At 54.2% G+C, this 70,287-nt stretch overlaps 1 protein-coding gene across 4 annotated transcripts; it reads right to left on the reverse strand.

Moving 5' to 3' along the window:
* Positions 1-6,105: 6,105 nt before the first annotated feature.
* On the reverse strand, positions 6,106-54,551 carry CD82 (CD82 molecule). Of its 4 annotated transcripts, none has more exons than XM_037522417.1 (10): positions 54,439-54,551; positions 34,525-34,599; positions 28,583-28,665; positions 23,696-23,768; positions 18,204-18,325; positions 18,010-18,084; positions 9,889-9,990; positions 7,582-7,782; positions 7,264-7,347; positions 6,106-7,004 (listed from the first exon to the last, which is right to left on the reverse strand). In XM_037522417.1, the coding sequence occupies exons 3-10, from the start codon at positions 28,643-28,645 to the stop codon at positions 6,927-6,929; spliced, it is 798 nt and encodes a 265-aa protein (XP_037378314.1). In that variant the 5' UTR covers positions 28,646-28,665; positions 34,525-34,599; positions 54,439-54,551; the 3' UTR covers positions 6,106-6,926. The 4 variants fall into 4 exon arrangements, with proteins under 4 accessions (XP_037378314.1, XP_054555226.1, XP_054555227.1 ...); XM_054699251.1 differs by lacking the exon at positions 54,439-54,551 and adding an exon at positions 54,130-54,298; XM_054699252.1 differs by lacking the exon at positions 34,525-34,599.
* Between the last annotated feature and the right edge of the window lie 15,736 nt (positions 54,552-70,287).

Genomic DNA, 70,287 nt, shown 5'->3' on the forward strand with positions numbered 1-70,287 from the left:
TGGGCCCGTGTCTTCTCCGGGCTTCGGTTTTCTTGTCTATAAAGTGAGGATTCAAGGTCCCACTCTCTGAGCAGCTGGGAGGAGTCCGTGAGGGGGGTTAGTGAAGACTGGGTGCTGGGCCTGTGAGCACTGGCCTGTGCAAATAGTTTCTGCCAGGAGCATCGCCTCAGGCCATCGAATCGTTAGGTCTTGCTGCAGAATCACGACCCGAGATGTGGCTGCCTAAACTCCCTGTCTATTTACCTCAGAATTCTGCCTGTCAGTGATGCGGACTGGGCTCAGCTGGGCGGCTCAAGTCCTCCTAGTACCTCTGTGATTAGCTGCAGGTGGGCTGAGCCCTCTGCTCCCCAGGGTGGGTTGGCTGCTGGCTGGGGTGATGAGGTGACTAGGGGGCCACTTGCCTCTCATCCTCCAATTGACTTTCCTGTGTTGTGGTGGAGGGGGTGGCATCGTGGGGGAGAGTGAGAGAGAGGAGGGAGGCGTGCACAAACTGCTTATGTCTGTCTTAGTAGTACTGACTTCCTTTTTTGTATTTCTTTTTCATTTTAATTTGGGGGGGTTACATTTTTGCACCTCCATATGTGCTCATGTTCCACTCACTCGCCACCAAACCACCAGTGCCCAGACCCCCTCTGCCACCATCTCCTCCCTCTCCCCTCCCCCTGTTCCCTCTGGTAACCATTAAATCCTTTCACTGAGTTCAGGATTTATTCCTGCTGTATTCTGCCTGTGTATTGTTTTTGGTTATTTATGTGAACAAAACCTCGTGAGGCTTGGGCTCGGAAGTGGCTCACGATTCCCATCCCTGCATTCTACTGGGGTCACAAGAGTAGCCAAAATCCAGGGAGCTCCAGCATAATCACCTGGCAGAGGGCATCCATCCACCCAGGAAGGGGCAGACAACCAGCCAAGCAGGGACGCTTGGGACAGTGTAGGGTAAGGTAAAAAATATCAGGCTTTTCTGCCCTCCCGCCATTAGGATAGAGGAGGGAACCCTGTGGGCCTGAACGCATGCCTGATGGCGGGCACCTGGAGTGGGTACACCTGGGCTGAGAGGCTGAGTTTATAAGGGCGACGTCGCGGGGACGTCAGCAGAAGCCGAGAAAGAAGTAGAGGAGCAGAGAAGCCGAGAGAAGCAGAGCCATGAGAAGAGCAGAGAGAATGTGAGAGAAGGCCGGAGAGGCCAGATAGAGTGAAGACTTGCTGGGGGCTGGGAGGCCTGCCCGCCTCCCGGCCCCCCAGCACCCTTGCCTGCCATATGCCTGGTAAATCTAAATAAAAGACCTGCAAAAAGCCACTGGGGACTCCAGGACTCTTTCCTCCTTTACCCGGTCTGCTGGATCATAGAAAACCTGCTCAGTGGCCTGTCCTGCCCCTACAGACAGGAACGCAGTCTCTTGGTTCCCACTTTGGGGACGCCATCCCAGCTGCCCGCTCTGCCCTTTCCAGTGACACCGGCAGCAAATCCCGCTGCTCTTCCAGGTAGCTTCACCGCCCCATTCTCCAGCCCTGGTCAGAGCCAGGCGACCACCTTCACATCCACTTACTTTCAGGACCTGAAGACCAGACCCTGCACAGGTCCAGACACCCTCAGCCCGCAGGTTGAATCCTGGGATCCTGAGGACCTCCACGCCCCGCTGGAATGGCACACCTGGACACCCCTCCCCGGGGAGCACATCCAGCTGTGCACAAAATAAACTCATTAAACCATCCTGATGAGACCTTTTAGACCATCCCAAGCTACAGATGTTTCTGCTGCCCACGTTGGACATAAGAAGGCATGTCAGTTCCCATGGGGGCTCCCATGTGGGTTAGAGGACCTCAATTTGCGTCACGTTTGATGGGGTTCTGTGCATCCTCTCTAGTGCTGTCGGGGAGGCAGCAACGAGGACAGCAGCTGACAGCGGCCAGGCTGGGACAGGCCCCTTCCACCTTCTGGACATGGACTGGCAGGAGAGACAGGGTCTGAGCCCGTGACCAAGGGTGCATTTTCTGATTTGTTTGTGTTTATTGTCTAGGTCCCTTCTCCAGACCATAAGCTCCAGGACATCAGGGACCGTGTTCACCTTGGTGACCCCCAGTCCTGTGACAGCACCTGCCGTAGAGTGGGTGCCCAATTGTTACTGCGTGGATTGATGAATGGAAAAGTCAGGTTTAATTGAATTGACCCTCCTCGGAAAAGGCCCACCTCCTCTACTCCTTTTCTGAACCAGGGCTTTTTACTCCCTTTGACCTTGAAGCCTAGAAGTAAGGACACTGAATACAGAGCCACAGGCCCCAGGAGCCAATCCCAGCTACTCTACTAACTTGGGACCATGGACACAAGGCTATCACGTGTGGCCACACTGGTTGTTCACTGCCAATACCAGGAGGAGCCATTCACTTAGACTATAATGTGAATGACTCCTGCTGGGTTTGTGAAGTGGCACAGGCTAGGGTAAAACACTTAACTTTTCCAAGTCTTAGTTTCCACAACTGAAAGGGATTTGGAGGGGCAGTCATGTCTACTTTGCCAGGGTGTGAGGGTTCAGAGTGAACGCTCATAAGTGGTGGCTACTGTGATGATGATGATGACTGAGAAGGAAGCAGGGGTCTGGGGGAGGCACCTATCCCTTGCTCGTGGCTTCCTACCCTGTCTCCTCTTGCTGCCCTGCCTGTCTATGTGCCTATTGCCCAAGCCTGGCCTTACTGCCCTGGCCCCGATCTTATTCCCAGCTCCTCCTCTGATCTGGCCAGGCTCCTGTCCACAGTACTGTGCTCACACCCACCGTCCAACCTGCCCACCCTCCTCTTGGTGGGCTCCCTCAACATTGGAGCCCATCCCTCTGGGAGAGACCTCCTCTCCTCTCATCAAGAGACCCAGGACAAGGACCCTGCCCAGACCCCAACGTTCTGAGTCCCCCATGAACCAGGACTAAGAGGATGGCTATGTGATCGCAGGGTCCTTGTCACCCTAAAGACCCCAAGTAGGGCTCACCCAGGTTGGGATTCGGGGGCAGAGGTTAGACCCCTTCCCTCCAGCCCCAGAGCACCCCTCCAGAATGTTGGGGCCTCTCCAGTTCCCTTTTTCCACCCCACCTCCTCTCCAGGCCCTCTGCACTTCCAGCTGTTCCTGTAGCCCACCCTCCCCCCACTCACGCCCCCAGCATCCTGCAGGAAGCCCACTCCTGTTCCCAAAGGCACTGCTTGAGGCATCTGAGGTGACATGGGGGGGCAGGGCTTGGCTCCCGGCCTGACATTCCTGAAGCCCAGGAGGCAGGTGCTGGGGAAATGACTTCAGAGGGGCAGCTGGGGCTGGGGGTGGCTGCTTCAGCCCAGGGTCCTCTAGGGCCTCATACCTGGTTGCACCTTCCCAGAAGCAGGAAGCTCTGCCCCATCAGCGGGGGCAGGGGCGCTGGTTCTGTCTTGGCCAAGTCCCAGGGTCTTGGAGCCCCTGTAGCTCCTGCAGGAGGTGCCAAAGCTCTCCAGCCAGTCTTCCTTTGTGGGAGCAGGATCCACTCTGGGGGGCTGGAGGAAGCCCACTGAAGTCCACTGGGAACAGGCTGCACTGCGACCTGCTCCTCATGCACCTGAGCATGTTCAGTCAGTTCCCACGTGATGCTGGGAATCAAGGCCCCCCCTTCAGCGCTGGGAGGAGAGGTAAAGTCCCGGAGCCATCACCCCCCAGGATCAGGCTGTTTGGATTGGGTTGGATTGGATTTCAGCTGGGAAGGGGGTGGCCAGAGGATGGCCCATGCCTGTGGTGTTTGGCCGGAGGGGAAGGGGGCCGGGTGAGGAGAGCTTCCACCCCCTTTCCTGTTTGTTCCCCTCACTGTTCATTATTCTACTTCCTTCCACAGGATGCCTGTGGCCTTGCAGGGGCCTCGGGGGTCCTGCACAACCCTCATATGGATTGTGCTGGGCCACGTGCGCGTGCGCCTGCAGGGGTGTGCCTGAGTGTGCAGAGCTTCCATTCACCAGAAAATGGGGCCTTGTAAGACCCCAGAGAACTCCCAGAGGTTTGCCAGGCAGTGTGGGGGCTTGGGTGTCTCCGCAGGGGGGAGATATAGCAGTAGCCCTGGCCCAGGACACATGTTCCAGCATCAGTAGTTGTCCCCCTTCATCCTGCTGCTCTTCAGCCTGGGGACTTGCCCCCTGGAGTACCCTAAGGTGGGGCTGGAGGAGGCTCTTCTAGGAGCTATGTTTGGGGTCATGGTCAGGTGCTCTGCAGGACAGGCCTGGGGCATCTGGGGCTGGCAGGCAAGTCTGTTATTTAATTCCCAACTGCTATGTAACATTGTCACCCGATTGCTTCTCATGCATTCAAAGAGTCTCTCAGTTTTCCCATGGCAGGGAGCATAGCTTCTGCCCCCACTGTCAGCCACCAGCACAAGGTCAGGCATCAGGTAGGCTCATCTATGCTTTTTTCCCTAGTCATGAAGGGACATCAGAGTTTGTGTGTTTGAGATTGTTTTTGAACTCTAAATTCCAACCAGCCACATTCTTCCTAGTAGTGAGATAAGAGGAAGCCCTGGGAAATGAGAGCTATACAACTGACAAAGATTCCCCTTTTGCTTTGACCACCAGGAAGCTCAGAGACAAATTACACATGGTTTAACTAAACCACCAGAGCCCAAGGCTGGCAACTGCTTTCATTTTTGCATTGCAATCAGACTGATTGATAGTGACGAGCTGAGGATTCCGAGGCTGCAATGAGTGATTACACCAGCCATCACCATGGCCAGGGTGTATCTGGACTAAGAAAAGGAAAACAAGAATCCATTAGTGATATCTGCTGTGAGCATGGCCACAGAGAACACCAAGTGCCATAGCCAGTCCAGGCAACTCAGCTGTGTTTATTTTACCCAAGTCTACACTGGGTCATAAATTTATATTTTCCCTATTATGTTTTATATTTTATTATATGTACTGCCTTTGTGGGATGAGGCAGGTTATAAATAAAATTAGCTGGAATGGCTTCACTCAGAGCCCTCAGCTCTCTAAGTACAAGAGCTCCAGGGAAGAATCTCTGATTACTGCAGAGAACAGCCTCCCAGGAACTCCTGCAGCCCCCCACTCCCCCTGCTATGCCCTGCACCTCCCACAGGCCTGAAAGGTCTGCCATAGATTTCAACCATCAAAAAAGCTTCTTGCAAAAAATTAATTAGGCTCATATCAAGAGTGTACCTCTTGATGTGCCTCCTCCCTCCTTGCTGAGGACAAGGCTGTCTAGACTATCACCCCCCATCTCTCTTTGGGGAGATTCTGTGCCTACACCGTATCAGAATCTGAGAATCTAAAGCACCCCGATTCAGGTCACTCCAGCAGGCTACTAAAATACAGATTCCTTGTCCTAGTCCAGTTCTGCTGCGTCAGAATTCCTGAACTCTGGAATCTGCATTTCACCAAGGCTCCCACTAGAGTGGGACACGCACAGGCCTGGGGCTGGTGAGGCTCCAGGAGTAACAGGGAGCAACTCTGGGCTCCACTGGCTTCTTGAACTAGAGCAGCAGCGCCACCTGGTGGTAACGCTGAAACAGTCCTGTCCAAGGTCCTCGCTGCCACTGCAGGGGGACAGGGCCTCACCCCACACTTCCTCCTCTCCTCCTGGAGATGCTGGGGGACAAGGAGACAGTGGAGCAGTGTGCGCCTCGGTCAGCCTTCCTCTCAGCCTTCCCTAAGCAGCCACCAGAGGGGACTTCCCTTACCATGTACCCTAAGGCAGCCCTAAGTCCAGACCATCTCCTCTGGGCTGCCCAAGGCTGGGCAGGGCTGTGCCCCTTTTAGAGGAAGGCTCACATGTCCTTTAAAGCCTCATATTGTAGCTGTAAAAGCTCTGAGCTCTGCATATCCACCCCATCACATTTCTTCAATACACAAGCATTTCTTTCCTTTCCAGAAAACAGATGCTTAATGAAGAGACTGAGTTTACCCAGTGGCTTCGCTGACCCCTTCACCAGCCAGTCTGTGTGGGCCTTCCAGGGGCGCCTGCATCTTGGTTTTAGAGACAGAAGCCTAGAAATATGCTCTACATCTGTTTAGATGCACAGTTCAGGCATCGCATTCCCTGTACACCAGGCTGAGTCGGGGGCCAGAGCTGTCCTGCCTCGGCCTCCCCCGGCAGCAGTGTCTCCAAGTCCACAGGCTGGATTGTTACAAATTCTCTTTAATAGTCAATCACTAAATCGGGCACGTTTTATAGAACTGTGGTGGCACTTCCATGCGGTCTCCTACGGGACACAGTCACATCCACGGGGCGGAGCACAGGCCAGTCTGGCTCCTCCCACGAGAAGGCTCCCATCCTCCCTGCTCCCTGGACAGCCTGGGTGCTGGGGGGGGTCAGTTCATGTCATGCCCAGGCTGCCCAGGGTGCATTTGGCCCTCTGCCCACCGGCAGCCTCCATTGGCCCAGCTAACCTGGGCCCCCACAGTGTGGCTGGGCTGATCTGAGCTGCCGGGGTGAGGCTGGGGAAGGGGTGCTGCTCCCAATGTCAGGTAAAGCCACCCTTCCCCACCACTTTCAAGAAAATGTAAAAACCACAGATCTAAGCATCATAGTGGGCGAAACAATTGACCCACGTAGTGGGCAGTCCCTGGCAGCCCAGTGCAGCGTGCCTTCTCCACCCCCACCCTCATTTTTAATATACGTTCCCCCAAACAATATATACAGCCCAGGGGCCAGGCAGAGCCCCAGCCCACCGCACAGGGATGCTGCAGGGAGCATGTTCTCTGTGTCGCTCTTAACTCCAGCGGGCAGTGGGCAGAAGAGCAGCAGAAAGGCAGAGAGAGGGACCCAAGGCCCCAGAAAGCACCCCACTTCCAGTCAGCCCAGGATGGGTGAAGGACCTGGGCAGTGAGGTGGGAGGCAGGTCCGGAGGAGGGAGCCAGGGAGAGCCACAGGAGCCTGACATTGGGGGATGAGCAGGAAGGTGGGGACAGCTGCTGCCTCAGTACTTGGGGACCTTGCTGTAGTCTTCACTGTGGATGCGCCGGCACAAGCAGATGGACAGGAGCATCCCCAGGAGCTGTGTAGGGAGAGGGCAGGATCAGACGGAGGCAGGGCGGTGGAGGTGCCGGAGGGCGGCTCGCTGTCTGGGTCAGTCCACGAGGTTCGACCCAATCAAGTGGATTCTCGACTCAAGCCTGGGAGCTGAGGGACCAGTGGTGGGGCCAGTCCTGCTGCAGGACCTCCAGAAGCTGATGGACCGACTCACCACCCCCACCCCAGGGCATCCTCGGAGCAGGGACAATGGAGGGAGGGGGTGGAGGGGAGGGTCCCCGGACCTCAATGAGAGCGACGCCCACACACACGCCCAGGATGATGCCCAGGTTGTTCTGCAGCCACTCCTGCACCTTCTTCATGCAGCCCTGCAAGGGGAGAACACGCCACGTCACCCCACGCGGCATCACCAGGTGCCTGCGGATGGGGGTCTCTGTTGCTAGACCAGGTGAATGAATGAATACAAAGAAGAAGATACAGATGAGAGGAATCAAGGCAGGAACAGTTCAGGGAAGGAAGGACAGACAGCAGCCCAGGAGAGCCTGGGGGGACTGGATCTGTACCCTTGGGCTCCCCCAAGTGTGGCCCCACAGTCCACATACCTCCTTGTACACGGGCCATCTGCTGGGGTCGTTGCCACTCGAGCCCCCACTGCTGGAGACCACACAGAAGCCCGTCGTCACCGAGAGGCTGTCGTTGTTGTTCTTTTTCTCACAGGAACAGGGGAAGGTGATGTCCGTGCGGTTCATGAGCTCGGCGTTCTCCGTCCAGTTCATGAAGCTGTCCCAGCCGCAGCAGCTCCCCTGGACAAAGGAGGGGGGCAGGATACTGGGGGCACCGCTCACTCGGGCCTCCTGTGGAGGCTCAGCTCTGCCGCTGGCCGGCTCTCCAGGTCCCACCAAACCCCCAGGATTAGAGTTTCGGTTTCACTTTGGTGTTTTGAGAATCACAGGGGATGGAAAGGGCCTTGCAGGAAACACATACCATAAACTTCATACCACAGGAAATGAAAGTCAGGACCAGCACTAATACCGAGCAGGAGAAGAGGGAAGTTCAAGTTGAAAGGCGGAACACAGGTGTGGGGATCTGAGGCGGGCAGAGGCCACGCAAGCTGAGAGCAGGGGTCTGGACTTAGGTGACTGGGGCCCCATCCCCGTCTGCAGCCTCAGCCGCTCTCCTTGGGCAAAGCACTGGCCTCAGTTTCCTCATCTGCAAAATGAGGCTACCAAGGGGTCAAGGGAGGCAGTGTGTCCAGCACAGGTGTGGAGAGCACAGTAGCTGCCCAGGAAAGCCCAGCCCCACTACATGCTCAGCATGAGCCCTGAGTTTCCTGGTTGCCAGAGTGAAAAAGGAAACACGGCCCAGACAGCTTAGGTAGAGCAGAAAATGCGCTCGTTGCAGAGATGAAGAAAGACTTTGGGGACTCTGTGTGCTTAAAGGAGCCTCCGTGGGCTTGCGAAGGGGACCCTGAGAGGTTTGGGGTCACATCTAGGCTTGGATTTCTGATAACTAAGAATCTCAGGACTAGGGGGGCCAGACATTTCCCCAGAAGGTGGAAGTTCAGTGGGGGAAAAAGACTCCTTTCAAATCCTGGCCCTGCCCTGTACTTCTCTGAGCACCAGCGACCTCATCTGGAGAATGGGATGGTAACAGTCATTGTCCCAGGGCCCCTGGGAGGATTAAACAGGTGAGCTCATGCCACTGTCCCAGCAGCTGTCCACTCCCACCTGCTTCCGACCTACCTCAGGGTGGGGAGTCCCAGACTGTGGGTCCAGGGGCCAGCAGGGGGCGTGCCAAGCATGCTCAGGGCCACAGTCAATCGGCGCCAGCACATCCTAAGTAGCCAAGTGTCCAGCTCCCACACAGAGGAGAGGAGGAGGCGACAGCCGGGGTGGGGTTGGGAGCAGGATTCAGGACCATCAAAGGGGATGTGCGGGAGTGGTCACTGGGCTTGTTTCTGTGCGTGGTGATTGATTCACCATCAAGGCCAACTGGGAACCTGGCCTGTCAGTCAATCAGCTGGTCAGTCTGTCCGTTGTTCTGTCACTCAGTGAGTCAATCAATCTGTCATTGATCGCCCATCAGTCAAGACATTCATTTAAATCAATGTGACTGGCATTCGGTAGTTCTGTCAGTCGATTAAGCTGTCGATCACTTAGTCAATCAATTGGTCTCTCATTTTAACTGAGGTAGAATACACCCACTCAACTGTCCAAATTTGCCCGTGGCCATAACCCCCTGCACACCCCAATCTTGTCCCAAGTGCCCCAGTCATCTTGATGAACTTTATATATAGCTACACGTCACTTAATGTATTCAGAGAAATGCAGCATTGGGCAGATTCCTCGCTGGGTGAACCTCGCAGAGTCTACTTAATGAGTCTAGGCCCTGGGAACCGCCATCACGTGTGTGGCCCCTGTCGGCAACCAAACCTCAAGTAATGCTCCACCATGCACCTGGTGTCACCACCACCCAGATGTGGGGAGATGTTGCCTTCCCTGCAGAAGGCTCCCTGAGGCACCTCCCCAGAGGTGACCTCCATTCAGACTCATGTCAATAAAGCAGCCTGGCCCGAGGGTCCCCCATAGGGTGAGCTCCCAGCACTCCCTAGCCTGGCTTGAGAGGACAGTGGACAGCTGTCGCCTCTCTCTGGCCACCCACGGGAGCACGGATAGCCACAGAGCAGCCCCCAAGACCCCGGGCCCCTGAGCCAGGATCTGTGGTGGTGGTGGGTATGCCAGGCAGGGAGACGACTCAGGAGCCCCCATCCCAGTAGATGCACACTCACGTGCAAACTTGCTGCCCTGCTGTTTGTCAGGCACGTTCAGGAATGTGGCTGCCTGGACCCCACCATGCAGACACACACAGGCCAGGAGCCTCACACTGGCCGCCCCCCCAGCCCCTCTTACCCGAGCCTGTACGTAGTCCCAGGTCTCCTGCAGGCTGTCCTCGTGACCGTCCCTGTACTCCCGAATGAGTTCAGTTACGATGTTGCCCATCTCCTCCTTCAGCTGCAGAGGGGACAGAAAGGATGGAGGTCAGAGCCCCTGAACCCTGCGTCCCCCCTCCAGCATCCTGGGGACACGCTCACAGTGTGAAAGCATTTCATTGTTCATTCCCACCACTTTCCAACCAGCCCCGTGCTGGTCCCCATGCTAAGCCAAGGTCTGCTGAGCCCTCAGCAGCTACATGGCCCCTCAAAGGGGAGCCTGCATGCCACGGCCTGCGACCACTATTGGGGACAAACACCCACGTCCTCCCACTGGCCCATGAGGCCCTACATCATTGGCTCCTCCTCTTCCTAGACCCCATGCTGTTCTTGCTTCCTCTGCTTCAGTTACACAGGTCTCTTGTCTGTCTTCACGTAGGCACACGCTGGCCCCAGGGCCTTGGCACCTGCTGTTCTCTCCACCTAGAATCCTCTTCCCCCACACAATGACATAATTCACTCTTCCTCTTCCTTCAGGGTCCTGTTCAAGTGTCACCTCCTCAGGAAGAACTTGCTGCACCTCCTAAACAAGGGTATCCCTTCTGTAGCCCCCACCACTCCCTCATCCCTCCCAGGCTCTCATCATGCAAAAGAACTGTTGTGGTTTTGCTCAGTGTCATCACATGCATGCTCATTTGTTTTCAGGGTGTGTGGTCTCTCTCCTCTGCTAGGGCAGCTCCGTGGGGGCAGGGACTGTCCAGAGAAGACTGTCCAGAGAGGGGCGCAGCACATGTGAGTGACGGATTTGCACGTAACCACTGCTATTTGCCACACAGTAGGGCCATATGCCTGCACTGCCGGTTAATCCATCCCCACCACACCCACCCCAGGTCACGGAGGAAGGAAGACAGTGAACTAGGCTCAGCCTCCTGCTTCCACTGACTGGGCTGCACGTCTCAGAACAGGGGCCTTTGAGACTGCAGGGGAGACACTAGGGGAAGGCCCCAAGATCCACCAGTCTGGGAGCTCAGAATCAACTTCCGTGTCCCCGCCCCCAGCACATGTGGGGGCCAGGTCCCAAGTAGCAACTGGGTTCAGACACCTTTCCATGACCTGGCTGCCAGCCCCGGGCCCCTACATCCTGACTGCGCTGGCTCCCTCCCATGCTCTGGAATTCAGGGTCCCTAGCTGAGCAACAGAGAAGCAGCTCACGTTCACTAACCCACAAAGAAAACACTGATTTACAAACAAGGAGGAGGAATGGTGCAGGGCACAAAAGAAAGTGAGCGGCCCAAGTGGGCTCTGAAGAGAGGCTGTCGCTGCCACAGCTTTTCAAGAACATGTCAGCTGTGCAACGAGGGTAAACCGGAACCAGCCTCCAGAGCTGAAAGGCAGCTTCGCCGCCCCCTCCCCTGAGAAGCCCAGGGGCTCCAGGTGGAAGAAGGGGGCCCATGAGAGCTGGTCACGGCCTGGCCCCACCTGCCCCTGCCCTCCCCCAAGGGCCCTCCCTGGCATGCTGGCACAGACCAGCTGGTGATGGTCAACTCTACAGCTGGGGGACCTGGGGCGGGGGTGGGGACAGGGGCAGGAGTACCCAGAGGGTTCATGAGAAAGCAGGGGTCAGGGGATGCGATGAAGGCCTCAGGCAGAGGCTTCTGGAGCGTGACTCTGACCCCTGAGAGCAGGCTTCCGCCTGGCCCCACAGACACCGCGAGCAAGCACTGTGCTTGGGGAACCCACATCCTCCAGACAGACCTGCTGCTCTCGCCTCATGAACCTGGGAAGCCAGCCCCGCCACCCCCAACTGCTCTCTGTTTGATAAAACTCTTAACAGGATGCTTTTTTGTTTGATTCTCACAGGCCTCTACCATTTATCAAGTTCTCCCGTCAGTGACTCAACACAGCGACTAGACTCGCGGTTGTCACTTTCAATGCATTATCTCACTTTAATCCTCAGAGCAGACCTGTGGCCTAGGGATCATGCCTTTATTTTAGAGATGGAGACAACAAGGCCCAGAGAGGTTAATTAACTTGCCCCAGGTCACACCGCCAGTATACAGAAGAAGTGAGGTGTAGACCCAGGCTTATCTGATTCCAGAACCCCAGTTTTTGCCTATTAAGTTCCATCAGCATTTAAACCACAGAACCATACCTTGAAGTAGATCAAAGTAGTTTTAAGGAGGGCCCAGAGAAGCTAAGAGATTTCCCCGTGTCACAGAGCTAGGACTCTCTGCCTACAAATCTTGGGTCTTTATGCCCCAACCATCTCAGTTCCTCCTCTGCTCCCCAGTGAGTAAAAGGTCCCAGGGGTATGGAAAGGAGTGGGGAGGGATGGAAAGTAGGGGTGTGTGGAAAGGAGGAGGGTCCCCAGAGGCATTTGCCCCAGAAGCATTTGCAGGGCCAGCCACCTGTCCCACACCCTACCTGTCCCACATCCTTCCTGTCCCCCTGCCCCGCCCCCGCTCCCTCCCCCACCCCACTAACCTAGGCCTTATTTATACCCCAAGTGGCTATCACAGCAGCCCAGACTTCTCTGTTTCAGGGAAGGTGGAAGAAGCTGGGTGGTTTCCTGAGGTTGGTGGTTTCCATGGAAACACCCTGTCATCCTCCAGCCCAGAATGTGGCTGAGGCTCCTAGTCAGGCCAGGGGGACCATGGCCACAGGGGGTGGTGCAGTGGATGCCTAGGGATCCCTAGGCCCAGGAGGCTGTGCTGGGAGCCTGGGAGGTCACCCTGGCAACCAGGTAATTCCTTAGACAAGCAAGAGCAGGGATGGGGAGCAGAAGTTCACCCTCTCACTTCACTCCGGCAGGGGCCCTCTGTGGTTTCTGCCTGCCCTGCATCCATTCTCCCTTCCTCTTGAGTTAGCAGCTTCTTTCCTTAAAGGTAACCACCCCTCGGACCCTCCCAGTAGCGGGAAGTCCTTCTCCCTTGCTGTCATGGGCAGGCAGTGACCCAAGCTACCACTCAGTGCCATCCACGCCCTGGGCACCAGTGGATCAGGGTGGGCATGTGAGCCAAGGTCACACGAGTCTGCTTTTTCTGCTAATCGGGTGGGATGAGGGCCTTAGCTGCTGGAACTGGAGGCCCCACTGGAGACTGCCTGCCTGAGAAGGGAGCCCACGGGGGAGGGCAGGGCCAAGGGAGGGAGAGGGGGAGAGTCCTGGTGGCAACCTCTGGCAAGTTGGGTCTAGCGGAGCCTGCAGCCAGCGCCAGCCAATTGCAGTTGCGTTATTGTCCCAGGCAATAAAAAGCCCTGCCCTGGTGCCAAGGGAAAATGCAGGGCCACTTATTTTTAAATGACAAAGAATTTCTAGAAGTAGCAGCAGAATAGCAAAGCAAGCAGGGCCCCTTCCAAGTGTGGGATCCTCTGTGATGGCTCCAGTCGTGTGCCTGGGAGCCAGCCCTGCCCAAGACCATCCTCCTCATTTTCCCAGAGAAGAAAACAGAGATTTGGAGAGCCAAGACAGCGCCCCAATATCACAGGAGAGCTGACGTGTGCAGAAGCCCAGGCCAAACAGTAAACCACCCACCCTCTCCACCGACCCCCCATCCACTCTCCTCCCGCTGATCTCCTTTCTCTCCGGCAACGCTGCGCTGCTCTCCCACCCTGCGGTGTGACTGCACAGAGAGGCAGAATTGGGAGAGCCCAGCCTATCATCCAAATGTAAGAATCCTTCCCAGATTTCTCCAGGCTGGATTTAAATGCTCCCTGTGATGGGGAGCTCAGTATCACCCAAGACGGCACACTACGGGATTGGGAGTCTTGATGGAAGTGATTCATCTGAAGTTCAGCCACGTGACCTTGACCCACGGCTGTTAGCTCTCATTCTTCTCCCCTTCCGGGTCCCAGCTGCTGCCATCCAGAAAAAAATCAAATCACCCCCTCCCAAGACAAACACCCTCAAGCGTATTCGAGGTCAGAGCACGCTCCCCTTTGCCCTGCCCCCAGTATCGGTTCCCTTCCCGGGCGCCTTTGACCCCTCCTTACTCTTTGATGCACCAAATGACCCTTAGAGGGAGACATGCAGAATGCAGTGTAATGGGCCCGCACATTCCCAGCCGCTCCCCGGGATCCCTCCCGACACATTGCCAGGCGCCTCCTGGCACAGAGAGCAGGTCTGAGGCGACATCCTGCATCCTGATAGTTAATGACGCCCCTGCCACGGCAAATGTGGGCAGCATGGCTCCTTCACTTAGTGACCACCCCAGCCCACCCCTAAAGCCTGGCTGCAAGCCTCATAGCCAGCTACCCAGAAGTCAGCGGGGGAGCCACATCATGCCCCCCCCCCCCAGGTAAGCTCCATGAGGGCGGGGCCTGGGCCAGGTGCCACCTCCAGCCATGAAGCCGCCCAAGCACAGTCAGTGGGTACAGGAGGGTCTCCTCCCTAGCCTCTCCAGGATCCCTTTGCAGAAGGACAGATCTATGCTTCCTGCTGCAGAGGGAAGATAAAGGCCACCGTCCCCTGTCCAGGCTCCAGTTGCCTCCCCCCAGGCTAGGAGAAACCCAAACCAGGGGTCAGGAAGTTTCCATCTGGCAGAACAGCATTATCCTGGAGAAACCCGTTTTACCACCTTTGCCATTAGGGCTGGGCATGCGGGCTACTGCTGGCTATTGCAGGCTTCTTGGGAGGGAGAAGGAGGAGGACAAAGGAAATCACAGTTCTCCCAGCCAATCCCCCTGCGGAGCCCGCAGCCACCAGGCTTAGCCACTGCCACCCTCCCCTGCCAGCTGCGACCCAGACCTTGGAACCCTTTCCCTCCAAGCTCTCAGCCCCAGCCTTCTGCTCCAGCCCTGACAGAACTTCTTCAGCCTCGCAGCCTCACCAGTGCAGGCTGATTAGTGATTGAGCACCAAGGCCCAAGCCAAGGCCGACATCCAGCAGGTTCCAGAAGAAACAATATACATTCACTTGCTTCCTTCTCACCCTCTCCCACGCCCCCACTACCTGGCAAGAACAAGTCAGAACCCCAGAGTGTCAACTCGGAATGGCCCAGGAGGTCACCCGAGACTCGGAAAGGCCAGGGAACTTGTCCCAGGCCACACAGCAATCAGTGATAGTGTGTCCTCTAGCACAGGGCCCCTGCATTTCTGACCTGGGCTATACCCACGAAGGGGGCTTGGATGAATAATCAGGTGATGAAACTGAGGGATCTTCGCACCCAAGGCCTGCTTGCCACAGCCCTCGCTAACACAAACTCTGGTGGCACTTAGGGGCCCTCCCGAGGCGGTAATGAAGTTAACAATGGTGACCTAATAAACACTTGGGGAGTTGCCAGTAACCACCTGCCCTGCCTTTGCCACAGGCCGGTGCTCTTCATCCTCACCGCAGCTCCCGGCCGTGTGCTCCGGGCTGAGAAACATGGCTAGAAGTCACATGTTCCCCGGGGACACCTCCATGGGGTGAACAAAACTCATAACCAGCCTTGCTTCCATCGGATTCGATCGTGCAGATGAGTTGCACATGGTATTTCTGGTTTTCAAAGTGTTTTTGGGTTTCAGAATTGCAGATAAGGGACAGTGGACCTATAGGGTCAACTGAGGCACAGAGCCCAAGCCACTTGCCAGGGCTCACAGAGCAGGGGTTCCGGCGTGGACAGTTCTGGAGTCGAGCCCTCGGCCACCACTCTGTATTTTACTGAAGTGTTGCAGTCCGTGCTCATGCAACCCTCTACCTCAGGGGGGACCTGATTGGTTTCTTCTCTTTAGTTCACAGTCTGAGAACCCAGAGCTTGGCCCAAGGCCCCCCAGCCTCCCTGGACAGCCCTAGAAACAATGGCTGAGGAGAGCTGGGGCAGGAAGGCCAGATAGTAGCCCTGGAGTCCAGCTGCGGGAAGAGCCCAGGGCTCGATCCCTCCCCCTGCCCAGGAGGCTGGGAGAGTGGGGAAAGAGCAGCCCTTGGTTTTCAAAAGGCCTTTTTCCTTCTGGCACAGACAGGCCCCGCCTCCCAGCTGGGCCTCATCTGCGGGATAAACACCAGCGAGGGTGTGTTTAGTCTCCCACAGGGTTTACAATATAAGGGGAAAGGAAAAATAAATCGTTCATTCCAACTCTGGTGATAGCGTGGCGCCAGAACTTCCCCAGCAAAGCCAGGAAATTTCCCCCTGCCTTCCAGAAAAGGAGGTGAGCCAAGGAGAGGGGGCTGGGGGCCAGGGGTGCGGGAAGTGGAGCCTGGAAGGGGGGCAGAGGAGGAGCCCAGTGGGGCAGGGAAGACCGTCTGGTATAGAGTCAGGGGAGCTGTTTCTCTGGATGAGCCCTGCCCTGGGGCCGTAGGACTCTGCTGAGGTCCAGCGCCTGCGGTCTGCCAAGCAGAGATGACCCCAGCTCAAAGGGAGGGAAGAGGGACAGACGAGGCATGGACCTGGGGAGAGGGATCGCTGGAAACCTCCACTCTGCAGCATCAGAGCCCCACGTGACCCTGGTTAAGCCACTTTGGTTTTCTGGACCTCGGTTCCTTAAGCTGGGAAATGTCAACCAAACTGTGTATCAAGTTACTGGCTCAGCTCTTGGCATGCGGCTGGCGTCCATTACATGGGTGCCATCTTTGTTACTGGGAGATGGGAAAACACTCACAGTGGGTGAAATGGTGGTCTGGCCAAGACCCCAAAGTGGCAGAGTTGACCAGATGCCAGTTCCTAGGAGCCAGTTCCCCAGGACTCTTATTATCCACCCTGACTCTAAGAGCCACTGACTGGGTCCCAGAGGAGCCCCAGATTTTCGAGGGCAGAAGTGAAGACGTGATCTCACAACCCTTCTAGTGGGAAATGAGTTTCACTCCCCTAACACTGGCTTCCTGCTCATAGCCTAGCGAGTTTCCTTTCATGTACTGAAACCACTATTTCCCCCTTTTGTCCTGGCTGCCAGGAAGCTCAGTCTTCAGGTTATCCCTCAGCTGCCATGAGTATTTCTTCCCTTGGTTTCAGCAACCACGACCTTCCTCTCTCACTGTGCATTCTAATCACTCTCATTTTAATTTTAGCTACGCTGTGCCTATATTGGAAGCCAGCTCCAATTCTAAGAAACAGGTTGGGTGTGCATTATATGCAAATAAAGTAGATTCAGCTAGGAAGCCAGGCTGCCTGGGTTCAAATCCTGGTTCTGCTACTTCGTAACTCTGTGACCTTTGGCCAAGTTGCTAAGATATCACATGCACATAGTGAGTGCTCCATGAATGATAAAATTGACGGTCATAATCAACTGGCTCCCTTTTCCCTTAGGCCTCTGTCTTTAGAGTCTGAAAGCTGGACACTTCCTTTCTCAGTCTCCCTTGAAGCCAGAGCTACCTTTGTAACCCAGTCTGGAGAAGACTGATGGAGAACTTGCTTTTCTGATAAAATGTCTGTGCTAGCACTGCCTTATTCCTCTTCTTCTAGCCACTGCATCACAGATGCTGTGTGTGGTGCTGTGGCAGCCACCTTGTGACCATGAGGTGAGGGGTGTGATATAGGAATGGCACGATGAGCATGTTGGATCGCCTAAACCAGCGTCTCTGAACTTTCAAACCCCGTGCTGGTGCAGTCCACAACAAACGTCCTTAGAGTTCAAGCCACAGTACATCTGATTTTCTATTCCTTAAAGCTGAATACCTTTCCCTCTGACACAGGACTAAAGCTTTTATTGACTGTCTCCTCCCTGGGCCTCATTGTGTAGATGAATGGCAGGGATTTAATATTACTAAGGTGCCTTAATAATAATGAGAACAACAAACAAGTACTGAGCCCTCATGGTACCAAGTGCTGTGCTAAGTGTTTCACTAGGATAATCTCACCAAATCCTTCGAATGGCCCCGAGAGTTCAATTTTATTACTGTCTTCAGTTTGCAGAAGGTGAAACAGGCACAGAGAGGCAGGTGGTTTCCCCGAGCCACACAGCTGGGCAGTGGTGGGGCACAGCAGAGATCCAGGTTCAGCAGCGACTCTACCCCACACACTCCTTTCCCCTCCAAAGATCCCCCATTTGATCACAGGGAACAGGGCACTGCTCTGGCGCTTACTGGTGTGTCTGTGACAACTAAAAGGCCTCTTGTCTATCCCCTGCCTCACCCTGCCCACTGGGAAAATCCCTCTGTGTTCGCTGGTCCAGCCATGGGGGAGGGTCTTACCTTGCCCATGCTAAAGTAGAAAATAGTCCCAGCAGCCACCTGGGCGATGAGGATCAGGAGGAGGAAGGTAAAGTACTGAGGACACAGAGAAGGCACAGTCAGTTGAGGGTCCCCCACCAGGGGCACCCATACCCCTCACCTCAGATGCCCCCTCCCAGCAGGGTCCCGGGTGTAGTGGCAGGGGGTACACTCACCAGCCCCAGCAGACAGCGGACCTCCCTGACAGCCCCGACGCAGCCCAGGAAGCCCATGAACATGGTGACGCTGCCCACGCCAATGAAGATGTAGGCCCCCACATTCAGCGACCTGGAAGATTCTGCAGGGAGGAGAGAAGCGCTGTCTGTGCGGCCCAGTGGCTTCACTCTCATTAAGCACAAAACCACCAGTGGGGCCCAATTTTCCAAGAGTACACCGACATCCCCTCCGTGGAGTCAGGGGTGCTGGGGAAGCCACCCAGCCAGGAACCTGCTGCCTCACCTTTTTTGGAAGGTGCCTTCCCTGGATGCCACCCACCCCCATCTACCCTAACCCCCACCGTGCTTCAGTGTTTCTCCTTGGCCCTTACCAGGATTGAAAAGATCCTATGTCTTTGGGTTTTATTTTGCTCATCGTCTCCCACCCCAAGAATATGAGCTGCACAAGGGTGGAGTCTTTGGTCCCTGCTGAACCCCAGCCCCGAGGACAATGCCAGGCATAGCCAAGGGCTGCATGAATATTTGCTGAGTTAACACACCATGACTGGCAGGTCCTGCTGGACGCCAGGCCCCGAGGGCCCACCTTCCACTTTGTCAGCCTCTCTTGCCCACCTGCTGTGCCCCAGTGGCTTCACACACACCATCACCAACCCTAACACAGCTCTGCCTAGTAGGTGCTAAAACAGCCCATTGCAAGGATAGGGAAACTGAGGCCCAGAGAGCAGCACTGGCAAGGGCCAGAGCTGGGAGCTATCTAACGGCGTGTGTCTTCCACGAGGCTCAGAGCACACATAGTGACATGGGAGTGACACTTGTTCATTTATTGGGTCAACAGAGATCTTACCAGGTGCCTAACACAGGCCAGGCACCATGCAGGCTGCTGGGCACACATGAGTTGGACAGATAAAGTCCCCCACCGGGTAGCTAACACTTGGCAGGGAAGAGAGTGGGATAAGGAAACAATCCAGATTTTCAGGTTGTGATAAGGGTCCTGAAGATGCCAAAGCTGGCCCATGGGATCAGAAACTCTAGGGCAGGCAGCGGGTTGGGGTGGTGGGGAAGGCTGGTCTGAGCAGGAGACAGCTGAGCTGAGAGGACAGTGGAGAAGTCAGTCAGGTGGAGATCCGAGGGAAAAGCAGTTCAAGCAGTAGAACAGCAGGTGCAAAGTAAGCCAGTGTACAATAGCCCCCCTTATTCTTGGTTTCACTTTCTGCCCTTTCAGTTACCCACGGGCAAAGCGAGTTCTGAAAATATTGTGTATAGTAAGCTATTTTGACAGAGAGAGGACATTCACATCGCTTTTATGAGTATGTTATTATAACTGCTTTTTTCAATTCATTGTTGTCAATCTCTTACTGTACCTAATGTATGAATTAAACTTTCTCATAGGTAGGCATAGGAAAAAGTACATTATCTATGGTGTTTGGGACTATTCTTGGTCTCAGGCATCCATAGGGGTCTTAGAATGAGAGTCCCCTGTGGATAAGTGGGGGCTATTTGTATGAAGTAGGTGGAAAGAAGGGGACAGAGAGTGGGCCAGTGTGGGAAAGAAGTTTGAAGGTGGTGATGCTTGAGAGGTAGAGAGAGCCCGATGGCAGGAGACCCTCTTCAGGGTCAGAAGTCCTGCTGGAGAAAGGACCAGCATTTCCCAAGAATTCCCAAAGTTCAGAGAAGCTGAGGACTCCATGCCAGCCACAGAGGGGGCGTTAGCCACTTCAGGTCACCAAAGTATGGGTGCATAGGAGGGCGTGATCCAGCTCTACTTCCTGCTCAGACAGAATGTTCTAGAGCTCAGGAAGCAACCCGGCCAGCTCATCCCACTCTCTGGGCACCAGGGCAGAGTTGCCCCCGCCTTGTTCCTCCCAGGAACCCTGAGGAAACCAGGCAGAGCCCCCACTGGGGTGAGCATGAGACCTCCTGGCCCTGGGCCCACCTTTCATTCCAGGCCCTGGGATCTGGCTCTTAGCAGTCAACATGGGCAGGGAGAGGCCTTCAAATTTCACTTTTCCTAAACTTCCTGGTTTTGGGATCCAACAAATCCTCCCAGTGCCTACGCCCTCAGAAAGAGAGCTTGCATTTCCTGGCAATCTGCTGTGTGCCAGGCCGAAACAAGACCCTTTATGGGAATGGTCTACCAAAGTTCTGAAGAGGGTGAATTTATACTCTGATTTGCCCTAACGGGTCCAGGAGCTAAGCTGACTGCCAAGGTGCCCAGCAGGTCAGGCCCCAGGGCTGAGAACCCCACCAGGATCCTCCCCTGGAGGCCAATCAAGTTGCTGGGTCCCCCACTTCATCAGAGCCGGTCCCTGTACTCACCCCAGTCTCAGGCCTGACCCAGATCTGAAAGGCTGACTTAGGGGGGACAAGCCCATCCACTGCACATGGCACAGATCTCTGGGCCTCACTGGGTTGAGCAAACTGAATGGGACTGGGGACCACGAGAAGTGGGTTCTAATCCCAGCTCTGCAACTAACATGTTCTGGCCCTGGACAAGCTGTTTGCTGAGCATCTACTTTCTTCTCCTACTTCATAAAGATGTTACAAGGATTGAAGCTATTCTAACTGTATTGAACAATCACCTAGGTAGTGCTGACTATTCACCAAGAGCTGTCCTAAACTCTTTTCAGATATTAACTTGTCTAATTTCTCACAACCACCTCACAAGGTGCATCCTATCACCACATCCCCATTTGACAGAGTAGGAAGCAGAGAGGTGAAGTAAGCTGCCCAAGATCACACAGCCAGGAGTCATACTTAGCAGTCCCGAATCTGGGTTCTTTGCTACTATGCTTGCTTCTTTTTATTTACTGTTTAAAAAAAAAATTTTAAGATTTATTTATTCATGCGTGCAAGAACCAGAGTACAGGCCAGATGTGTGGGAGGGTGAGAGGATTCACCAGAGACAGAGCAGGAAACAGAACAGGCAGACTGACGGAAACACACTGCTGAGGGGAGCAGCGGGCGTGACAGGAGAGGTCTGCCGCGCTATGTGGGTATCTCCCTGGCCAGCTGGGATGGTACCCGTGCTGCAGAGGCTGCGGACAGCTTCATGGTGCTGCACTCAACCGCCTGTGCCACCAGGGAGGCCGGCTTGCTTCTGTTTACTGAGGCATGAACACATGTCAGGCCACAAACCCCGGCTGTGCAAGGGTTCAGGGACTGGGGTCTCAGGAGCATGTCACTGGTTCACATTCCAGTTCCCAACCTGCTGGCTGTGTGCGCTCAGACAAATCACTGACCCTCCCCATTCCCTCCATTGTAGTGCCCAGCCCCGTGGATGCACAGTAAAGATTCGGCTGGGCGAGAGAGGGGCCGTACCACACAGTCCAGCACATAACAGGTCAGGAGCCCTGGTTCCCAGCTCTGACCCTCACCTGCTGGGTGACTCTCAGCAAGGTTTTCCCTCTGAGCCTCAGTATACCGGAGAGCAGAGTGACTGTGCTAGCATCTGGGTGTTTCTGAACCCTACTGTCCTGGGGAACCACCTGGGAACTTTTCCAAAACTATATGCTCCAGGGGCCTCCCTAGTGGCACTAGGGATTAAGATGCAGCACTGTGAAGCTATCCGCAGCCACTGCAGCAGGAGTTCGATCCCCGGCCTGGGGGTGACATACGTGGTGCAGCAGACTTCTCCTGACTTGCCTGCTGCTCCCATCAGCAGTGTATTTCAGTAAGCCTGCCTGTTCTATTCCCTACTCTGTCTCTGGTGAACCCTCTCAGCCCCCGCATCTCTGGCCTGCACCCCAGTGCTTGTATGCATAAAAACAAAAAAAAAAAAAAAGCTGAATGCTCCAGAGCTCACCCATGCCAGTGAGGTCAGATTCCTTGGGGGTGGGGCCTATAAAAGGCACCATGGGTGCATCTGAGGGGCCTCTGAAGTCTGGCCAACTTGGGGTTTTCAGATCTGAACATGGAGGCGGTGGGAGGAGCAGCAGGTGACTGGAGCCATGGAGCTCGGGTGCAGAGGGCAGAGTGTGGGTGGGCAGGCCTGGCCTTGAGACTTTGCCCTGTGAAGCAGTGCCTGCTGGGCGTGGGCCATAGCCCAGTAAGGGGGGAGCCTGCGTGTTATCAGGGCCCAGGAGGGTGTGCCCCATATTGGGAGGGTGTGGGGAAACTGGGCACCTGGCTGAGGCAGGGCACACAGATCTCTGGCCACAGAATGGGGGTGCAGTCTGCTGCCCCCTAGCAGAAGCCAGCACTGTCAGCCCTGGGCCACATGGATGTGGCTGGATCCATTTAGTTCTAAGGGGAGGCTGACCCCTTGGGTCCCAGGAGACAGGAGCTGCTCCTCCCACCCCCATCCTAGCCTGGCTCTGTTTTATTCAAGTCAGGCAGCTGCATGGGCCTGAGACTAACCTGCACTGAGGCAGCTGCCCAGAGGTGAGCCAAGGACACACTCACTAAAGGGGGTGGCATCACCGTGCAACTTGGGGTCCTCCTCTCTCAGGGTATCCCTGACAAGTCATGCAGCAAGCCTGGCAGGCTTCCTGGAGACAGTGATAGATCCGAAAGCACTCTTATATCTAACAGCGTGGGCTTCATTTCTCCTGCTTCTGAAGAGAATGAAAAGGGGTGTCTCCGTTTGGCTCCATGCCCCTACCACCAAGACGCTGTGTGAGCCTGAGCAGGGGCCTCCCCTCTTCAGGGCCTCATTTCCACATTTGTAAGGCAGGGACCTGACTGCCACAGGTAGTAAGACAATTGAGGTATGCAAATGCTCGCCCCCTGCCGGGCACCTAAGGAACTCCACCAATGGCAGGACCCAGGCCCGCCCACCTTGCCCTGCAGGCACATAGGAATATCAGTGCCAGACCATCCACTGGGCGGGCCCTTCCCTACAGCTCTCAGAACTAAGAACTAAGAGACCATTTCCCGCATTTTGTTGAACTGGTAAATGGAAGGACCAATAATAAAAATGTTTTCTTGGGCCTCCCTGGTGGTGCAAGGGGTTAAGCACAGCACTGTGAAGCGATCCACAGCCTCTGCAGCATAATTTCTATCCCTGGCCAGCCAGGGAGCTACCCACATGGTGCAACAGACCTCTCCAGTCTCACCTGCTGCTCCCCCCAGCAGTGTATTTCAGTCAGTCTGCCTATTCTGCTCCCCACTCTGTCTCTGGTGAATCCTTTTACCACCCTGCATCTCAGACCTGTACCCCAGTTCTTGTATGCATAAATAAATAAATCTTTTTTTTTTTTTAAAAAAAGATGTTTTCTCAAGGTCAGCACTAAGGGAAGGGGCCAGGATGGAAGAACTAGGCTCCCTCATCCCCCAGTGTTCTTTCAAAAAGAACAGCTTTGTTTGGGAAGAGAGAAGAAATTCCTTCCAGAATCGTCTGTAGAGGGGCCCATGCGGAGTGGTCAGCAGTAGGAATAGGTGAAGGCCCCAAGGTCAGCTGGAATAGTGACCAATTTGACTTGGAGGTTAAAGGACTGTGGGAGCTCAGCCTGTGCAGAGCTCTGCAGGGGCAGGGGGAGCAAAGGGATTCTTACGCAGGATGGCGACAAAGCTGCTCTTGTCGGCCAGGATCCACACCCCAAAGCCCAGGATCACGGCACCCAGGATCTGGAAGGAAAAGCAGGAAGTTAATGGGGGCCCTGAAAATAAGTAGGTGAGGGGTGAATCCCCGCTGTCCCTGCCAGGCCAGGGAGACCTAAGGGAGCTACCTCTACCCTTCCCCAGCCCAGGGATGTCAAGGTAGCTTCAGGCTTCAATTGAACCCCACTCCCAGAAAACCCCAGCAATCCAGACAGCTGAGCCACATATGGGGAGCCCTGCCTGCCTCCCATGCCCAGGTAGTCAAACCAAGTCTACTGACTTTAAGGGGTGCAGCCTCCTGCCAGGGGCACCCTCCTACTTCATCTACTGCCTATCCCTTCCATCCAGCCCCAGCTGGTGGACTGAGTGTCACACACAAGCTCAGAGGAAACCCCTCCATCACCTCGAACATTAAAGCCCACTTGTCCTTCAGAGCTAGCCTCCACCTTATAGAAACCTTCCTGACCCCCTCAAGCAGACTAAGGGGATCCCACTCCCTGGCAACCACCATCCAGCCCTTCTTAGCAGCCATCCCTGCTGAGTTTAGCTTTGCCGTGGGGGTCTCTGAGTAGACTGTGAGCCCCTAGAGCAGGCTGGGTTGCATGTAGCTCTGTATCCCTGGGTACCTGGAGCTCAGGTGCTGAGGGTGCAGGGAATGACTGAGTTCACGAACCCAACTATGAATGCAGGAGTAGGAAGGTAAATAAAGGTATGGAGGATGGCAGGCGTTGGCCCAGCAATTCCCCACCATCCTTCCCTCCACCAGGGGTACCCACTACCTGCGCCACCTCTCCAGGTGGAACACACCCTGACAATTCCCGAGGCTGGGAAGCACCTGCAGTCTGGGTGAAGGCAGAGGTTTCCCTTAGGGGTGGGAGGCCCTCCGTGATACCTGACAGGGCACCTGGCCTGGGCCCACCTGGGAGATCTCCTGTTTTGAGGGTCCCGTCCTGTCACTATCCCACCTCTATGGCAAGCACAGGGTCCCCACCTCATCTGATAATCTCAGGTGCAAGGCCAGCGGCTGCAGAGCCAGGCCTCAGACTGGGTGACACCAGCCCAGGGTTGCGGTCAGCCTGTCGCTGCTGTGATCAAGACCTGAGCCAAGGCCTGTGCGAGGGGAGAGGGGTGTTCGCCTCAGGCATAAAAATGAAGGGAACACCAAAAACTCTGACCAAGGTAAATAAGAGTTTCCAGTAATTGTTTTTAAAAGTCAGAATTAGTGGGAAAAAATCCTTATGAACAAAACATCCAATTTCTAAATAAAGGCAGGATCTTTCCTTTTGAAAGGAGCAGACCCTCAATATGGTGCAGGGCCGTTTCTGACTGAAGTTAGCACCTTATCACTGCTCCCTACTCCATACCCCCTAAAGACAGCAGCCGGTGACCTCGAAGATGAAGGGGTGATGCCATCTATCATCCTCCACTGTCTCCCTGGAGCTCACCCCTCCTTCCCTCACTGCCTGTCAGATGGGCTAAGACATTTGTCCTAATTTTACAAATGGGGAAACTGAGGCCCCAATCTTGCCCAATTTACCCTTCAGAGACACAAAGCCAGGTCTGTCTATGAATCTAGGCCAGATGGTGGCGCGTCAACTGCGGGGATGCACAAGATCCATCCTGGGCCTCGACCTCCACAACCAGTCTCTGGGGACAGGAAGGCCACTAACAGGTGGTGGGGGGCAGAGAAGGGTCCTCCCTTGGGCTGGGGAGCCACAGACAGCACAGCTGAGAGGAAGGCAGGCTTTATAGGACCTGGAAGTTTGGTTCTAATACCCCTGAGCCCCTGCCCACCCCGGCCGTACACCTTACACCACAACAGCAGGCCAAGACCCAGTCGTCAGGCTGCTTCTCACCCCAGAGCCCCTGACCTGCTCAGACCTGCCCTCATGGCATCAGGGAGTACAGCCTTTCCAAAAACAGAATTTGAGGAAGGGCAGAAAATTCCCTCTGGGCAAATAATCCCAAGTAGGTCAAAATCCCGGACTGCCCAGCTAAACTCAAGCTCCCCTCAAGAAACCCAGGAGGGAAGTCCCTGGTGCTGCCCGCTCAGCCATCTGGGGTGGGTGACAGTGGGTGGGGTTGGAACAGGACGCTGGCTGGGCCAGGTGGCCGACCACACTGGGGGAGGCACCATGGACCTCCATGCTCTATAAACCATGCTGAGGCCTCAGGGGACACCCCATGTTGACCACCCCCAGTCCCTGCAGGATCTCCTGACAGGGCAATGCCAGGTGCTGGGACCTTCACAGCCAGTGGCCAGGGCCCAGCAGCCTCTGGGTCACTTCAGACCCAAGGAAAGCTGCTGGGGCAATTTTCCGGGGAGTCTAGAGTGTGGAGGGAGTGTAGGCAAGGGCGGATGGAGGCACACGCGTGCAGGTGCAAGCCCACAGAGACCAGGGTGATTTTTCCAAACCACAAATCTGATGACAGAACCTCTTTCTACTGGGTATTAAAAAAAAAAAAAAAAAAAAGCTCAGAAACCTCTCTAGAAAGCTGCACGCCTGTGCCCTGGAAAGGCACCTCTGCCCCATGCCCCAGCTGCCCGGACCCTCTCTCTACCCAGTCACACTCCAGTCCAGGAAGCTTTTGCTGACCAGCCCGACAAAGTCAAGTATCTTATCTGAGCTCCTAGAGGCCATGCCTGCCGTTCCCAGTCCTAACGTGAAGGCGAGTCTATCATCCATTTGAGCAAGTATTGGATTGAAGACCCCGCCCCAAAACGCCGAACATAAGCGCCGTGAGTGCAGACAGCACAGCTCTTCTGCTGGGGAACATCTACCCAGGCCTGGGCCCGAGAACAGAGTCTGAACGCAGAGATGTCAGATACATCCCCCGTGAATGATGACCTGACAAACACTGTTCCTTGTACTTGTTCCCCTTCCCCCCTCACCCTCCTGTAATAAAAGCCACCCCATCCCTCCACCCCACCCCCACACCCCACACAGCCTGATGGGCCAGCACACAGGGGCCTAACACCTGGCTCCTGCAGCAGCCCAGGAGCCTTCCCTGTCTCTGGCTCTGGAGGGCAGTCTGGGGAGGGGGGCAGCAAGGGGCACTTTGGCCCAAACCATCAACCTGAATCCCTTTCTCCTCCAGACTTCTACCCGCTCCCTCCCACTCCCTTTCTCCACCAAATCTCTTGCCCCTCCTTCCCACTGCATGAGGGGAGATGAGGTGCCTGTGTCCATGAACCCCAAGCCCCCCACCTCCTAGGCTGTGGCCCAGACCCCTCTCTGTGCCTAGAACTCCCAGGTAATGAACCACAGCGTTCCCGTGCCCTGTGCCGGTCCTGGCCAGCTGGCCCTGGAAGCCTGGCCTCCACCTGTTAGGGAAGGCTTGGCTCCGGCGCAGGGACAGCTGCTTGCAGAGGCTTGAGTCAGCCGGAAGGGACCCGACCACCAAGCCGGGGAAACCCAGGTGCCCAGGGCCTCCCTGAGGTGGCTTCCAGGCCTGGCTGCCCTCCATAGAGGGCCAGAGCCACAGCCAGGGCTCAGGGAGGGAATGGGGCTGCAGCCAGGGTGGACATACAGCAGGACAGACAGACACTGGGCTGTCCAAATGCATGCGTGTACATATATGTGTATGCATATGCACTGTATCTGTGTGTGCCGGGAACATGTGTGTAAGTTTCTGTGTGTTGGGTTAAAGTTGCAAGGTGCATGATTATTAGAATAACTATTTTCCAAACTTTCTATTACTTTATGTAACTTGGAATGTAAAACCATATTTTTCCGTAAGTAACTTATGTCTATTGTAGAAAATTTTAGAAAAGGCAGAGAAGCAAAAAGAAGAAAACCAGAATTCTCTGGAATCCCAACTCTAATGCTCAGAGGTATTTTCTTTTCCTCTCAAAATTATTCAAGTATAGGTGCATTTCAAAAACAAATTAGATCAAAATAAACATCTTATTGTATGAGCTGATTTTTAACGGTGGAGGTAAATCAACACCATGGACAAGCCACAGCACCAGCTCTCCAAGTCACCCTCACTCCAACCCCATCTCACACATAGGCACACTCACACACACTCACACACACTCTAACATACACACAAATAATTACATATGACCACACATACACTCACGCTCTCAACATGCCCACAGACACAGACATATACACTCACAGCCTGACACACTCACGCTCTCTCTCTGTCTCATACTCACACACACACACACAATCCATCATCCTGGCAATCCTGAGGCAGGAGTCAGGCTGTGCTGCTCCAGAGAGGAAAATTGAGGCCCCAGGAAAACCAGCTCCAGATGTGGCGCTTCCTTCCCGACAGCCCAGGGATGGGGCTGGTGGAGCCCACGAGGGCGGGTCTGGAAACAGGCATGATCCCCCTCCCCTGGTCCACAGCCCAGGCGCCTTGTACCTACCTTCTAGGATTTGGGGGATAGTCTCTACAAGGGGGGGCAGGTGGTCTGAGATCCAGAACCGTTACAGGCAGGTTCTTCAGGGGCCAAGACAGAACATAAAGGACTGTGGAGGTTTCCCAAACAACTCCTCATTGATGAGTAAGGGGACAGGGGGCCCCCAGGGGCCTCTCGTCCTCCAGCTCATCTCCAGCCCTGACTGGCCTGAGTGTGGGCCAGGGCCTGGATGATCCAGGAAGGGGCAGGCCGCTAGAGGAATCTGGAGCTTAGAGGAATCTGGAGCTCCGGCAGGGAGCCAGCTAGAATTCGGGAAATCTCCTGCCCCTGCTCTGTTCCATTTGGAATGGTCTGTTCCCAGCCACGTTCCACCACCATCCCCAGGCCTGGGCCCTGGAGGCCTCAGCTGGGATGCCCAGGAGGACAGTCTCTGTTGGAAGTGGTCGGTGGCACTCGTCATACTTACAAAGAAGAGCAAGTTGAAGAGGAAGAGAAAGTATTTGGTGATTTTGATACAGGCTGAGCCCATCCTGCCGGTCCTGGAGCTCCCTGGGATGAAGAGAGAAGGCAGGTAGGTCAGCACAGGGCAAAACTGGGTTGGGATAGGAAGGGGAACCAATCAGAGGGCCCCAGATCATCCCAGCTGGCCTTCACAGCAACCCCATGAGGTCGGTACTAACACTGGTCCTGTCTTACATGATCTCCCAGCCCAGAGAGGTTAGATGACTAACTCAAAGTCACATAGCAGGGAAGCGTGGCCCCAAGGGCCCTAAGCTGCTTGGTGCTTGACAGCCAGCCACCCAGAGCTGCAGTGGCATCAGGTAGGTGTCCTCAGGCTCTGAAGCTGCCCAGATGGACTGGCTGGGAGGTCAGGAAGACAGTGAGTGACACTAGGGTCCCAGATAGGGAGCAGAGACCTGCAGATTCCAGCTGGGGCCAGGGGCCTGGGGAGAGGGCGAGTCTGGCTTCTCAGAGGACAAACTGAGAGCTCTCTTGGCCTCCTTAGTACAAAGGGGAACAAATGCACGTTGTAGAACATCCAACAAAAACAGAAAAACACAAACTGAAGAAAAGTTTTATCTCACCCCAGAGATAAAACAACTGTCATCATTTTAGCAGCTCCACTTCCAGCGTGTGTGTGTGCGCGCAGCAAATGGTTTGAAACAAAAGCAGGCTCCTTTAGAACAGATAATTCGTAACCTGCTTCTTTCCTTCCACAATGTGCCATCTGTTTGCTGATGAAATGTTCTCTCCAGCATAGTGGTACACATTGCATAGGATTCCGTGCCATGGGTTGGTACTTATTAACAATCTGGGGGGCGATCACAGACTCCCCCAGAACAGATTCCCCCAGAAAATCACACATAGGTAGGTAGCCTTTTGTAAATAATTTCTGGGGTTTGTGGGCCCCAGGAAGCCTATTCAGCTACCCACAAGGACCCCAGGTAAAAGACCCAGATAGAGATATTACCAGAAAGCTTTTAACCCATGTTTTGATTGGACACCCAGGTTGTCTCCAATTTTTCAGTCGCCCCAGGTGACACTCTGTGTGTCTGAAACAGCACCACGTTTGAGCTCCCTGTGTCCCTCCACACGGGAGGACCCCAGGCCAGGGCAGGACTGGAGGAAGAGGGGTGCTGGAAGCTGGCTCCCTCCCCACTCCCTGAGGCCGCACAACCAGAATGACAATGGCCAGCCTTCAGGCCCTGTGGGCCCAAGGGAGTCAGCTCAGCAGCTGGGGCCAGGACAGCTGGCCATGGACAGCTGCGTGGGCAGCGCTGGGCACCGGGAAGAGGGGGCAAGCAGGCACCAGCCTAGCCTCATTCCTACTGCCTCCTGGGGGGTAGGGGCAGAGCACAGAGTGGAGGGAATGGGGGCAGGAGAGTTAGGGTTCTGTGGGCTTTACGTCTTCCTCTTCCGGCAAGGGTAAAGGCAGTCCTAATCTTTCACATCTCCCCCGTCCATGTGTAGTTCCGTCGCTCTCCTCTGGGCATAATAGAATCTTCTATCTTCCTTGCCAAGAGAGAGATCAGCTGTCACTCCCCACATGCCAGTGATGGGGGTGGGGTTGGGGGGGAAGCATCCCAGGGCTCTAGTTCAGTTTCCTGACATCTTTGGTAGAGAAAGTTTCCTTTAGCTGCTTTTCTGTGGGTCAGACAGAAGCAAAGCCCCCACAAGAAGGGAAGGGCTGCCTGGGTGATGGGGAGCCCCTGTCACGGGTGGACAGAAGCCAAGGCCGAACACAGGCAGGATGGTGCTCCGCGCAGAGCTGACGCTGAATGGTCCAAGGCCTGGGTCTGAGAACACAGAGGGGGGTACTCAGGACCTGCTCCCGACCCAGAGAGGGGAAATTAAGAGCTCCCCCAGGTCAGGACATCAGAGATCTGCGATCCCCAGCCCAGGCCTGGCAAGTAAGTCCTGCCAGGCTATCTCCACCTAAAGGTTTGTCTTGTCTCCCCTCCTGGCACAGCCCACAAACACTTCATGAAGTTTTGTGGAATGAGACAGCAGCAGCAGAGGAAAGATCCTCTCCCCGGAGCAGAGCGAGCCAGGGAGACATGCTTTTCTTTCCTACCTTCAACCTGCAGTGCTTGGGCCTGGCCGAGTCTCTTCCTGGCAAAGACACGCCTGGGAGTGACACGGGGGAGTGACCAGCTCGGGGCAAGCCTTCACTTCGCTCATCTACATTCCAACATGTGAGCAGCCTAGGGCCTGTGTCTTGTGAAACTGGAGAAGTGTGGAAACAGTCCTTTGGCAGCTGCGCCAGCAGGCCGTCTGCTCCGTTCCACAGAAGAGGGGAAGGGAGTTTCTACACCTTCCGGCTCCCATATCCTCTGCTCTGGCTTGACTGGGGGTGTTCCGAAAAGGGCAGTTTTCAGACAAGTGTAAACAGGAGGCCTGCCCAGGGAGAAGGCGTGCGCACCCAGCTAGGAAGGCCCCCTCTCTGGGCAGCTACTCGCAATCCTCACAACCAGCCTGGAACATGGGGACTCCCATCCCTGGGGGTCCCTGGAGGCTCAGAGAGGTGACGTCACTTGCCCCTGTCACACAGTCAGCAGGGAGGGTTTCCAGAGCACTGAGATCTTTCATGGTGAAGCGCGCCTTTGGGGATTGTATAAAGGGATGTCTGGGGAGGGCTGGACTCCGTTGTTCAATGAGGCAGGGACTGCCAATGTGGCTGCTCTGAGGAGCTCTGGCCTGCTGGTAACAAGGAGACTCAGGCTGCTGGACTGGTATCCCCAACACCCTAGACCCTGGGCAACCTCATAGGTTTCTCGGCACAAATTGCACCAGGCGTTAAGTCAGATCTTAGGCATCAGAGGCATTGAGGGGCAAAGGAGCTTGCCCAAGGTCATGGTACAGGGCTGGGTACCTGCAGCTGCCTGGCAACTGAGGCCACTCCATCCTCATCAGGGGGCAGCGGGGAGGGGGAGGTGTGTGTGTGGGGGGGGGAGTCCAGATGCTGGAACAGGAGCCCGGCAGCCCCACTGGCAGGCAGCTTGGCCAATCGGGATGGGCGCAGAGGCTACCTGAGAACCATATAAGGGAGAAAAGGGTGCCAGACCAGAGCCTGGGATGGGCAGCTCCAGGGCACATTGGCCCAGATCTAGGAATACAAAGTCTTTCTGCCCTACAAGTGCAAACATTTCTACCCGCTGTGGCAGGAACAATTCTCTACACTCAGCAAAAAAGGAGCAGGTCCATGTAGAGCAGAGGTAGCTCAGGCTGGGAACATACCCAGCTCCGGTATAATGGGGTGTGGAGTCAAGTTCAGGGTGCCCACAACCCCAACAAGCCTCAGGAGATCCCAGAGTTGGATTAGAAGGGCCCGGGGTTACATTCAAGCTCCGCCCTCCCCCACTGTAAGATCTGAGCCTCAGTTTCTTCATCTCAGATGGAATAAGACTTGAGGTAGGGCAGGTGGACCAGGCAAGGCCTGTGGATCAAATCCAACTCACTGCCTATGCCTCACAAGCTAACAGCAGATTTTACATTTAAAAGTAATTTGGAAAAAAGTAAAAAGGGGAATATTTTGTAACACATGAATTTCACATTTTCAACATTGCTCAAGAAAGCACACAGCCACGCCCACCGGCCTCTGCCTCATCCGTGGCAGTTTCAATAGACCTTTGGGTCCACAAAGCCAACATTTACGGCCTGGCCCTTTATGGAGGAAGCTTGCCAGCTCCTGGGGTGGGGATCAAATAGTGCCCACAAAAGTGTCTGTCAAGGCGCAAAGGTCAGGACTGCCTTGCGCTGGGGATCCTGAGGGAACTGGAGGGACAGGAGGGAGAGGACACAGGACTCCTGCGCAGGACTTCAAGGACAGGCCCTGCCCCTAAAGCAGGGACTACGGGGTTTTGATCTCCCACCCTGCAGAGTGGGCCCCCCAGTGAACCCACTATAAAGAAAAAGCTTGAGGGCAGCACCCAGTGAGGTCAGAGTGCATGGCTGGAGTTGGGGAGTGTCTGCATCATCCCCATTGGCTCAGCACTCGCAGAAGGAGGGAGGGCGGCCTTTAGCTTGCAGATGAAATGAAACAGAGACAAAGAGAGCTAGAGCTGCCTTTTCTTGTGTGTACTTTCCATAAACACTGGAGGGGCCGCGTGTTTTCCTGTGAGGGTGTGTTAACAGCCACCAAGTCAGGGGAGGAGGTACAAGCACATCTTACTGGAAAATTCCAGAACAGTCACTGACGGCTATGTGAGCAGCAGGGAGGAGAGAGGCGCTGATTTTAGATTATACTTCAGAGCAGGTAAATTGACCATGTCTGAGCAACTACAATTTAAATCGACCAAAGATATAATTTCATGCCAAATCAGTTTGTACAATGAAATTATGATAACTATTATTTTCCTAACTCCTACTCTTTCTTCAGTACTTACCTCAAAACACCTCCTCCAGGAAACCCACTCCAGTCAGCCTGTCACCACGGCCCCTTGCCACCCTCACCCTGCCAACGCAGGTTAATTAGGGGCGCTCCCCACCTCTCTACTTCCTTCCAACAGCACTGGACACTGCAGCAGTTCCCACAACAGGCTCTGGGACCAGACTGCCTGGGTTCGAATGTAGTTCTGCTAACACCGTGCTGTGTGACCTTGGACAAGTGACTTAACTTCTCTGAGCCCCACTGAACTCATCTACAACAAGAGGAAAATAAAATCTATTTGGCAGATTTGCCCAGAGATGAAATTAGGCAATGTGGGTAAATGCTTAGCACATAGTAGGCTTTCAATAAATGCAGCTTACTGCTATAACTCATGATGCTGTACTGGTATTGCCTGCTTACTGCCCTGTGGACTGTGATACCTCAAGGAGAAAGACTGTATTATTTAGGAGAACAAAATATTGCTGAATGAAAGATTGGATGGATAGATGGATGGGTGAACGAAGGGGTGTAGATGGAGAGATGGGTGGGTAGAGGGATGGGTAAGTGGAGGGATGGGTGGGTGGAGGGATGATGGATGGATTGGGGAGAGATGGGTGGTGGATGGAGGCATAGAGGAGGGGTCGGTGGGGAAATGAATGAATAGGAAGGGATGATGGAGAGGTGAAAAGAAGGGGTAGAGGCTTCCACAAAGAACACCATAACCTTCAATGCTTAGTCACCCAAAGGGGGTCTGAGATCCACTACCCCTGAGTCAGCCTCTATTTTCAGGCCTCTCTCTCCTCACAAAGGGTGGGGTATGAGATTTCTGGGTAAGCACCCCAAGCCAGCTCTGAATGCCGGAACCCACTATGTTAGCTCCTCCACCTTCCCTCAAACACTCAGACACAAGAGGTAGAACTGGGGAGGGCTTGGTGTCTCTAAGAGAATCCTTCTGAGGCCTCTCTGGGGAGGGCTTGGTGTCTCTAAGAGAACCCTTCTGAGGCCTCTCTGGTGGCACAGACGTTAAAATCTCAGCTATCAAGCTATCGCCAGCCACTATGGCCTGAGTTCGATCCCTGGACAGGGAGATGACCCACATGGAGCAGCAGACCTCTCCTATCTGGCCTGCTGCTCCCCTCAGCAGTGTATTTCAGTAGATCATCCTTTTTTGCTCCTTACCTCTGTCTCTGGTGACTCCTCTCACTCCCGCACCTCTGGCCTACGCCCCAGTTCTTGTATGTATAAATAAATAAAAATAAATCTTTAAAAACAAAAGAGAGAGAGAACCCTCTGTGTTGGGCCCCTGTGGGTTTGCACCTGTAGGGCAGGTGGCTTGGTTAGTACATCTTCCCCTGAGGATGGGGAATAGGAGGAGCCCTCCAGCCTCACCCTAGAACTTGGATGTGCTCCAGAACCTGACAGATATAGCAGACCTGCATCTCTAAGTCCAGAGTGAGAAGGTGCGGGCTCAGGCCCAGCACCAGCAGGACACACACGAGAGACCTAGCGCAGCTGACCACCCTCCTGGGCCACCTTACCTGTCCAGTGATGCTCTTGGACCAGAGCGGCCTTTTCCCCAGCAGTTCCTCAGGACACCAGTCCTACAAGATGTGCTGTTAAGAACAAAAGATGGTGCCGTCACCAAGCTTGTGAAGCACCAATTCTCCCCAGAAGTCTGTGTACATGAAGCTATTAATGCCTCCAAAACGCACAGGAGCAAACATTTCTGCCTTGAAATGCTTTTTCACTTAACAGCCCCTCATACCATGTGGAACACATCCTAGGGAATGCTGGACCAATGGCTCTCGAGAGTCCCTTGGGGGTTGGCGCTGAGGTTTCTAAATGCTGCAGGATTCTAAGGAGGGGAGGAGGTGACACCCACCTAAGAGACACGCTTGGGTCTCCCTCTTCCTCATGCCCCTCATTCCCCAGGCCAGACATGTCTGCTCCAACCCCCTCCGGCCCCAACCTCTGCTCCCCACACTGTACCTGGACCAGAGTGGCTGCCTAGGGTTCCACTCTGGCCCTTGCCAACCAGCTACCCACCGGCAGGGAGGGCTCTTTGAAAAATGCAAACCAAATGGATCTTAGCCCTCCAAGGACGATGTGGCTAGAACATCTGGGCTCTTAGGAGGCCATGGAGGCCCTGCCTGGTTTGCCCTGCCCTCCCCCGTCTCCCATGCACACATTCACCCTGCCCTCATCCAGCTCAGGGCTTTTGCCCTTGAGGTTCTTCTGCCCCCCAAGGCCCTGCCTGGCTCCTTCCCTTCCGTGGACTCCAGGGCCCAGTCCCTTCCTCCCACAGGTCTTCCGTGAGCTGAGCACCTGATCTACACGGCAGGCCTCCACTCTAGCTGTGTGTTAGAATCAAAATAGGCCGATGCCCTGGCTCTGCCTCAGTCCTTGCCCCAGAAAGTCATCAGAACCTCAGGGGGGCAAAGAAGGACAGAGAGGGTGTGGGGGCTCCCTGAGGGCTCGGGGTTATCTTATTGATTTCCCCAGTGTGTCTGGCCCCCAATTTAGAATATGACCTCTTAAAGGAAGGGGCTGCACCTGTTCCACTCACCCTGCATCCCCAAGCCTAGGAACCCCGAACAAAGGAAGCTCTCACATGCACTTGCAGGAAGAAGAAAAGGAAGGAGGCCCGGGGAAGGACAGGAAAGGTTTCTTAGAAGAGCCAACACAAACCAACTTTCATCTTGCAACTGGAGGTTTCTGATCATTGCAAATGACATCACTCACTGCCTGGCAAGGCCAGGCTGCACACGGTGGAGGGCCTGGAGACTGGAGAACTCGGGGAGAGGGCTGCTTCCTCCCAAGATTGGATCTTAATCTCTGCTGGGTCAGAAAAACTGACAGGAGCTGTGAATACTTCTAGAAAGATGTGTGCCGATGGGCAGGCCCCGGCTTTTAGCCGATATAAGGGGCCACAGACTCTGAAAAGTGGGGAGGTCCTTTCTTCTCCAAATTGTTTAGCACAAGCCCCCCAGTCTTTGGCTGCACTCTGTTCTGACCCAGAAGCTCTAGAACTTGCTGGTGTCTGGGTCTGGGGTTTAGCCCTCTATCAAGATTTTTTTTTTCTCAGGCAATTCCAAAGTGTTGAGTCCCACTGCCGTAGGCCCCAACCTCCACGTGGCCCAGGCCCTCGGCTCTGAGTTGGGGGTACAGGCAGGCCCAGGGTCCTGGTGGGGCAGGGCCTGGCAGGGAGCATCTCACAGGAGGCTCCATCTTGGAGACTCATTCTCCCCGGGGTTTTTTAACCCAGTGCAATATCTGCTGGTAGAAAAAGACCTTTGAGATCATTCTATATCTCAGGGAGGTCAGAGAGAACAGCACCTATAGGTCGCCTGGCAAGGTCAGCTGCACACACAGAAGACTGAGAGGCTTCAGAACCCGAGCTCCTCTCCCCACCTGCTGCCTTGCCCCAGCTGGCCAAAGCTTCCACACACGGAGGCACAGGACAACTGGACTGAGAGTCGCACACGGCCCTTGTCCCCACCCCTGGCTCTGCCGCGTGTCATCACGTGACCTTGGGAACCTCAGCAGAGCTGCCGCCTTCGCAGTGAATGGGGACACGGAGCCCACCCAGCCACACAGGTGTGGAGGAGAACCACGTCAGGCTGGCAGGCTCTGTCCCCTCCTCTCACCTCCCTGCCTGAAGGTGCCACTTGGCACACACACCTGACCAGCTGTGTGGCCTGCAGCCATCACTTCCCCACTGTGCCTCAGATTTCCCACCTGTAAAATGGACCTAATCATGGGCTCCAGTGCAGCTTACAAGAGTTACTATCTATAAAATGCCCGGTACCCGGTAAGTGTCAAGTAAATGCTGGTCTAGCAATTACGAAGAGGATGGTGATTACCATCCGGAAGTTGTTCACTTCCTGACCCACAGTCTGAAGCCGGGTGAGGGGTTCGATTCAGCCACCAGATGTGTATCCAACCAAGGCCTCCGTGCCAGGGAGAGACCACAGCAGCTCCAGAGCCAGGAGGCCCTCTGCCCTACCCCTGGGCAGGGCCCCTGCTCCCAGACTCCAGGGCTGTGCCTCCTGCCTGAGACCTGGAGGCCCGGCCAGTCTGGTGAGTAGGACAGCCGATCCCGTGGGAGTTCCGTCTGCCTGCTCCTGCCCCTACTTAGGCAGAAAGGGGAGCAGGAGCGCCTGGGCAGGCCCATCCTCAGCCACTCCTCCTACAGGCTGGTACTTAGCTCACCGCTTCTCTGGACTTTGTCCTGACCGTTCCCCAAAGAGAGACTGGCCACAAACACTGTTTGTTTTCACCTGTGACAGGGTTATGAGTTTCCTGAAACCCAGGTTGGCTTTTTGACCTCCTCACTATCTTACTTTTTAATCTCCAGTCTTAACTTTAACTGTTATTGTTAAAACCAGGGGGAATAAAAAAATAAAAAGCTGTTACTCTAGGCACAGGAAAATTGTGACACCACATAGCACGATTCAGATCTCAAGTTTCCTTCCCAGACCTAGGCCTGCAGCCCAGCTGTGCTTCCTACTACCTATGTGACCTTGAGCAAGGGGTTTCCTGGACCTGGCTGAGCCCAAAATCTCCTCTCCCACTCCTCGGGTTGTTGGAGGGCTGAGAGAGGGCCTGTGAAGGCTTTGGGGGTGCTGTCAGCTGCTCTGAACGCAAGTGTGCAAGTCTCACGCCCACTGCCCTTGCCCCTTGCAGTTTGGAGGTAACACAGATCAGACCCTCCCAGGAGCCCCCAAGGGGCTCCTATCGGTCCCACAGATGGACCCAAGGTCCAGTGAGGGGCAGCTCCCCTCACATGATCCCATGAGCCAGTATGACAAGCTCCCAATTTCTTGAGGACCTTAATACCTGGAGCCGAGACTGTCTCCTGGTATTTCCAGGGAGAAAGCCAGGGGACCCAGAGGAACTCAGCAGCAGCTGCTCCACCCCTGGCCAGATTGTGGCAGAGGAGCAAGAGCACTTTCGAGTTGTATCACGCCATTCCCACTGTCTCTCATTTAATCTCTATACCACCCACCCCAACCCCAGAAATATTATTTTCCCCATTTAACAGAATAGAGACTCAGAGGTGCAGTGACTTACCTAAGGCACACAGGTAAGTGATTAACCCTCAATTAAAATTCAAGTAAATTCAGGTCTGACTTGTAAACTGAGCTCCTTCCTCCTTACCTGCTACCTGAGTGAATGAAGCGGATGGTGGACCCTGCTCACCCTACCCTTCTGCACCTCGGCCTACCTGCCTGAGCCCTTATCTTGCCCTATATCCAAGGCCTGACTCTTGGCTTCCTGTCAGGAAGGAACAGACCAGCCCCACCAACACCGGTCAGGATGTTCCTTCAGTATGGCTGATGAGTACAACAGATGCGACTCTGCATAGGAGGTTTTTGTCTAAAACCCAAGCAACGAGATCAGAGGGCCTTCTGCATGAAGAAGGGGCCCCTCTGATAAAAGGGTGCAGTGTGGGGAAGAAACTTCCTGCCTCTCCACCCGGCCATGCAGCCAAAGTCTAGACGTGAGGCTGAGTCATAGCCTCTGGCCTCTCCACGGTTCCCTTTTTTGACTGCTTCTGGCCTTGTGAGCAGGTTGCTTGGGCCCCATGCAGCCCCTGCTCTCCCCAATGCTGGGTGCTAAGGCTTACACACTCAGATTTACAGTGCCAGAAAGGACTTCGATATCACCTACTTCAGTACCCATTTCTCAGATGAAGAGACTAAGGATCAAAGAGGAGCGTGGTCCTTCCTTCATTCTGGGGAAAGTGTTGGCTCTGTGTCTATGTTGGAGGCAGGGAGGAGATTGGTTAGAGCCACGGCTGCCTCCCAACCTGTTCACATCAAGATATCGGTAGAGAAGCATACTTATGTGTTCAGCACCTTGGGGCACATAGATAGGATTGAACCTGGTGTGAGCCTATCCCAGGGCTCTGTCCCAATGCTCCATCCTGAGAGCTGAGAAGATTGCCATGGCCATCTCGACACATCAAGAACCCTTCAGGCACATTGGTGGGGATGCCCCAAATTACAGGAGTATTTTGGGCTATAAGAGAGGCCCTCTAGGAGCCCCAATTCCAAGGGCCCTAACAAGGGGACCCAGATTCCCAGGTGGACTCTCAGGAGTTGGCCACCTCCTGAGCACCATGCCCCAGTCCCACGGCAGGAGACCGAACAAGGGCCCAGGTCATAGAATGGACTTTGAACTGAGAGACCTAAATTTCAGTCCCTGGCCCGGCTGCACTCTGCATGGAGACCTTGTGACTCTGGAGGCCAATGTCCTAGCTACTCTGATTCTGCCTCCTGCCACATGGCCTTCCCACCTGGGGTTGCTGAAGACAGCATTAAAGGAGCAGGCCCCAGGCCCCAAACCCATGGGAGCTGAGCATCTAGGAGTGGGGCCAGGCATCTGCAGGTTACACACACACACACACACACACACACACACACACACACACACACACACTGTTTTGCTCTACACTAGACAGTCATGACAAACGTGGGTGCCAGGCTGATACATCAAGACAGGAACCCAGGCTGGCTCATGGGTGAGAGGGTCCTGAGGGGCTGCCCTTGGGTGGGAGGTGGGCAGGAGTAGGGAGCAGGAGGCTCCCCAGTGGCCATTCTCTGCTCAGACTTTCTACCCTGAGACACTCACTGCCCATTGCAGTTCACCACTGAACCTGGCTCAGTGGACCTGGAGTGATGCAAGAAATGGAAGCATAAAACCCATCCTTGCCCTCGGGGAGCGCCCAGTGTGGAGAAGCACAGACATGAGCCATAATAACCAACATAATCACAAAGCAGCAGGGCAATCCCACCCAGTCCACGCTCGCCCTCTGAGGCCAAGACAGGATCTTCGAACACGGCCTCCGGTATTTCATAATAAGTGGCAAACAGTTTGACAATTACCACTTGCCAAACACTGTGCTAAGTGCTTCCCGAGGCTCAGCTTATCCTTGGAAGGACCCTATCTGATAAGCACTGCTTTGAACCCCATTTACAGCTGAAGAAACCGGGATTCAGGGTGGTGAAAGGATCTGTCCAGGGTTACAGTGGAGGAGCAGAGTTGAACCCCAACAGTTTGGCCCTGAGCTCTTTGCTTTACTGTCATGCTGCACTTCCTGCAGAACAAAAATAATAACAGGGAGCTAAAAGAACCCCACCAAGGCCCAGCATCCAAACCTCACCAAACAACACGGGCTGGACTTGGGTCCCGGGCCCAGTTTGCATACTCATTCCAAAGCCTGCTAGTTTAAAGCAGGTGACTAGCAAAGGGTTAATTTCTGGGCCCTGCTAAGAGGAGGCTGGGTGCTGGGTGTGGGTTCCCACAGGGCGATTAGGGAGAAGGAGGGGGATGCTAATCAGGTACCCCACATGGCAGTAGGCAGGCTCTTCAGTCACAGTATCCCCTCCCCAAGCATGGGCTTAGGAAGGAAGAGATGGGGCAACTGAGATGCCACCTCCTCCAGGCAGCCTTTCTAGAACATTTTTCTGCACAGATCCTCACAGAGCACCATCTGGCAGCCTTGATCATCTCAGCATGAGTGCTGAGGAGGGGCATCCGACAGATGTGAGTTCAAATCCTGACTCTATCCCAGACCTGTCATGTCACTCGATTTTTTTGAGCTTCAATTCCCTCATCAGTAAAATGGGCTAATACTTCCTACCTGACGAGGCTCTTGTTAACATTTCCCTAGGCCTGAGAGTCATTTTGAACTTAGGGTCATTTCATACACACACACACACACACACACACACACACACACACACACACACACACGAGAGAGAGAGAGAGAGAGAGAGAGAGAGAGAGAGAGAGAGAGAGAAATACCGTATTGTCCATATACTATAGGGCTTATGTGTGTCTCTCTCTCGCTCTCTTGCTCTCTTGCTCTCTCTCCTCTCTTTCATGGATCCATGAAAGAAAAGACAGAAAAAATGGAGGTGAGGGTGGAGGGCAGAGGTAGGTCTCTAATAAGAGCTTGGCGGTGTGGCCTGGGTTCCTGGCTGAAACCCAGGTAGCGGCAGCTCCACAGGTGGGAAGAAGAGGACGGAGAGGGCTGTCCCTCTCCTCGTTCTGCCACCATCTCGTCCCTTCTGTATGCGTCTCTATCTGTCACTGCGTTCCTGACACATCCCCTCTGCCCTTTCTCTCCATTGCTGAGACCATCTCTGAAGTGTCTCCCTCTCACCTCCCAAGAGCCTCTGAGAGTATCCAGGGCAACCTCACCCAGCACACAAGCCCTCGACTCCAGCCCAGCCAGGCCTCTCCACAGCAGACACCCAGCTCCAGGAAGGAGTTGCCTGGAGATGTCCATTTCCATGGTCAACTGTAGGGATCTTGGCCCTTCAGGGCTGGGAAGAAGGATGACAGCCCTTACCCTGACCAACAGGCCCAAGTCCCTGGTTCCAGGCAGGGCGGAGGCCATTGAACCCACCCAGACATCTGGCCATTGAGGCAGGAAAGCCAGTAGCGGAAGACGCCAGCACAGCCTGGGCTCCTTCCCTGCGGAGGAGCAGAGCTGGGCAGCTGTAGGCCCCTGGGTTGGGTTCAGCCAGCCTGGTCTTGGGCCTCAGCACCTGCTAGGCCCTCCAGTAACCCCCAGAGTGCTGGGGGTGGGCAGACGGAGACTGGTGGGGGGCATTGGTGGGAGGAAAGCAGAGAGGTAGGGGGAGAGGACAGAGTGAGAGAGGCAGAGAAAGAAAAAGGAAGAGAGAGAGACAGACCCAGGGGAGGGGCTTCCTGTGCACGATCCAGAGTGGCAGTGTCAGACCTCAGCCCCTGTCTGGTATCCATGGAAGACCCCAGGATTCCCCAGGTAGACCCCTGCCCCAGGAGCCAGCCCAGCCGCTCCTCCCGGGCCAGCCCCATGCTCACCCCTCCCCCTCTTCTGTAGCCAAGAACCCTGCCTTCCTTATGTCACCCCCAAAAGGCCAGAGGGAAACTGGCTCTTACCCACACCACCCCCACTCCCAGCCATCAGTAATGGCCCACTTCCTCTGCCTGCTTCTCAGCCTCGGTTCACCTGCGGTGCCCTGGGAGAGCCCCTGACCCCACTCTTGCTGAGATTCCAGAGCAGGTTGGATCTATGTTACCAGAAGGGGTGCTGGGGTGACTCAGAGACCCTTAAGCAGGCAGAAGGGACCTGGTCTTCACCCAGCAGCTGACCAGAACATACACCTAGCTCCATGGAATCCCCTAACTCCAGCCCCCAGGGCACCTTCACCTTTCATCACTCCCCTTTCTTAAACCTCAGCTTTCCTCTCTCCCGGGGTGGTCACCAGCCAGCCCCCAGAACCCACCACTCTGATCCCGGTAACCTAGGTCTTCGAACCCTCCTCTCAACTCACGACTCACTCTGACTCGGGGACTTGCTTCTGGAAGGCAACATTTTGAGCACCTGCCAAGAGTTGGGGTGGAGGGCAGTGAGCTACAGCTATGGCCTTTGGCAGCCCTTTCCGCCCTGGACAGCAGTCCCTCCTGCCCGCTTACTGGGGGAGGTGTGAGCTTTGAGGACTAGCACTGCTCCAGCACAGTAAGGGGAAGCTGCCGATTACCACCACCGTGAGAAGATTCCAGGCCACCAGCGGCTGGGAGAAGGGGGTGTACAGACAGACTGACAGAAATGGAAATATACTGGCACTAAGGAAGGGGTCTATGTCCCTAGTGGCCCCCAGATGTGGGGTTCCTGGAGTTCTGAGCACAGGCCCTGCCAAGACGGGCACCTGGAACTTATCAGGCAGGGCTTCAGGCTGGGCTGTGTCCCAGGCTTTGGGAAGAAGGGCGCTTGGAGAGATGCTGCTTCCCTGACACAGCACACCAGGCCTGAAGCCAGGAGCCCCCCCAGCCCCTGGTGTCCAAAGGCAAAGGGAACTGTTTGCTTTGTGGCAAGAAAGCAGAAATGTAAATCAACTAGATATGTAAAGAGACCTCAGCTGGAGGCTCCTGGAAGGCCACAAGGGTCTCCTGGTCACATCCCCACCCCTACTCATCCCACTCTAGAAGGGAGACTTGAGACCAAAAGAGATATGCGATCCTCTTCCACGGTGGGGAAACTGAAACTCAGGGAGGTCGTGTGTCACTTGAAACAGGCAGTGCCTGCTTGGAGCTGATTCGGCTCCTCTGCCCAAGTCTCCCCATTATCAGCCTAGAGCACAGCTAGAGGAAGCCGATTCAGTTCAGACTTTGGACCTAGGCCCATTCGAGAACCCCATTGAAGGGCTGGGGGGTGGAAGCAAATAAAGAGGAGGAACAGACATTTCCTGACGGCCTGGGGCCCGCCAGAAGAGGCAGGTGTTCCGCACATTTCATCTTATGCTAGGCCACAAGTTGTCGATGAAAAAATCAGCCTATTTTTCTTGAAGGAGTGAATTGGGGGTCAAAAGAGATAAAGGACTTGCTCGGGGTCACGCAGACCCAGTACCTGAGCCCTGCCAGCCTGTGGGCTCTCAGATCCAGCAGTCACGGTCCCTGCTCTCAGGGGACTCCTTTGGGGAGCTAACTAGGGCAGTTAGCCAGTTCACCCACCTGCATAAGAGCCCCAGGACCCCTTATCCTGAGGCTAAGACTAGCAAGGTGCCCAGAGTTCTCCTTCCTCGCTCAGGGGCGGGTGGGAGGTTGGGCCAGACCGAGGAAGGGAAACAAAGACAACACAGCGTTAAATCCTGGCTTGAGAACCTCCTAAGTTGTAGGATCCTGGCTCCCTCAGCCTCTGTCATCATCTGTAAAATGGGCTCAGTAATAACACCTTCCCTGCTGATTTCACAAGGTGCTGGAGGCTTACAGGAGTAAGTACGTGAGAAAATGTCCACTGCTAAAACTATAAAGCACAAGGTGTCATTAGAAGAAATGAGAACTCAGATGCCCCAATGGAAGTGAGTTGCCTAAGGTCACACTGCCCAGTGATAGCACAGCAGGATTTAAATCTGGTCTCCCGATGGCGGGGGCAGGCCCCCACAATTAAAAGCCAGAATCCCAGGGGACCCCTCTTTTTTGGGTGGTAAGAGGAGCACAGGCTGCCTCCCCTATATGCCAGCTCCTTCCATCCAGGACCCACTGCCCCTCCAGACCCTGGGGCCCAGCCTTGGTGTTCAGAGTCCAACTTTGCCCTGTTTGGCTGTGATCTTAGGTGAACTATTTTAGCTCTGGGACCCTCAGTTGCCTCATCTATGCTGGGGTGGGGGGGGCAGAGGAGTTTACCTGGGAGAATAGCCTAATGTCAAGAATGCTTAGGGCAGGGCCTGGCAGCAGTTAGATGCTCAACGGATAAGGGTTCTCTCCTCTCCCTCTGCTGTGCCCACCTGGCAGCACCCAGGCTCGGCAGGAGAAGGTTCCCAGCCGCCCAGAGAATCTGCCAAATATAAAACTGGCTGGAGAACACAGGATCTTGGAAGAAGATCATGTTGCTGAGAGGCCAGTGGGGGTCAAAAGTAGTGCGAGACCCTGGCTCAGAGGCAGAATGGGGGACCCTCACTTGGAACCCCCTGGGGCCAGCATGGTGGTCAGGGATGTCATCTCCTCTCCTGCCCCAGGCTTGCACGGGGGAGCCCAGAGGGCATGGGGGAGTGGGTAGGAGTGTGGCAAAGTGATAAGGCCTGGGGTTCTTGTATCTGGGATCCTTGGACATATCGGGTATCCTTGGACATATCAGGTCACCTTTCAGAACTTCAGTTTTCCTTTCTGTACAATGGGGATGGTGATAATCATTGACACACACCCCCACCCCACCCAGGCGGCCCTTAAACATATACATAGCCTGGACTGGAGAACGGGGTGAAGTTGGGGGTGGGGTAAGGTCTCATACCAGCCTTTTACAAAACAGGGCAAGGTTCCCACTGCAGCACTGCCCTGAGCTGCAACTCACCACACGGCCTCCCTGCCCCTCTTCAGTGCTCCACTGCTGCTTGATGTGTGGTCCCCCAGCCAGCAGTGCAACATCTCCTGAGGGTGCGTGAGCAATGCGCATGGGTAGCTCATCCAGCCCGAGGAATCAGAAACTCTGGGGGCACAACCTGTGCTTTCACAAAACCCCGGGAGGCCTGAGGGGGCCAGAGTTTGAGAACTACTGCCCCACCTAGGCCCCACCTTCCACTCCAGAGGAACTTCCTCCCACAGAACCACCTCCCCATTCCATGGCTTCCAGAAGGCTGTCAGGGAAGGAGTCACCATGGAGAGAGGTCATTAAACAGTAAAGAGATCCCATAATTAGTTAATGACTATACAGTCTCCCTGAGAGAAGAGGGTCAGTCAGTCTACAGTGGAAGACAAAGACTCCCTCATCTATCTGCTTCTCTCTCTCTCTCTCTCTCTCTCTCTCTCTCTCTCTCTCTCTTTCTCTCACACACACACACACACACACACACGCACACACACACATACCCAAGAGCCTGTCGCCTTCCTTCTGGGAGTTTGCTAACTAGCACCAAGGGACAGACAGTTCCCCTCCCCCCATGGGGCTGGCACTGTATTTTGGGAGTATGTTCTGGTGGGTTTGGGAGAAAGGACTGTTCCCTGGAAATTGGGTCCTCCGACTCTGCAATTAAAAGCCACCTGACTGCAAAGTCCCTTCTAGGAATTCAGTCCTTGGAACTAGGAATTCAGTCCTCAGAAGTCACAAGAGTTGAACACAGAACAGACCTCTGGGCAAGAGCAATGTGGGTCTTAATGAAAAATTCAAAATGGGTCTAACGTGCTGCTGCCAGGGAACGCTGAACTGGGTCACAGTAGACTCCCGGGGCGAGATGGGAAGGAGCTGGGACACGCTGTGGAAGGATATTGAATAACATGGAAAATCCTCCCTCTATAATGTTAGCTTACAAGCAACACAGGAAGTGGTTCATATGGCACGATTCTAATCGCGCACGAGCACACACGTGTGTAAACACCAAACTGTTCATAGGACTTATCTCAGAACAGTTACTTCCTCCTTGACATCTGTTCTCTACCTTCCAAATTTTTTCACAGAGACTAATTCTACAAAAATTAGAAAGCTAATTTTAAGTGCCCATTTGGTTCAGATGGAGTTGAATTTTTTTAAAAAGTTGACAGAAACCTATTTTTCCCAGATCAGACTCACTGTTAGGGGCAGGGGGCTGCTACAAAAAAAGACTGGCTCCCACTCCCCAGGGAGTGTCCACACTCCATGTGGCCCCAAGAAGCATGGTCAAGACCAACAAGCAGAAGCTAAGGGAGGGTAGATTTACTCAAATTCTACCCTAAAGAGATCAGTCTAGAAATGAAAGTTACTGAGCACTCCAAGCCTTGAAGTATGCAAACAAAGGCTAGATGTTGTCCATGTGATCAATTGGGTAGAGGCTGACTCAATGAACAATGGCGTTGCACACACAGAGATCCAACGAGTCTGCAAACAAGCCCCAAACTTTGCCCTTAACATGAAGCCAAGAGCACCCAGGGTGAGGCTGAGCTCAGTCTGACCAGGGACTGAGTCCACAGAGGCCTGAGACCCTCCTGACCCCTTGAGCTTCAAACAGCCTTCAAAACGCCTTTACTCCAGATCAGGGACCTCAGTCTCTGACATTCCCCCCAAAAGGAGTGGCGGGGCAGCCTTCATTCATCATGGTCATTGTTATCATCCTCTGGCTGGCTGGGCCGCCACCAAGCACTTACCTACATTGTCTCATTTAATGCTCAAGTGCTTCCTTCACGGGTAGGGAGGCCAAGGCTCTGAGAGGTTGAGAAACTTGCCCAAAGGTAAGCAGATGTTGGGAGGAAGAGCTGGTCCATACCTAGGTCTGACCAACTTAGGCGGGACTGGTAGACACCCAACTGTAAGCACAAGGCCCAGGGTTGCAGCTTGTTCCCCTGGACTTCTGATCTGAGAAGCACCATGCTATATAATCTCCTGGAAAAAGAGCACCCTGCTGCTGCACCCTGCCAGAAGAGGGTGTGGGGCAGAGAGTAAGAGGGGACAAGGGGTGGTAATCTAAATGCCTAGCGCCTGAGTAAACACCCTCCCTGCCCCCTTTAATCCAAGACAGTGTATTCAGAAAGGTCAGGGGGATGGGCTCTGTGACTGACAGTGACCCAAGGCCTTGCCATCCACTCGCCTGCCTCAGGACCTGAGACAAACCAATCCTCCCCCATCCACCCCTCGCCCCCAGCCTCTATACATATTTCCTCCATACAGGATGACACCTGTATGGAGGTGCCATCCTCCATATATTCATATATTCCATCTCCTGGGACAGTGAATGGAACTGTGATTTTTCCAACCATAGTGGTAAAATGACTGGTTCTCACTACTAGCCATGACAAATTAACACTTATTGAGTGCTGCCTTCACACCCAGTCGCACAGGAAGTACCTTGCTATACAAGCACCTGGAGGAACGCATATTCTCCCCTGACTTGTTTCCACCCCAGGGACTTCTACCTTGGAACACCTCTGGCCTCACTCTGCCCCCTTCCCCCCGGATCCCAACAGTCGCTCATTTGATTGACTCCTCTGGGGACACACTGGGCATGCTCAGTAGGCCCTGCCTCTCCCTGAGCCAGGCTGCCTGCAGGGAGCCTCAGGTCTGGGCTGCCCCTGCAGGGTGGTGGCCTCTGCCCCACCGAACAGATAACTCTGTGAGTCCCAAGGTAGATGGTCAGCCAGCCCTCTGGGCTCCGGGTCTAAAGCCACGTTCTCTGATCCGCCTGACCAGTAATGAGACATCTCTGTCAACTGTTCTATTGGAGTAGAGGGGTTCTCGATAAAACCTCAAGATGTGTTAAGCTCCTTTAACCCTCCCAGAACCATCCCACCCACCTTAGGTATTATTATTAACTGGTATTATTATTAACTGACACACGAGCAAAGTAAGCCCTTTGGTATCAGTGACTGTTGAAGCTGGATTAGACTCCCAGGCACATCTGGCTCTCGTCTCCCAGCTCAGCCCATGGCAGAGCCACTCCCTCCAGAGTCTTTCGGGGCTTGACGAATTGATAATTCATTTCAAACCAAGATCCCACCCCCACTTTGAAAAAAAAATATGATTTATTAATAACAAAACCCTCTCTATGATCCCAAGATCATATAATACATTTTTGTTTTCACATGTATAGTACAGTCTGTGATGGCTGGATTGTTTAAGTGGGCTTTCTTTCTTGGGCATAATAATAGGAGCTTGCTGCAGAAGAGTCAGAAAATAGGGAAAAGTAAAAAAAAAAAAAAATTAAGGCTTGTAATCTGATTTGAATACTCCCCATTGTTATGTGCATATTGAATAGATTCCTCTACATTTGACCTTGTCGAGGACAATCATAGGTGAGGGCAGGGGCCGCTGTGGGTCCTGTCTGCAGTGCCCAGACATGCACACCCATAATCGTCCTCCCCAGACTGTCCCAAGCACAGGAGATCAGGGCCAGGCACTTAGAAGCCCTTTCCCTGAATAGAACCCTGCCACTCCCCGCCGTGACATGCAATGGTTATCCTCTGCAGCCCAAGAAGGGCACTAACTTGCCCACAGTCAGGTGGTAAGTAAAGCACGAGCTGGAATCAGAACCCAAGTGTCCAGATTCCCAGACTCAAACTATTCACCAACCCTTCCTGCCCCTCAACAACTTAAATCCTATTTCCTGATATTAGTAGCAGCATTACCAACATGAGCTGGTACAGCTAAAGTGTGCACCGCACACATGCCCTAAATGTTTCACATTTATTAATTCATATCAATCTCCAATAACCTGGTGAGGTAAGTACATTATTTCTCCATTTTAGATGCTGAGACTGATACACAGAGGGCTTAAGACACTTGCCCAGGGTCACACCCAGAAGGTAAGCAGCAGAGGTAGGAATCAACTGAGTTTGTTTCCACAGCCCAGGACTTTGTCTGTGGTTCCTTATCCACATTCCTGGGCCAAACCCACAGACCCCCAGGCAGGCTTCTGGAGCACTTGCTACCCAAAGAGTAAGAAAACCTGCCTGGCAAAGGTCAGCCTGCAGCTTCACAACAGAGCAGATTGATTCCAGACTTCCCACGCCAGCCTCCAGCACCTTGTCCACTTCTTTGCATTGGCTCTCTGAGCCCACACCCAGAATCCTCAACAACTCCCATCCTGGATCACCCTTCCACACTGCAAGACCCTGGCAAGACCCGAGAAAGGGCAGAAGCCCCTACTGCAGGGAAGCAGTCAAAGGGGAGAGTGGAGGGGCTGAGCTGCCCACCTGGTGGTCTATAAGATTGATGTCAGCAAAGGCTTCCTAGAGGGGTCTGCCCGCTGCCCCCACGCTGAGCCTGAGCCCTCACAGGACAAAAGTACCTTTGAAAACAACTGCTGGCTGAACATATCTTGTCTGGCTGAGTCAGGGTTCATTAAGGGCCAGTGCGGCCCCTCATCAGGCCAGGGCTGGGGGAAGTTAGGTTGTTCCCCTCTCAGAAAGACAAAGGCCAGGCCTCCGAAGCCGAAACCTAACCCAAGCCAGCCAGACCATTCCTGCCCCTCTGGACTAGGAGAGGGGCAAGCAGGCCTGAGGGGCAAGGTGGGGGCATCAGATCCTGTTTCTTCCCTCGGCTTCTGCCAAGGAGTCACTGAGGACCTGGCACCGAGCAGGGACCACCCTAAGGAGAACCACTTGCTTATTCACCCAACCCTCATTTCCTGTGTGTCTGTTATGTGCCAGGCCTTGTGTCAGGGGTCAAGGAGACAGAGATGGACAGGCAGCCCTGCCTAGGAGGGTTCTCCCCATATTTTACTAAATAGCTGGCCCAAAGAGGAAGGTACCAGTTGGAAAAACTGTCATCAACAGTGCTCAGATCTAGGGCCACTTCCCTCAGAAAGCTTAGACTCACATTGGGGGGGCCCAAGCAACCCCAGGGAGTGCCAAGGAGCACCACCACACCAGAAATGACCAGTGTCTTGGGACACACACACACACATGGTGGAAAGATGGGGGTGGGAGCGCCCACACAGAAGGGAGTTGCTCTGGGGAATGTTCTTTTTTTTTCTTTTAAGATTTATTCATTTATTTATACAAGCACTGGGTACAGTCAGAAGCACGGGAGGATGAGAGAATTCACCAGAGCCAGGGAGCAGAACAGGCAGACTGACGAAGTACACTGCTGAGGGGAACAGTGGGCAGCAGGAGAGGTCTGTCGCGCCATGTGGGACCCTCGCCAGCTGGCCGGGGATCAAACCGGCACTGCAGAGGCTGTGGGCAGCTTCGCAACCCAGCGCTCAACCATTGCGCCACCGGGGAGGCCCTGGGGAATGTTCTTGAAGGCCTAAGAAGCAGCCCAGCACAAGCTGTGAAAGACTGGCCAGAGGCAGAAAGTAAGAACAGCAGCAGCAGCAGTTCTACTTAATTGAGCATGTACTGCGTGCTCAGTACAGAACTGCTCGCCTGCGAGGTAGTTGCCATTATAATCCCTCTACAGATTCAGACGCGGAGCCTCAGGAAGCATCGCATAGCTAGGAATGGAGCAGGCCAAGATCCCAGCTCGCAAGTCCAACTCTTCACCCCTGTGTGATCCCATCTCCCTAATCTGTAGATAGGCTGAGGGTAGATTAGGGGCTTCGGTCAGGTGAAGCAAGGTTAGGAGGTGGGATCTCTGACTACCTGTTTGAGAGGAGTCACCCAGCTCCACTCTGTACTGAGACCCTCGGCAGTGGCATGCGTGTGTGTGTGTGTGTGTGTGTGTGTGTGTGTGTGTGTGTGTGTGTGTGATGTGCCCCTTTACCACCGACGGATCCATATTTAAAAAACCCTGAGAGCTAAGCAGAAGTAGCAGAGCAGAGAAAGGAAGTCCAGAAAGGCAAAGGAACTATTGAAAGTCACATAGCCTAAAAACAGAGAGGCCGGAACTAAGTGCCCCATGACCCAGATTATAGGCCTCTAGACTCCTGGCTCCTCTGCCCCCAGCTGCCTCCCTACATCAGCAGGGAATCAGCTGTGACCAGAAAACCACCCTGAAGGGGGGAACCCCGGGGTGAGTTAGGGACGAGCTACACCCCAGAGACACCAAATGGGCCTGTGTTTGGCTAATCCTGCAGCAGCAGCACTGGGCAGGTGAAAACGCCTAGAGAGAGTCAAGGGGGTAGGAGGTTCAGGGAATCATCAAGAAAACAAAACATCCAGGCTGATAGGGTGGGGGGAGGCAAAGGGAGGAGGGAAGTGCCACTGGCCCTGTTTACCTCTGGATTTCCCCTCCTGGCTGCTCAGACCCAGATCTAGAGGATGGAAGCTGGTAGGCAGGGCAGTCCCTACTGAGATTAAACCAGCCCCCCCCACCTCTGTCTGCCCCCCTTATCCGGTCCCACAGAGGACCCCAGGATCTTCCGCCCTTCCCACCTCTCACTGAGCCAAGTCCTGACTGTTTGATGCTCTTGGTTAAATCATAACCATCCCTCGGAGCTCCCTGTGGGGTAGAGGAAGTGGGCATAATGGTTTGGAGCAAGGGGTCAAGGTCAATCCCAGAACAGGGGTTGCCAGGTGGCCCAGGTGCTCCAGATCGAAAGAATGTTCAGGGCTTGGGGCTACTCAGCTGTGACCCAAGCCAGGAGGAAGCTGTCAGGCCCTTGGGGGAAAACTGGGGTTGGTTCCCCAGAGTTGGGTGGGGGTGGGGGTGGGGAGGAAGAACTTCGAGGCAGTGGCTCAAAGTCTGAGGTCTTGAGAGAGACAGAAACTTCCGAAGAGCCTGAGGCACCCGCTCACCTTGTGGGAAACAGGTCCCACTGGAAGCCTTAATGCCAGAGCCAGTCCATGGTAACCCTGCATGCCTGGCCTCCCTGGGTTGGTACCAGGTGGGGGAAGCTGCGGGCACTTCCCATCTACTCTGCTTCCAAAGCCATTACTGACTGGCTCCAGCTCCTGCTGTCTGGCCCAGACCCTCCTTCATGGGCAAGCACATGGCCCTCGTGGGCAGCTCGGCCAGTCCCACCCTGCAGCGCTCATCCTCACCCAGACAATCCAGCACCTCCAGATGCAGGCTGGGTGGGGAACAGAAAGTGTCATACACTGCTCACACTGGGGCACGCTCCTGACTCCCCACCTTCCTTCACTCCCAGCCTCAGACACCCCAAAGCCCCCAGGTCCTCCTTCCCCCTCACCACAGCCTCATCCCTTGACTGCTGGATGCTCTTCCCCAGCACATCTGGCATATGCCACTTTTCCTAAAGCGTCACTCTATGTCACCCCCCTGCTCAGAAACCTTCAGTGGCTCCTACTTTCTCTAAGTCAAATCCAATCACCTCCAGGCCCTCCAGAAGTTGATCCACCCTTCCCCCTGCACAACTCTTCAGCCCAACTGATCAGCCTGGATGTTTTGTTTTCTTGATGATTCCCTGAACCTCCTACCTCCTTGACTCTCTCTAGGCGTTTTCACCTGCCCAAAACATTGTCTTTGTTCTGCTTGCAGAAACTCTCCAGTTTCTAAGTTCTACCCAAATCTCCACCTCCTTCCTAAAGCCTTCCTGAAAAATCCCTCTAATCATTTCTTCATTTATCGCTGCTCAGTCACTGGTATCCTGTTCTTAATCCCTCACCAGACATGTAGTGACTAAGTGGAGCAGGGGGGAGTTTATGTCATCAGTTTGGTTTGTCATTCATCATGCGGGAGGGCAGCGGAGGGCTTTCCATCAGAGCTTACTAAGCACTGTTGGAATGAACCCCTCTCCTCCCGCTGTGGGTACCACCTACTGACCCTCTCCAACCCACCATGCCAAACATGCCAAAATCTAATCTTATGCCTCACCAATGCTTGGAGAGGGAAGTCTATAGCCCAAGTTGATCCCAGTCCAGCCTGGGCCTGAGAGCCAAGGCAGAAAGTCCCACCGGAGTCCTGATTCCAGGAAGCCTCCACCCCCCCAACCTGGTTTCTCCAGTGTCTCACTTCTGAGCAACTGAAACCCCCCCACACACATACACACAGTGCTGCCTTCCATCAGGCTCTGTCCCATTGTGTTTCCCAGCTGTTTTCAAAGCATAGGGCTCCTCTCCCTAGGAGTTGCAGGGAGTCAGCATGAAGCACTCCCACCCTCCTTCAGCCAACCTGCTCAAACAGGTAACAGGTGCCCACACTGCCACTCACCTCCGCTCCAAGCCAAGCATGCAATAGAATAACTGGATTCCAGCCACCAGAGCCTAGACCGTGAAATCTCATCTGGTCCCAAACCTGGGGTGTGAGTTATCTTCTCCAGCACAGGGTTGGAGGAGGGGATGGTGGAGGCCTTACTGTCAGCAACTCAACATGAGGGCAGAATTCAGGTCTGGCTAGTTCACCGCTATATCCCCTATTAGGTACTCACTAAACATTACAGAAAACCCAACCACTTTTGGGGGCAGATGACATACTCCCCAGGCCCCAATATGGACATAGTGATGCTGGTGGCAGGTGGCAATTTCTGACACTCATGAGGTCAGGAGGGGCCAGCCTCCAGATCCAAAAAATGGGCTCCCTCCCAAACAGGAAGCCAGCTGCCACCTGCTGTCCACATCAGAGCAGCTGTTAGGTGGTGAGGTCTCATGGAGAACCTGGCACCTTGCTAAGCACTATATATTCATTATTCTATTTAGTTCTCACTATTACCACTGTGTACTGTCATTATCCCCATTTTACAGATGATAAAGTGAACCTTGGAAAAGGAGTGGAATCAGTTTGGTCCAAAAGTCCAAGCCCTTGACCATATAACTGGGCTGCCCAGCTACTATAGACTTGGCACAGCTGCCTACCACCGGGGACAGAAATCTCCAAATCAAGAATCTAACAACCCTGGATATGCAGCAAGACTCCCAGGGGTCCCTCGGCTTTCTGGGGTTTTCCCTCCTCTCCCCCACTCGCCCCAGAAAAGAACTAGTCCCCAGGTTTCCGCCTGCCCTGGGCCTCCGAGGCCAGCTCACCTGGAAAACCCCAGGTGAAGGGGGAGTTGGGGGAGGGTCCGACAAAAACCCAGCTGTTTCCAACCTAAAGTCCCACAGGGCTCTAAGAGTTAGGGGGTGCCAAGGGCGCGGATAGAAACCTCCCTGACGTGGGCACTGATTCCCCAGAGCATGTGGGTTCAAATCCACCTGAGGAACTAGTGTGACCTTTAAAGCAATTAGCTTCACCTCCTGCAGAGTTGGCTTTGCTCAGTGGTGGGCTGCAGGGAGAGACCACAGTAAGAGCGGTGCCCTCCAAATACCTGTGGCTGAGCTGCAGGTGGCTCTCACCTGCCAGCCCTTACCTTCTGGAGTTAGAGAAAGAAAGTCAGCGCGGAGCATGGAGCTCCCCAGGTTCAATCCCCTCCTTTTCCTGCAACCCGAGGGCGCAGTTTCGGGTGGAAGGATTCAGGTGAGGGCCACACAGCTGGTGCATGGGAGTCAGAGAACCTGGGCTCAGAACTTGGAACCTTATGCTCCTTATCACTCACAACTGCCTCCCTGGCCCTGCCCGTCACTCGTTCGAGAAAGCTGCCCAAGCAGGTTCGGGAAGTAGGGGCGAAACTAACTTTGCTACGGGCTGTCCGGCCGGCCTCCCGCCAGCCCCTTCTCACCTGCTGAATCTGCTTTCTGTTCGGCGCTGCACGCCCGGTACCGCCTGCTCGCGCTCGGCTCAGCCGACGGCACAGCGCTGGGCTCAGTCGCTCGGCCGCCGAGCTCCAGCAGCTGCAGAACGCAGTGGCCGAGGCCTGGCCCCGCCCCCTGGAGCTCCTGGAGCCCCGCCCCCTGGTGCCCGCCCCGGACACGCCCCCTCGACGGCCCCGCCCCCGGTCCGCAGGAATGCGCCGGCCTCCGTCCACTGCGCGGGGCCGCCCGCCCGGGGCCAGCTGGAGGGGGCCTCGCCCTGGCTCCGCCCCTCACGACGCCCTGATCACTCCCGGGCAGCCCCGCCCCCAGGCCACGGAGGGCCCGGCCCCAGCGGGAGCGACCCTGCCCCCCCCACTCCCCCCCCCCCGTCCAGCCGGGGGGCCCTGCTAGGTGGGAGCCCCCACTCTCAGCCCCCCCTAACTGCCCCGCTCCTTCTCCGGCCCCCAAGTCCATCCCAGGCCCGCCCATCGCCCCCACGGCCGTCCCTTCCCGGCCCGACTACCACCCCCCCCCCCCGCCCCCACACGCCCCCTCCCCGCCCCAGCACCGCCCCAGCCCTGGCCCGCTCCGCCCCCAGGCCCGGACCGCCCGGCCTCGGCCCCCACGCGGGCGCCCCCCGGGAGTGTCGCGTGCTGCCAGAACGGCTCGCCCTCCCCGTCGGGCCTCTATCGCCGGGCGGCCTACGGGCGAGCCCTTTTGAAAATACTAGCAGTTACACTGGTTGCGCCCTCTCCAAGGGACGGGCTCTGTGCCAAGCGCTGTAAAAGTCCTGGCCTGTGCGTTCTCACGGCGGTCAACTGGTGGTGCACACACTGCGCCCGCTGCACAGACCAACAGCTTAGAGAAGGGAAGTGGCGGCCTCTGAGTTTCACAACGGAGCTGAGCAGGGTCCAGCCTCGGGCTGAATCACAAGCTTGATGCTGCCGCAGCTTGCCTGGACTGGCCCCCCAGAAGTGGCCCCAGCCAGGCCTCTGTTGGGGCAGCCCCACACCGGCTGCGGGGTGCCAGAGGAGGCATGGGTTGATGAGGCAGGGGGCCGGGAGGGGCTGCAGCCCAAGCCCTCAGAAACTGGCTTTCTCCCTTAAGAAAAGTTGCAAATTAGAGCTGGGTGGCAAAAAATAAAACCCAGATTCCTGCCTGCACCCACCCCTGGGACTCCCAGAGACCAGAGACCAGCCTCTGTAGGATTACTGGGTCACAACCAGGGCCATTCACCTGTGCAGCTGACAAAGCTCTTTTGCTCCCATTATCTCATTGGCCTCTCACAAGGACGCTTTGTGGGAGGGAGGCGTTTTTGGCAAGGGTGGAGTAGGCTGAGTGCTGGATCCCAGCCCATTCCAAAGCACAGTGCTTGGACTGGCAATGGCAGCAGTATCTGGGAACCTGTTAGGAATGTGTGTTTGGGGATCTTATCCCAGACCTACTGAATACAAAACTCCTTGGTGAGGAGCCTAGCAATTTATTTTAACAAGGCCTCCAGGCAATTCTGAATCACACATAAGTTTGAGAAACACTTTTTAGCAGAATGATGATGATAGTGTGGCCTGAGCATCTCCAGATCAAGGTGGCCTCCTGGGAGTCCTGTGGCCCAAGACGAGGTACTTGATCCCAGGGATGAGCCCTTCAAGCGGGAGTGAAAATAACAGCAACGGCACCAACCTTGAAGGTGGCCGTTTAGGATTCAAGGTGACCATGCTCATGAAGTGTGTAACAGCATGCTCTTGGACACTATTCATGCTCCATAAATGTTCTTCCAATAAAACATCTGCTTCATAGAACCTCTACACCAAGTCAAGAGTGGGCTGGAGAATCTTATAAGCCCTACGGTGTCCCAATGCTGTCCTCCCACAGAAAGACACCATCTTTCATGCCAGGGACCGAGAACTTAAGCTCCCAATGATGTCCAAGCAGCTGGTCCAGGGACTGCACTTTGAGGTGCTCTTCTGTCTTAGGCTGGGTTCCCAGGCAACCCTTGCAAATAGGCATAAAGTACCCTTCTCTTCTACCCTGCTCCAAGTCCCCTTCCCTCAGGTTGGGTGTGTTTGTGATGGAGATTGGCACTTGGCAAAACAGCTGGATCCCATCAGCCCTCCTTCTTCTCCCCTCCCCACCCCCCAGGCAGATATCAGATCACTTTAGTCCCATCTGCTACCCCTCCTGTCTCTGTCACTCCAGATTAGAGATGGGGGCAGCTGTGGCAGTTTCTAGAATGCCTGCCATACTCCCCCAACAACCTCCCAGTGCCTTAGAATAGTTTTCCCTATCGGACCCCACAGTCCTATTCCACTGAACCACCCTAAAGCTCATAGTAAAAGTTGAGGCCTACAGACCTTATAGTTAAACATTTAACAGACTGTACCATAAAATGTTTATTCTCCTGCCTTGAGAAATATTACTTTTAATGACCAAGGCAGTTATGTTCAAATATAGAAATCTGGGACTCTTGGGAATTCTGCGCAGGAACATGGCAGTGTGAGATAGGGCAGGCCCTGACCCAGTCCTCAGCCCACCCACTCCAATTTTTCCTAGCCCCATCTCCGTGTTTTGTCACAAGAACCTAGGACACCCAGCCCGCCTGCCCAGACTCTGCACACGCCTTGCCTACCCTGCACTCTGTCGCCCCTCCAGAGGCCGAGGGACCTGAGGAAGCTGTTTGTGTCAGCTCAAAAGCTGCACTTGGGCCATGTAGGCAGAGATTTCCAGGTTTTTAGATTCTTGAAACATGACCAGGGAGGGGGTGGGGTGCATGTTGTGGTGGACACACGTGGTCCTCTTGGCCAGGTCTATGGCACTGCCATTTGGCCTTGTCTCCTAACACCTGGCACAATGCCTGTCCCCCACTGGAAGATAAGTGCCAGCCATCAAACAAAAGGGTGACTGAGTTCTTTCCTGAAATACTGAATATGGTCGGTTTCCCCAGTGTCACTCCCCCCAGCAGGAATCAGGCTTGGCCATGGCTTGCCTTTTGTTTCACCTGGCAAAGCTGCCTCTACTGAGAGATCACTTCCAACTTCTGTGAAATTCTTCCATGCATTCTAGAAGTAAAGTCAGAGTTCTAAAGGTGGGGAAAGGGACCAGAAGAATCCCCTAGAAAGCCTTGAGAGAAGATATCAAACGACCAACCTTGAAGTAGGGGAGATGGTGGCATGGCAAGACCTCAAAAGGGCATGGTTATGGGGGTTCACAGAAGACTCCCCCACTTCACAGGGGCCACAGGTGCTGCACAGCGGAAGGTCCAAAGAGCCTGTGGCAAGAACACCTGGGCATGAGGGTCTTGTTGGTGTCTGGGCCTAGGGAAGACCCTAAGACTTGCAAGTTTGGGTGAGGGGAGGGGAGTGGGGCATCTGTTTCCTGTTACTATGTAGCAACCCACCCAACCATTTCTTTATCTTAAATCTGCTATTTGGGGGGCTCCCCTGGTGGTACAAGGGGCTAAGCATCAGCACTACAAAGCTATCCACAACTACTGCAGCACCAGTTTGATCACCAGCCAGGGAGGTACCCACATGGCGTGGCAGACCTCTCCTGTCTCACCAGCTGCTCCCCTCGGCAATGTATTTCAGTGGATCCACCTGTTCTGCTCCCCACTCTGTCTCTGGTGAATCCTCTTACCCCCCACACTTCCGGCCCGTACCCCACCTCTTGTATGCATAAATAAATCTTTAAAAAACCCTGTGATTTGGGGTGGGTGCAGTGGGAAAGGCTTACTTCTGTTCTGTGCAATGTCAGCTGGCACTGGAAGCTGAGGTTCATTTTCAAGTGCTGCACTTACCTGGATGTCAAGTTGGAGCTGTCAGCTAGGCGGTCAGCTAGAGCTGAGTGGGAGGCCTGGCTTCCTCCTCACGCGACCTCTCCACAGGCTGCTTGGGCTCTCTTGAACAAGATGGAAGCTCATGGCACTTGATGACCTTACCTTGGAAGTTACCCAGCAACATCGAGATACCAAGATCCACCCTGTTCAAGAGGCAGGACTTAGTCTCCCTCTCTTGATGATGCAGAGTTCTAGAAGAGCTTACAGCACCCAAGACCGCTTTTGCAGTTATTCTTGTTTCCTGAAGACAGCCTGGAAAATACAGTCTGCCCCTACTGAGTGCTCAGAATGACTGTGGTGGAAATTCCTTGGTGGGAACTGAGAGTCTCAATGAAGCTGCTGTCAAGAGAAAAATGCTGTTTCTTAATAACAATCCTTTGTGCAGGACTGAATCAGAACTCGGGCTATAGGCAATATCCTTGAGTGCTGGGGTTATTGAGGCTCTTCCTTCTTCAGAGAATTCTCAGAATAGAATTCACACCTCCTTCTTCTCTACCTGTTCTGTTTCCCTAAAGCTTTAAGCATAATGGCACTCACTTCCTGATAACATCATAGCATGAAGTAAGTGCTATGGTGGTGCCCATTTCCAGGCCCAGGCAATGGAGGCACGACGAGGTAAGAGCGTGTCCATGGTCACACTACTGGTAAGTGATGGAGGAAAGAGAAATTGCTGTTTATAGCCAACCTAATTTTTGGTTACTGAAACCAAGCCTAGGAGAAAGGGGTTCAAATGGGACGGGATGCGGGGGCCCCAAATTCTGAGCACCCAACACTGAGCCATGTGGTCTATCTCTAAGCCTCACCGGGGATCAAAGAGTTTCCTTCCAGGGCCTTGAAGGAAGGGCCTTTGCTTCCTGGTTGAATAACAAAAAGATACCGGTGGGCCTCCCAGGTGGCACAGCGGTTGCTGGGCTATGAAGCTGCCCGCAGCCTTTGCAGCTCCGGTTTGATCCCCAGCAGCCGGCGAGGGTCCCACATGGCGGCACAGACCTCTCCTGCCGCCCGCTGCTCCCCTCAGCAGTGTATTTCATCAGTCTGTCTGTTCTGTTCCCCGCTCTGGCTCTGGTGAATCCTCTCACCCTCCCGCGCTTCTGACTGTACCCAGTGCTTGTATAAATAAATAAATAAATCTTAAAAAAAAAAAAAAGATTAACGGTCCCCAGGACCCCATGAGCAGGGCTCCAGCCCAGGCTGGACACAAGTCAGCCCCAAGTTCTGTCCTCTTGCTGAGTGTCTGGCCAGGAAGAGGTTAACAGTTCTCAAGCAGGGGCCAGTTCCTAAACAGTAATTTCTGCATCTGAATGGGCTCAGCAGGACTTCAACCTTTATTTTCTTCTGCTAATGACTGAATGAGAATCTGAACTCTAGACCCCTGTTCAGCTGGGGTGTGCTGGGGCAGGACCCAAGTTCCCACAGGACATGAAGCCATGAATACCTTCCCAACTCAGTCACTTAACAAAGATTCTTTAGATCGGGCTATGATCCCACCCTGCCCTCTGGCTTGAGCTGAGGGGCCAGTGGCTGCTCCACCCCCCCAGCTCTGGCCTCAGGGGGCTTTCAGCACAGTGGGGGAAGTTGACCCCATAAACCACAGAATTGATGCCAGTAGCAAGGGTTGTTGACAATAATAATAATAGCAGCCTTCTTTTTAAAGTAAGCTGTTACCAGGCCAGACATTTCCAAAAGGACTGAGTATATTTAACTAATTTGATAACTAATCTTACACAGTATGAATTTTTTTTTAAACAACTATGCCAATGGGTAACTGCTTAATATTTTCAGGTGTCTCCCTTTCCCCAGTTTCCTGTTACACCCGTTGTTTTCCCCTTTGGGGCATCAGCTCAACCCCACAGCACTGTTTTGGTTACCCGAAACAGTCATGAGTCCATCACTCAATATATGTTAGTTTATGTATTTATAATAGAGGTGTTTGCACTATTTTGTTAGCCATTTTGCATAGTCTAGACCATAAAACAAAACAAAAATTGTAAAGCTAAGATAAAAACAATGATTAAAAAATCCAATATACACAAAAATAAAATAAATATAAAATAATCCTACTATCTCCTTGAACTCCAGTTCTACTTGGCTCCCATGTCCGCAGGGAAGAGTCGCTGGAGGAGACAGAGAAGCTTCTTCAGAGTCTCTATATGCTCATGAGTGCCTGCGATGGATGAGGAGATGCTGCAGAAATGGGAGCCACCCTTTCACACCTGCCTCAGCTGAGCAGCACAAACCCTCATGCAATTCTTCCCCGAGTTGGGTACAAGGCAAAGAATACTCTGGTGGCCAAGAAGCCAATGGTGTAGATGTTCTCCTCGCTGTACAATTAATACCAAGCCTCAAAGAGTTGAAAAAGTTTTGAATTTGTCACCAGCATTTCAAAATTAGGAAATTACATTAACATTTACATTTACAGCATCTGTGAGGAATAGAAATAAAAAAATCCAAATATCTGAAATGTATTCCAACAGAGCACCAGCTGGCTGGACCTGAGTGTGGCTGCCCCCTTCCGTTATAACACATACTTTCTAGTGTGTCACAGTCCCCACCGCTCCCAACTGCCCCACACAACCTGCTGCCCTTGCGTGATCTGCCTGCATCCTGCAACTAAGTTTGCATACTGGGCTCAACAGATACTGGTTGAATTGGTGTTCACACTGAGAGCTTTCTGAGTAGCAACAGACCCCAACTTCTTTGCAGGAAGATGGAGATACTGTAACAGGGTGGTCCCCAGGAAAGGGGGAGTTTCCCTGCCCCACTCAAGGGAGGGTGGAGCTGAGCAGGAAGAGGAGAAGCAGCAGAAGAGACTGAGGTAGGAAGCAGGATGGAGCCAGAAGGAGACCTGGAGGAGGCGCGTGGAGCCTAGAGACACGTGAAGAAATTGTGCTTGTCTTTTGGTCGTGGATGGGGTGACACAGATGTGGGTAAGAGACCCAAGGGGAGGTGACAATGGCAGCTTTTATCTTGATGTTGATTTTGCTCTTTTTCTTCCAGGCTTGTCTGGTTGTTTCTGACCCTTTTCTGTGGGTCCCCACTGGAAGATGCTTTAGACTTGTGGCAGGCTTTGGGGCCTTGCTCTGGGCCAATCCCATTTGGATGGACTTTTACCCAGGAGGGGACGGGTAACTTTGGGTGCTTCATTTAGAACCTAGACTCTTTGCCTTACCTGTATTGTTTCCTAGTTTTATTAAAGTTCCTTCCCATTAAAGTCTCCTATGTTTTGTGTTGATGCGGCGGATGGCAGAACCCATGTAGAATAGGCAGGTTTGCGGGGTTTGGGCTGCCCCCTCCCTGTCCTATAACAATACCACATTCTTGCTCTTGCCATCTTTCTGCGACCCTCTCCATGAAAACTGCCCTGTTAGCACAGCCCTCCTCTGTGGGTCTGCTTCCTCGCCTGTAAGCTGCAGGCAATGTGTACTTGTCATCTGATACTTTGGAGCTATAGGTTGGACTAGTTAGTTGTCTCCAAGTCATTTCTTTTAGTAACTGAAATGGAGAGTGAGACAAACACCTCTCCAAGCATGTCCTTCCAAAATAAGCATTTATTGCCCTCTGGTGTCCAGAGCACTCAGTGCAGCCAATCAAGAAAAACCTGGAAAAAGAGGGAAAGGCTTGTGTGTGTGTGTGTGTGTTGGGGGGGTGGGGGTGGGGGTGGGTCTCAGGTCTAGTCAGACCCCCAGGAGCAGGATAGAGCTCTAATAGGAAGGCCAGGTGAGGGCAGAATTGACATTAGGTCTTTTTAGCCATTGCCACTCCAAGTAAACCCCAGAATCCCCAACATTCTCCCCCATTCCCCTCCCAAGCCCCACACAAGGAGACTTGGGATGGATTTACCAGCCAATGCTAGGTTGGTCTCAGTCCCCCTGGCTGTCTGAGGGTCTTGAGGATATGATGACTCTTATTTAATAATGGTGATGAAATAATTTGCACTACAGTAGGCATCAGACTCATGGTAAATAGAACCCAGTTGTTTTTGCAGAGAAAAATACACTAAAAGGCATTTGCAAAGCCTCCTGGATTGTTGAGAGGGAAGTGGGGTGGGCTAGAAAGCCAGGCTCAAGTTCAGTTTACAGGAATAAGACTTTACACTACCCTGCAGGACTGACCAAATACGGGGACTGTCACCCTCATTGTCCTCATGCTCCACCCAATGCTGGTCTGTCCTCAGAAGCTGACTGCAACCCTGGAAGGCCACCAGGAGGAGGCTGTCTCCATCACAGCCAGCAAAATATGGAGGCCCCCTTAAAAGTCTTTCCCTAAATCCTGGCCTTTCATGGAGTGTCTGACCAGAGAAGACTTGGTCCTTGGCCTGCAGGTTGCTCCCAGGACAGCTGGGATTGTGCACCAGAGGCCACTGTGAGCAGTGGTGCTTGTCATGTGGGAATCTCCTCAAATATAGAAAGCCTATTTAAGGACACCGGGCAGCTGCAACTCTCACGATGGCCGCTCCTGCCCCACTGGTGGTGCGTGCTGCGTGCCCGGCACTGGGCATGATGAGCTCACCCAGCCCTCACACTGACCCTCTGACAATGGCCATTCCCATTTTATGGAGTAGGAAACTAAGATGGCGTGAACTGAAGTGACTTGATTCCCATCTCACAGCTGGTGAGTGGCAGCACCGGGGGCCAGCCAGGCCGCCTGACTGCAAACCTGCAAATACGCTGGAGCCTCCGAAGGGGCCTTCTTTCTCAGCTCTCCTGTCCCGCTGGCTGCGAATGAGCCATGGAGCCCAGAAGCAGGTTTACTGGTGTGCTTTGATCCCCCAAACAGCCAGAATCACGAGAGGAAGCCATAGATGGCACAATGCTAGGAGTGGACCCTCATGTAAACTGTGGACTTCAGATGGTTCTAATGGGTCAGCATCACTCATCAATTGTAACAAGTCTCCCACTCTGGTGGGGATGTGGGGCCTGAAGGAGGGGTCGGGGGTGTATGGAAACCCTTGGTACCTTCTCATTTTGCTGTAAACTTAAAACCACTCTTAAAACATAATTTCAATTAAAAAAAAGTGAGAATCAAAACGTTGTCCAAAGCTGTAAAGCAGTAAGTGCCATACTTTTGAAAATATGACTTTATGACTCCTAATTCCAGGGTCTTCCAAAGTATTTCAAACAATAACGTCCAATGTTAGCTTCAGTCTGCAGGAGCGTGTTTTACGAAGCAGTGTACACCTTCTGCCAAGATCTCTCCCCGCTGCTCCACTAGAGACCTGCCTTATTCCTTATTGGGGTCCCACACCTGTGGTGCTGGAGCCAGACCCAGCCTGCCCGGTCCTGTCTGCCCCCCTCACCAGTCCAGTCTGGAAGCCCCAATCTCTCGGGAGCCCAGGCTCTCTGCTGCCTCTAGTGGAAGAAAACCTCTAGTGCACCGGGATGATGCTGATGGTAACAGAGATGTGACCACAACAACGAAGATGTTAGTGATGATGGTGATAATGTTGTTAATAGCGGCATTGATGGTGGTGGCAGAGGTGATGATTACCGTGCTGATAGTGATGGTGACAGTGAAGGCAAGGGGGATGCAGTGATGGCTGGGAGGGTGAGGATAGTGGAGAGTAACAGGAACAATGAGAACAACGAGATGGGGATGGTGGTGACATTGATGATGGTGACCTGCAGTGACGGTGACCTCTATGTCAGCGTTCAGGTAGGCAGGTCCTGAGGAGTTTGCTGCTGAAACCCTGGTGCCTGAAACAAACCTCCATCTCTTATTTCATGGCTGGTTCTTAACAAGCTCCTGCCATTCCCACCCTAGCTGTAAAATAGAGTGAGCTTGACATCAGTGAGGAATAATGCACATGGGTGAGGTTGCAGACCAAGCCTTTTTAGCTTTGCAAGAAGGGTGAAATTCAGGGGCCTCCCTGGTGGCATAGGCGGTTGAGCGCAGCGCTGTGAAGCTGTCAGCAGCCTCTGCAGCGCCAGTTCGATCCCTGTCTGCAACCCACATGGCGCACAGACCTCTCTCCTGCCTCACCTGCTACTCCCCTCAGCAGTGTATTTCGTCAGTCTGCTTGTTCTGTTCCTTGCTCTGTCTCTGGTGAATCCTCTCACCCTCCCATGTATCTTGCCTGTATCCTGGTTCTTGTACAAATAAAATAAATCTTTAGAAAAAAAGAAGGGTGAAATTCAAAAACAGATGATGATGCTGACAGAAATGGGAAGGGTGATGGCTGCCATGGTGACAGTGGTAGAGACGGAGATTCTTTTGTTTCTCTGATGATGGACAGGGTGATGGCGATGATGGTGGTAACAGTGATCAGGGGAAGGGAACAGTCATAACGGTGACAGCAAGGAAGGCAGTGGCACTGGTGATGTGAATGGCGACACCGATGGTGGAGGGGCTGGCCCGGATGCTGACAGCAAGGACAGTTAAAGCAGAAGCTGGCACGATGACCATGACAGTGACACTGATGACTGGCAATGATGAGGATGGCGATGGCCTCATGGTTGGTCATGAGGGTGGTGATGAGGGTGACAGCGAGCGTGCTGACTTGGTGTTGCTGTCACGGGTGATGACAGTGGCGTGATGGGACAGTGAGGATGGTGGTAACAATCACGGTGGTATGAGCGATGGTGGTGGTGGAGATGATTATAGTGATGCTGATGGTGTTAACAGTGAAACTGAGTGGTGGTGGTGATGCTGATGATTTTCAGAGGTAATGATCGTGATCATTTTAATGGTGATTTGCTACTGGCAGTGCTGATTATGATGGCAGACCATTGAAAATTATAGTGTTAGTATGATACTGATGGGGGTTTGTGATGTCCAGGGAATAGAATTGGTATCACAGACATGTGTGTCTATTACCTGCTAGTAATGGATAGTTATTATCTGTAAAATGGGGCTAATGGCAGTGCCTGCTTCCTAAGAGTCATTGAGGATTAAATGAGTGTGTTTGAGTATAGCATTTAGGACAGTACCTGGCATGCAGTAAATGCTCAGAATGTGTTGCCTATTATTGTAAATTACTTTTCAATGTAGGATTTCATTTCCTCTTAATAATGGCAAAAATGTGAAAACTTGAGTTTTCATGGTTTGCATTACAATTATCGCTACATAACAATATATGCTTGGAAGTTTCTTGAGGGAAAAGATCACATTATTTCTGTGTCCTCAACACATTGGGCTGTGCCTGGCACACAGTAGGCCTTCAATAAATACACACCGGGGGAGGAAGGGAGTTACAATGCATGTGCCCTGCACCCTGAATGGAGGGTCATGGGGCACAGGGTGCAGAGGAAGGGCTGCGGGTGTTGGGGGGGGGCGGTGTCTGTTTCTTGCTCATCAGCCTCCACCAGGTGTCGCCCATGTCTCTGAAATGGGGTGTTTTCTGCCCCTGCACCCTGTGATTCAGGCTCACTGAGCGGCAGAGCCACCTGAAGATGCTGCTCACCCAGCAGATGGGGGCAGTGGGTGGTTGGCTGGCACCTCCCGGGGTGGCACTAGGGGAGGCGCGAAAAGCCCAGGCCCCATGGGCTGCAGAGTGTTTAGGGCTGGGTTCTTGTCCCAGCTGGGGACACCAGGAGGGTCCATTCCCATCTCTGAGCCTCAGTTTCCTCATCTGCCAAGTGAGCCAATCATGCCATGACAGGGGTAGGTAGGTTTTCCTGTTCATTTGCTTTTTTTATGTCAACTTTCCCTCTGCATTTGCCAGAGAACTTGCTGGGGAAGGCCAAGGGGTTTGCAGACCTGGGTAGCTAGCAGATTCCTTCTCTCAGTGGAAACAACATGGAAATTTACCAGCCTGGAACTCAGGGCCAGAAGGGAGCAAGAGTGAAGAATCAGTGAGACTGCCTGGGCTCCCCAAAACGAGAGGAGAACGAGGGTCCTGAGTGGACCACACCTCAGGGTGACTTTTTGGTGCCCGAGGGCCCAGCCCCGCAGACTAAAGCGGGTGGCGGTGTCAGCGTTCCTCTCTCACCTCCGTGCCCTCGTCCTCCGCGGCTCCAGCAAGTCCCTCCCTCTCTGGGCCACTCTCCTCGTGGAACAGGACGGGCCTACGCAGAGAATTTTCGGGCTGATCTTTTAGCACTAAAGGCCTGCATTTAAGCCACTTCTGTGAAGTCGTACTGGAGGAGTTCTCTCCCCTCTGTCCACCCACCCGCTGCGGTGATCCTGAGCAGCTGAACTGCTCCCCAAGATCCCTTCCGCACAAATCTTGATGACACTGCATGTCCTCTCCTCCTAGCTCACCTCACTGTTCTCCCCCCACCCCCAGACCTGACCTCTCTGCCCACTTGCAGGCCCAGGGAAATGTGAGGCTTGGAAGAGAGCCCATGGAAGGGGGCCACCAGCATCACCCATTGCCTCTCATAAGTGGAGCAACAGGGGAGACCAGCAGTGATAGTCCAAGGTCACGGCGGCCTGGGGCAGAGCTGGAGCTAGAAGCCCGTGCCCTGACCCCCAGACCTGAGCTGGGTGCTCCTCACCATTGCACCCCATGTCTGTCATCCTTGTGGAGACTGCTCCAGGCCTGCTTGGCCTGGGCCAGATGTCCGTGGGTGCTGCGCCTGGTGTCGGGGCCAGCAGGACGCCTGCCCACCTCCAAAGGTCACCGCCCTCACACTCCCCTCCCAGTGGCTAATTAACTCCAGGCCACAGCTCCCCAGACACCCAAGCTGGGATGTAGCTGCGGCTAGCTCCTCACTCCCAGGGCCTCCTGGGGCCTGCTGAGGTCACAGCCAGCCCCCACACCCCACCCTTGCCTCTTATCCAAGCACACCCTAGGCCCCTCTCCTTCAGTGCCCCCTCCACTCCCCAGAGAAGGAGCAGAAGGCTCCCTGGCCAGGTCACACAGGGAAGTAGAGGCAGAGCCCAGAGCAGAGCTGCCCCCAGTCCTTGGGGCCTAGTGCACCACGGCCCCCTCCCCAGAGCCCCCCAAGCTGGGGGTGGGTCCTGCTTCTACCATCTCAGAAAATCATTTCAGAAAATCAGGTCGCCCTCTGACCCTCAGCCTCTTCACCTCTCGCTGAGATAATAATAGCTGTTGATAACAAAAGTGTGGTTTTGCATATTAAATAACGTGTATAAGCGCCTGCCACGGTACACGCTATTGTTAGATCATGTTATTAATTTTTCCACGGACTCCCAACAGGAGAGATGGAACATCTCCGCATTCAAGGCTCTGCATTCTAGCCCCCGGGCTGTGTCTGATGCCCCGCCTCCCACTTCCCCAGCCTCTCTTCCAGGCGCGGGCCCCTCTGCTCCTCCTTGGCCTCTACCATCCAACCCTGCCCCACACAACCAAGAGTCCCCCCTTCTCTGCTTGTCTGCTCCAGGAGACCTGCCAGCTCACCCCTGGGCCTTCCTGGTCCCTTGCAGACTGCCCCCTCCCTTGCTGAACTGGAATATTCTCTCTGGCTGACTTTCCCCGTTTGACCAGGAAGCTTTTAAAGCAGGGCCTGGGTTTCCTCCCACCTGCTTCTGGCGCATCCAGCTCATGGGTTCATGCATAGGTGGGGTCGGTCTCCCCAGGTCTCTGCCTCCCCCAAGGACATACCTTCTTCACCTTGTCCTGTGTGACCCAAATTCCTTCCCAGCTCACTTGCCAAGGAGAGGAATGGCAGCAGCAGCGACTGGTATTGTGAAAGCTCGCCTATGGGGAGCGCTGGGATCACGCCGGCTGCAGCCTGGGCATGTTTAGTGAATCAACTCATTTAAGTTGCCCAGCGGCCTGCCAGGTGTGTACGGTTACCCTTCCCGTTTTATAGATGAGGAAACTGAGGCACAGAGAGATTAAGCAGCTTGTCTGGGGTTGCAGATAGTTAGTTAGTCAGTTAGTTAGTTAGTTAGCTAAAGCTAGTTAGTAGTTGGTGTTTGGCAGAGCCACGCACACTTCAGCCCCAGCCAAGGCACCTGGAGTCACCTTTTAGGAAGCTCCTTTTGCGGCTGATAGGGGTTCATGTGAGACCCAGATCCACGCTCACTTACTGGTCAGCACCCACAGGTGCACCTCGACTCCCGACTACAGGCTGGAAGTCACCACCCCCATAGAATGTGGCACTAAGGCTGCCCCTGGGGATGTCTGGCCAGGAGTCCGGAAGAAGGGGTGCAGTCAGCTTCTCCTGCATTTGCTGGAACGCTGCCATCTTGTGGACACTTTAGGAATGACCTGTGTTCAGCTCACCTACACCCACCAGGTCGGCGGCTGCAAGGGGCACAAGTAGTTCAGATGCTCTGGCAGTTTGATCTAGTTCAACTTTCTGCTTTTACAGATGGGGAAGCTGAGACCCTGAGAGGGGGGAGCTGGCATAAGATCCCAGAAGTGCTGAACTTTGGTAAATCCTGAGGAACGGCCCTAAACAGGCCCAGGTCAGGAGTAGGTCTGAGTAAGGAAAAGCAGAAACAGGGAGCAGAATGTGAGGACACATTGCTCTTCATGTGTGGGGGAGCCCCCCCCCTCAGCCCCATAAGGAGTGGCCTCCTTCAACTCTGTGCTCTGGGTGTGCACAGATTTGCCTCACCTGATTCCAGCCCTGGAACCCCACCTAAACCCCACCTTATGTCCTTCTAGAAAGAGGACTTTGGGAGCCACCTCCCTCCTTTGATGACAGCCCAGAGGAAGCTCACGACTTTGATTCCTTGACTTGCCCAGCCCCGGCTGCCCTCTGGGCCGGGGTCAGTGCCCAGCCAAGCTAAGCTAAATTCCTCACTTTCGCATCACTGAGCTACTCCTCTCAATGAGGGACATCTGTGGTTTGCTACTGGTTTTTGCCATCAGGTTGCAACACGCAAGGGAAAGATTTGAGGGGCCCCTCCAGCCCAACTTGGGGTTGTGCCAACTCTCCCACAAGCTCTAACAGCTGGTCCTGTTGTGACCTCCCTAAGCCACCATTTCCTTCTCTGTAAAATGGGGAAGTAACAGTTGTCCCTTCTGGGGTTGCTGGGAAGCTGAGGAAGGTCTCACTGGCCAAGGCAATCAGGGTCATCCATGTGCAGGGTGGAGCCCAGCGGCCTGGCCAAGGCTCTCTGGAACGGAGGGCATCACCAGGCACCTTGCTTGGAACTGGGCCATCTGGACACTGACTGCCCAGGAAGGGAGGTGATACACAGTGCACATGTATAAATCTGAGAAGGAAGGGAAGGCTCCCAGGCATTTGTAGATACTTCCAGAGCTGTGTTGTGCCTAGAACTACAAAGACCAAAAGGCTAGAGCAGGTGCCTACTCCCCATATCAGCCCCCCCAGAAGTGAGCTCAGTGGAAGGCTGGGATGTGCCCCGTGCACCACCCCAGGAGCTGCACAGGATGGCTTCAGAGGGCTGCAGCCACCAGCAGTACATAGCACCAGAGCCCAAGTCACGAAGTCAGAGATGTGGTCCTTATGCTCCTTTTCCTTCTGGTTAAGCCGGTGAGGACTCAGACTGTTGCTCCACCTTCCATCCCCCTCTGGGATACTCCTAACTTTCCTCCCTGTCCCCCCCCGATCTCATCTCCGTCTTGTCCCCCCTAGCTCCCTTGTACTGGGCTCCTCACCATTCCTCAGACACCCCACACTCCTGCCTCAGGGCCTTTGCACGTGCTCTTTCCTCTGACCCAAATGCTATTTTCTTAGTGTGACTCATGGCCTCGCTTCCTTCAGAGCTTTGCTCAAATTTGCACAGAGACCTTCCCTGACCACCTTGGGTAAGGTAACCCTCTGTCCTTCCTCCTGAATTTGCTTTTCTATTTTTTTCCCCATGGCATATACCAGACTGTGTTTGTTTTACTTATTTTCGGTCTCTCTCCACTAGGGTCTGAGCTCCCTGCCAGCAGGGACTGTCTCCTTCCTTTGAACTGTTTTATTTCCAGCTCCGGAACAGGGCCTGGCAGACGGAAGGAGCTCACGGGACATTTGTTAGATGCATGAAAAGAGCCAGCAGGGCTGCAGGACGGGACCTCAGCCCTTGGCAGGGAGCAGTTTCCAGGGAGGCTAATAACATTGTTCTGTCTTCATTGTATTTATTTTTCTGGTTACATTTTACTTCTTACAGCAGGTAAGACTGAGTTGTTTCATTTGTA

Source organism: Talpa occidentalis, unplaced genomic scaffold (assembly GCF_014898055.3).
Source record: "Talpa occidentalis isolate TD23 unplaced genomic scaffold, MPIMG_talOcc4v2.1 talOcc4.3, whole genome shotgun sequence".
NCBI classification, from domain to species: domain Eukaryota; kingdom Metazoa; phylum Chordata; class Mammalia; order Eulipotyphla; family Talpidae; genus Talpa; species Talpa occidentalis.

Bases quoted from the DNA above. Each gene is read 5' to 3' on its own strand.
- CD82 (XM_054699252.1), bottom strand. From the start codon at position 28,645: ATGGGCTCAGCCTGTATCAAAATCACCAAATACTTTCTCTTCCTCTTC. The intron at 23,769-28,582 runs GTAAGTATGACG...TTTTCCTTCCAG, and splicing joins TCTTCAACTTGCTCTTCTTT to ATCCTGGGTGCCGTGATCCT. The intron at 7,783-9,888 runs GTAAGAGGGGCT...TCCTTTGTCCAG, and splicing joins GGGACTACGTACAGGCTCGG to GGGAGCTGCTGCGGCTGGGA.